Here is a 60,948-nt window from a genome sequence, read left to right on the forward strand (position 1 = left end):
GAGGAGGAGGAGGAGGAGGAGGAGGAGGAGGAGGAGAAGGAGAATTGTGGTGTCTTCGGTGCTCTCTGAGCTTGGTGATTTTCTCACAGATGTTCCGTCACCCAACTAGTGAGAGTGGCAAACCCCACACCCCTTCACACTGACGATGTTCCCTAGTTGGGTCATGAATCATCTGCAAGAAAACCACCCAGCTCAGAGAGCAACAAGGAGCCCTGATACTGTATGCTAGTTGCGAGGAGATCAGCTGGGTTCCCCCACGTCCACAGTACCTTTGCCAATCTGTAGGTCTTTCAGGATCTCAGTCAAGGTGAGCATCTTCCACTGCCACAGATCTGCCTCTTCCTTTGTCCTCTTCTCCAGCATGGCCACTTGTGAGAGAGGTCAAGACAGATATCACTGGAAGACCAGAGAGGATATCTCCTGCACTTTTCTAAGAAAGATGGGGCTTCTTCCAAGGAGAGGTTGAATGGATTGCAGACGGCGTTTTCAAACACCTTTTCTTGTACCAATAGAGGAGAATATTTGTAGCTCAGCGTTGAATTGTGGGGTCCCTGGAGCTCTCTGAATTTGATTTTTTTTTCTTGTAGACGTTTCACCACCAATCTAGGTCACCTCATCAGTGCTAGAAGGCAGGGGGTTTCTAGCACAGATAATGTTCCTGAGTTGGATCATCTGTAAGAAAACAACCAAGCTCAGAAAGCAACAAGGACTCCAACAGTTATTGTTGTTGCTGTTGTTCCTTCTTCTTCTTCTTCTTCTTCTTCTTCTTCTTCTTCTTCTTCTTCTTCTTCTTCTTCTTCTTCTTCTTCTTCTTCTTCTTCTTCTTCTTCTTCTTCTTCTTCTTCTTCTTCTCTTCCTCCTCCACCATCTCCTCCTCCCCCCTTCATTCCTTCTCCTCTATCTTCCATTTCTCCATTTTCTCCATCTTCTCCATTTTTCCCATCATCTTCTCCATCACCCCCTCCTCCTCTTCCTCTCCCTGCAAATACGTCTCTCTTCTAGTACTAATGAAGTCCTGTAGTTGGGTCAGGAAATGTCTGCAAGCTCAGAGATCACCAAGGACCCCCCAATTCAACCCTGAGTTTCAGATTTTCTCTTCAATTGATGATCGATTTTGTTTGAAGTAAAGTGCGAAATGGTTCATGAACTTTATTCTACTACATGTATATAATTAAAATTTACTTCTGCTTTCCTGCTGATAACTTGGGGGAACACGATACCATTTCAAAACAGAAGGAAGTTGAAGCAAAAGAGATGTGTTTCTTTTTGTTCTTTTTTTGCTTATTGGTGTGCTTATTCAATGTTTTTAAAGCCGTTGTGTATTTTCCAATAATGAATAGGGCAAGAAGCCTTGGCTTAACAACCTTCCCCAACTCACAACCGGGAAAATTCTTTTTGTAAGATTCTAAAGAAGTACAAATGTTTTTGTAAGGACCTGTAAGGTCTCTTTGAGTGACCAGACCTAGAATTAAGGAGGAATTTTGTGACAGTTAGAACAATTAACCAGTGGAACGGCTTTCCTCTAGAAGTTCTGAATGCTCCAACACTGGAAGTTTTTAAGAGGAGATTGGACAACGGTTTGTCTGAAGCAGTACGGGGTCTTCTGCCTCCAAGGTCCCTTCCAGCCCTATTTCAGGCAGTCCTTGGCTCGCAACCAGAAATGAGCCCAAAATTTCTGCTGCTAACCGAGACAATTGTTAACTGAGGAATAAATAATAAGAACAACAACAACAATGATAAAGTTGGAAGGGACCTTGCAGGTCATCTAGTCCAACCCCCTGCTCAGGCAGGAAACCTGTACCATTTCAGGGAAATGGCTGTCCAGTCTCTTCTTAAAAACTTCCACTGTTGGAGCATTCACAGCTTCTGGAGGCAAGGAGTTCCACTGGTTAATTGTTCTAACGGTCAGGAAGTTTCTCCTTAGTTCCAGGTTGCTTCTCTCCTTGATGAGTTTCCATCCGTTGCTTCTTGTCCTGCCTTTGGGCGTTTTGGAGAATAGCTTGTCTGCCTCTTCTTTGGGGCAGCCCCTGAGAGATTGGAAGACTGCTATCATGTCCCCCCTCATCCTTCTGTTCGTTAAATTAAGGTAAAGGTAAAGGTTGCCCCGCACATGCGTGCTAGTCGTTTCCGACTCTAGGGGCCGGTGCTCATCTCCGTTTCAAAGCCGAAGAGCCAGCGCTTGTCCGAGGACGTCTCCGTGGTCATGTGGCCGGCATGACTAGACGCCAAAGGCGCACGGAACGCTGTTACCTTCCCACCATGGTGGTCCCTATTTTTCTACTTTCATTTTTACGTGCTTTCGAACTGCTAGGTTGGCAGAAACTGGGACGAGTAACAGGCACTCACTCTGCTACGCGACACTTGGGATTCGACCCGCCAAACTGCCGACCTTCTGATCGACAAGCTCAGCGTCCTAACCCACTGAGCCACCACATCCCTTTCGTTAAATTAGACATACCCAATTCCAGCAACCATTCCTTATATGTTTCAGCCTCCAGTCCCCTGATCACCTTTGTTGCTCTTCTCTGGACTCTTTCTAGAGTCTCAAGATCTTTTTACCTTGTGGCGACCAAAAATGGATGCCGGATTCCATGTGTGGCCTTACCAAGGCCTTGTAAAGTGGTATTAGTACTTCACCTGATCCTAATTCTATCCCTCTGTTAATTCTATGTTCTAAGATGGGATGTTAGTGAGCCTCTTCCCGTCAGCCTCCTTGGCCTACCTTTCAGGCTCATGAGGGTCACCAAGAGGAACAGGATCGTGCAGATGGAGAGGAGACCAATGGCGGAGCAAGGCCAGCTGGTGGCATCTGCGAAAGGGAAGAAGGAAAGTACCGAGGGGGGATGAGAAGAGAGGAAGGCAACTGCGCTCCCAAAATTGGCGTCGGAAGAGATTCTCTTCACGGGAGCCACTGAGCTATCAGGTAGAATAATTGAAGGGTGTTTTTTCCTCAATGATTTTTTTTTTTTTGGTAAGCTGCCCGGAGTGACATCAGATGGCTAAAATAAAAGGTAAAGGTGAAAATGTAAAAGATAAGGCAAAGTGACGTGAAGTAGGAGAGAAGGGAAGGGAAGACGGGAAGGGAGAAAATAAACTTCCCACAAACAAACACTGCCAGGGCAAACCATTTGTATATATCAACAGACAGCAGCCCCCCCGCCCCCCCCCTTCTAACCCCGATGGGACGGTGCCTGCAGATGACCTGGGCATGGAGGAGAGACCAGGGCAGGAAGTGGGCCCAACAGGGAGAGGAATTTCATTTTATTATTGCATTGCATTGCATTGCATTGCATTGCATTGCATTATTTTATTTATTTTATTTTATTTTATTTTATTTTTTTTATTTTTTATTTTATTATTATTTTTATTTTATTTTATTTTTATTTTATTATTTTATTTTATTTTATTATTTCATTTCATTTCATTTTATTATTTTATATTATTATTTTATATTTTGTATTTTATATTATTTTATATGCTCCCAAGTTGGGTTATGAAGTATTGGCAAGGAAACAACCCAGCTCAGAGAGCCCTAGGGACCCCACAAAATAAATTACAATAATAATATAAAGTGCAATAATAAATAAAGTACAATGAGCAAAACAAAACAATATAATACAGCAAACAATAGAATAGAATAGAATAGAATAGAATAGAATAGAATAGAATAGAATAGAATAGAATAGAATAGAATAGAATAGAATAGAATAGAAAATAATGAATGGGATGGGATGGGATGGGATGGGATAAGATAGAATAGAATAGAATAGAATAGAATAGAATAGAATAGAATAGAATAGAATAGAATAGAATAGAATAGAATAGAATAGAATAGAATAGAATAGAATAGAATAGAATAGAATAGAAAATATGGAATAGAATAGAATAGAATAGAATAGAATAGAATAGAATAGAATAGAATAGAATAGAATAGAATAGAATAGAATAGAATAGAATAGAATAGAATAGTTGCATGTACACTGAGAGCTTACACACTGGAGACTAATTCCTTGTATGTCTATTCTAAAATAATCAAGTAAAATAAAAATTAAATAAAAAAATAAAAGTAAAATAAAAAATAACGTAACATAACATAAAATATAAAGTAATAATATAAATAATAAAATGAAATGAAATGAATTAAATTAAATTAAATTAAATTAAAATAAAATAAAATTAAAATAAAATAATAAAATGAAATAAAATAAAATAAAATAAAATAATAAAATAAAATAAAATAAAATAAAATAAAATAATAAAATAAAATAAAATAAAATAAAATAAAATAATGCAATGCAATGCAATGCAATGCAATGCAATGCAATGCAATGCAATAATAAAATGAAATTCCTCTCCCTGTTGGGCCCACTTCCTGCCCTGGTCTCTCCTCCATGCCCAGGTCATCTGCAGGCACCGTCCCATCGGGGTCTCTCCAGCCCTGCTGGGGGTCTGAGATCCTACAAAGCCTGGGGGCCCAGGACTCAGTCTGGGCTCCTCTGCCCTGCGGTCCCTGGCTGACCGCATGGCAACAAGACCCCCCCCCAAAGGGACCATCCAGTCGGGCCCTGGTCGCCCCTCAATAGGCCGAGCGGGGCCCCCGGGAAGCCTTGGCAGCCATCTTCTGCGGCCAAGCCTTGGCTGGATGTCTTGCACCCCCGCCTCCCAGATGTGGCCCCTCTCCTCCTGCTCCTTCAGAGGCTTACTCTGGGGAATGTGGGGGGGCCGAGAAGGGCCCCCCTCAGCTTGCACCTCCTTCGAGGACGACCGCTGCAAGGGGCCACGGCTGCGCAACTCGGAGCGGTCACCGTCCAGTGAGAACTCCCGGGACACCCCCACTTTGGGGGTCACCCTGGGCCCCTCATCCTCTCCGGGGCTGACTTTGGGGGTCTTAAACATGGCAGCCGGGGTCTTCCTTGGATCTCCCTCAGTGCCCCTCACACACGCCAGGCGAGGCCTGGGAAATCCCCCCAAATATCTCGGGGGGGTCACAGCTCCAGAGGGGGTTTCGTTAGGCAGGGGGGCTTCCCTGCGGACCAAGAGAGGCAGTTCAGTTTGGGGGTCCAGAGGGAGGTTCATAGGCCCCTCCCTCCTGGGCGGGGTTATAACCAAGGGACTCCATTTCCCAGAATGCCCCTCTTCGCCCAATTGCTCCCCTGGGGTGCTGGCCCCTCCCGCCCATCAAGTCCCCCCTCCCTGAAGAGGGGAAGCAAGGGCTGCGGGCCCAGCACCCTGTCCCAGGCATCCCCCCCACCCCCAAAGCAGTTTTTCCTCCCTGCGGCTGCACTAGAGCAGTGCCAGACATTGGGGGGCCATCTTGGCCCTGCCGTTGCCAAGGGAGGGGGGGTTCCTCCTGCCATGCAAATAAAATGCAAAGTGGCCTTTGCAGCTCTATGCAACAGCATTTTGGGGGCAGGGGGGTTAGGGAGCCCCTTGGAGACAATTCGAGGCCTGGCATGGGGAGCGGGCAAAATCGGGCCCGTTCACACAACTGCCTTCTGCCCTTCTTGGGCCTGGCGGCTTTTTCATGGGGGTTTCGAAGGCGGCTGTGTTGCAAGACTCTCCCCAGATATTCCTCCTTTGGGCCCAGGCGCCAGCCGCCATCTTCAGCCCTCCTTGCGCCGCAGGCCTCTCAGTGTCAGGCACTGCTACGTACCCGGAGCTGGGAAGGCCTCAAAAGGGCTGTGTGGCATTTTGCCATCTGTCATCCATTTGTCCACTCAACCAATCCTTCTCTATCATCTAGCTCTGTCCATCTCTCTCTCTCTCTTTATAATTTATCTATGCCTATCTGTCATCTATTTATAATCTATATCATTTTTTAAAATCTATATTATCTATCTCCATTTAACCAGTCTGTCTGTCTGTCTGTCTGTCTGTCTATCTATCTATCTATCTATCTATCTATCTATCTATCTATCTATCTATCTATCTATCTTATAATCTTTATAATCTATTATCTATTGATACACTATATCTATCAATCAATCTTCATCTATTTATAATCTCTATAATCTATCTCTACTATCTATTGATTATCTATCTATCTATCCATCTCTTTTTATAATCTCTATAATCTATTATCTATTTATACGCTATATCTATCAATCAATCTTCATCTATTTATAATCTATAATCTATCTCTACTATCTATCTATCATCTATCTATCTATCTATCTATCTATCTATCTATCTATCTATCTATCTATCTATCTATCTATCTGTTTCTGTCCGTCCATCCCTCCCTCCCTCCAACATAAAATACAATCTGTTTATTCTTCGGGCTAAGAGCAGCTACTCTCCTTCTGGACATCCGTCCGTTGAGCTGAATCCAACACAAAATGGTGGGTTTGAGTTTCGCTTTGCTCCCTTCTCATTTGCAAGAGGACGGGGAGATTTAGCAATCCAGGGTACGCATCTGCCCAGGAGCGGGGGAGGGGGGATGACTCCAAGATGTGCCAGAAGTTTCTGGGGAGGGGGGACCCAGCCCCCCCTCCAGCTGAAAAGTGCCAACAGCCCCCCCCCGTGGCAGCACAGTGGCAGTTGGCATCCCAACCCCAACTGTGAATCCAACAACGGGGACAACCCCCCCTCCCCCGTTGACTCCGGTGGTGCCAGGGCCAGCTGAGCAAGGATGCCGGTCCAGGGGTCTCGCTCCCCACTCCGGGCCTGGTCCCACTCCTTCCGGATCTTCTACCAGACCCCCCAGCAGGCAGAAACACCCCAGAGGGGACCAGCTTTTTGGACTAACTCAGTGGTGCCCCAGAAGCAGAAGGTCTCGCTGGCCAGGAAGAAGAAGTACAACCGAGGCCTCTCGCCCCCCAGTGAGTGGGGTGCCAGGCTGCCCCAGCACAGGCCTGGGAGGGGGGGCTGGGGGTCTTCGTTTGGGGGGATTAGTGGCCTACGAGTCTCATAAAACGGCTCTCTTGCTTAGAAGTCCTTTGCGATTCTTTGCAAACCTTCCCTGCCTTTTTTTGGCTCTTTTTCCCAGGTTGAACTGCTTCCTGGTGGGCATGAGGACTAGAAACCTTGCCTCTGTTTAAATTGGAGGCTGCACCCTGTAGGGGGGTTGGGAAGGGAGAGGAGGCTCCAGGTGGGTTTTGGACAGGGACCGCTTTGCAGGTAAGCAGCAAAATTAAGATGAATTTCTGGCCTGCTCCTTGAAATGGTGGGACGATCATCATAACTATAATTTAATTATAGCAATAACCAACCAAGATGGTTCAAGATGGCCTGTTCCCTCTTTGGTGCTTCTTGTGGTCTAGGCCACAGGTTGCACAGAGCCGCATGCGGCTCTTTCAGCCGTCTCCTGCGGCTCCCAGTCCTCTGCCATGTGCAGTCCAAAAAAAAAATGGGACTAAAAAGGTTCAACCAATCAATTCAAATATGCAGGGTAGGTGCATATCTCACCTTGGCTCCACTCTTCAGTCAAACCCTGTTCTGCGCATGCGCGCATGTACGCGCATGTGCACACATATTTTGCGGCTCCCAGTTTTTCCTTTTGTGAGGGAACCGGTTCCGAGTGGCTCTTTCACTGTTTCAGGTTGCTGACCCCTGGTCTAGGCCTTAAGTAGTTTAATTGTGCTTTCAAAATGTCATCCGTTTCTAATGGTAATCTAAACTGAAAACTTGATCCATTTTTAATTTTGTTTAAATTCGCTCTTTATTCTATTTTAATTTAAATTCAAATTGTAAGTTACTTAAATTCAAAGAGTATTCCATTTTAATTTTTACTGAAATATTAATCCGCTTTACTTTGCAGTGAAAAATTAATCCATTTTAATTTAAATCCAAATGTTAAACTGTTATCCATAAATTCCATTCATCCATTTTCAATTAAGTCCAAGTGGTAGTCCATTTAATTTAAATTCAAATTTTAATCCTTTTTTAATTTAATTTAAATTAGTTCAGTGGGATAAATTTAAAATTTATTTCTGTTGCAGAATACAGTTTTCCTCAAGTTTGAAAAAAGTGACTTATGACTGTTTTTCAGCATCCCTATGGTCAAACTTCCTCCTCCACCTCCTCCTCCTCCTCCTTCTCCTCCTCCTCCTCCTCCTCCTCCTCCTCCTCCTCCTCCTCTCTGCAAACCCCACTCCCATCCTAGCACTGATGATGTTCCCTAGTTGGGTCACAAAACATCTGCAAGAAAACCACTAAGCTTAGAGAGCACCAAGGACCCCACAGTCCTTTCCTCCTCCTCCTCCTCCTCCTCCTCCTCCTCCTCCTTCTCCTCCTCCTCCTCCTCCTCCTCCTCCTCCTCCTCCTCCTCCTCCTCCTCCTCCCCTCTGCAAACCCCACTCTCTTTGTAGCACTGATGATGTTCCCTAGTTGGGTCACGAAACATCTGCAAGAAAACCACCAAGCTCAGAGAGCACCAAGGACCCCACAGTCATCTTCCTCCTCCTCCTCCTCCTCCTCCTCCTCCTCCTCCTCCTCCCCTCTGCCAACCCCACACCCCGCTAGCACTGATGATGTTCCCTAGTTGGCTCATGAACTGCCTACAAGAAAACAACCATCCTTGGAGAACACCACGACTGAACCCTGAGCTACAAATATTCTCCTCTAACGGTGACAGAATTTCTTGTTTGTTTTCCACCAGAATTCCTTGGCATAACCAGTTGGGCACAATTACTTTCCGTTTTCTTCGCGGTGGTAGCTCTGGCCTTGTTCTCCCTGCTGATGGGTTTCCTTAACATCTGTAAGTATCTCTGCTTCTCCCAGGCTTCCCATCTGACCTCTGGGACGTGGTTTCTCGGTAGCTAGAATGGCCTGAGAGCCTGCAGAGGGATTGAGCAGTCACTCCCATAATCCTTGGCTCCTGGGACTGGATGGGGCAGGGGGGGTGCAGGGGCTGCTGTCCAAGACTTCTGGAGAACGTCAAAGCTAAGCTTGATCAGGAAAGATCCAGAAGCTCCTCCATCGACGGTCATAATTATCCCAGCAGGCAAGCTGGAGGGGAGTGCTTTCCGTGACCCTCTGTACAATATTGGGGGGGGGGGTAAAGGCTGACTCCCCTACATAGCGTTGGGCACCAGACGGGCACATCCAGGACCAAGGAGGCAAGGGAGGTCAACCAAAGAAAAAGAGCTGGACCCACAGACACATGGGCAGGATTCGAAAGAAAGCCATGGAGTCTGGTCTAGGAGGATGAACTAGCAGCTAAAGCAGAGGTGGTAGCTTTAGAACGGGTGTGTGTGTCTTCAAACGTGGCCCTTTTATGACTCGTGGACTTGAACTCCCAGAATTCCTCAGCCAGCATGGCTGGCTGAGGAATTCTGGGAATTGGAGTCCACCCATCTGAAAGCTGCCAAGGTTCACTGCTTTAGAAGGCCATCGTGGTGATGGGGGCCAGGTCCCACTGCCTCACCTGGTCTGCTTCTCTTTCTCCTCTGCTCACAGGCTGAGTTTGTGCTGCCACCACATTCAAGCCAGCATCCAGATAGGAGGCTGAGATTCTCTGGGACAGATGGTGGTTGGTGGTGGCTCTCCAGATCTGCCTTTCTGGCCTGAACTTCGTGGGTGGCTGGGAGTGCTCTCTGTGATGGGCAGAGGAGGAAAAGCAGCAGCAACGTTTTTCTTTCTCAGACTGACCTCTGTCTAGATCAGGGGTGTCCAATCTTGGAAATTTTAAGTCTTGTGAACGTCCCCATCACGGCTGGCAGGAATGGAATGGAATGGAATGGAATGGAATGGAATGGAATGGAATAGAATAGAATAGAATAGAATAGAATAGAATAGAATAGAATAGAATAGAATAGAATAGAATAGAATAGAATAGAAGAATAGAATAGAATAGAACAGGGGTGTCAAACTCAATTTCATTGAGGGCCATATCAGCATTGCGGTTGCCCTCAGGGGGCCAGGTGGGTGTGGCCAGGGTGGGCATGGCCTACTGGGTGGGCGTGGCTAGAGTGTGTATGGCCTACTGGGTGGGCATGGCCAACTCTACATCGTTGGCATCAAGGGTGCCTATGGGGGCCTGGGCAGGAGTGGGACAGATCTGAGGGATCTGAGATCTCTGGCAGGAGGAGGGTCTCTGGGCCAGGGCCAAGGCAGTGGGGGCCATTCCCTCACTGTTTCCAGGATGGCTTCACGGGCCGCATGAAACCACTTCGCGGGCCGGATCCGGCCCCCAGGCCTTGTGTTTGACATGTCTGGAATAGAATAAGAGTAGAGTAGAGAAGAGATTAGAGTAGAGAATAGAGAATAGAACAGAACAGAACAGAACAGAACAGAATAGAATAGAATAGAATTATAGTAGATTAGAGAAGAGAAGAGATTAGAGTAGAGTAGAGTAGAGAATAGAGAATAGAGAATAAAGAATAGAATATAGAATATAGAATATAGAATATAGAATATAGAATATAGAATATAGGATAGGATAGGATAGGATAGGATAGGATAGGATAGGATAGGATAGGATAGGATAGGATAGAATAGAATAGAATAGAATAGAATAGAATAGAATAGAATAGAATAGAATAGAATAAGAGTAGAGTAGAGAATAGAACAGAGAAGAGGAGAAGAGAAGAGAAGAGGAGAGGAGAGGAGAGGAGAGAAGAGAAGAGAAGAGAAGAGAAGAGAAGAGAAGAGAAGAGAAGAGAAGAGAAGAGAAGAGAAGAGAAGAGAAGAGAAGAGAAGAGAAGAGAAGAGAAGAGTTGGAAGGGATCTTGTAGGTCATCTAGTCCAACCCCGTCCCCCACCATCCTGGAAAAAGTTGAAGGAGAATCTTCTTCTGCCCAATAGCCCGTAGATCCATCACCAGCCTCTCACCAATGAGTCACACCTAACCCATCACAAGACTCTCACTCGACACACGCACACCTGAAGCCCTTATAGGTTTAGGTTTAGGTTTTATTCAATTTCTATACCGCCCTTCTCCCGAGGGACTCAGGGCGGTTAACAGGGCATATATAAATAAATAACAGTACAAAAATTTAAAAAAAGATTAAACCAATGCCCAATTAAAATACAATGACAGTAAAATAATAAAAACCCGTTAAAAAGACCCTCCCCATCAGGCCAGACCAGCTAGTTCAAAGAAGTGGGTCTTCAGCCCGTGGCGGAAGGAGCGGAGGTCCGGTGCCATCCGGAGCTCAACCGGCAGTTGGTTCCATAGTGCCGGAGCACCCACAGAGAAGGCCCTCCCCCTGGGGGCCACCAGTCGACATTCCCTGACCAGAGGCACCCTGAGGAGGCCCTCTCTGTGGGCACGCACAGGGCGGAGGGGAGTTGACGCCGGCAGCAGGTGGTCCTCGAGGTATCCCGGACCCATGCCATGTAAGGACTTGAAGATCATAACCAAAACCTTGAACCTCACCCGGAAGACAGAACACCGGCACTGACACCGCCTAAACCGGCATCACCGAAGATGCCACCCAGCCTGGCAATGAAACGTTCGGAACCAACCCACAAGCTTGGGGGACAAACCTCTACCTTCACCCTGCACCCGAGCTACAGAGATTCGCCACCCTGGCAAGTCCCGGGCTTATTTCTCCTTCGTTTCAGATATCCAGAAGGCCAACACATTAAATGCCCAAACCCTCCAGATGAGGACCAGGGAGAAGAGGCTGAACGATGCTATCAAGCTGTTGGCAGGAGACCTGGGTAAGCAGGTTTGCTTCTTCTGGTCCCAGATGGGAGACCGCCCTACGCACCTTCAGCCTTTCAGTAGAAAAGGCAAGCCTGCGCTTTTTCAGAAGGGAGCTGATAGCCCCTTTTACGACTAACCAGGTTTTAACTAACCAGGTTTTATGACTAACCAGGTTTTAACTAACCAGGTTTTACGACTAACCCGGTTTTAATATTAGCCAAGACCGCCCCTGGAATGCTGCGTTCGGTTTTGGTCACCACATTACAAAACAGATGTTGAGGCTTTGGGAAAAGTGCAACTTAAGGGGATGAAAAGGCCTGGAGACGAAAACATAGGAAGAAGGGCTGCAGGAATTGGGTAGGGCCAGTCTAGAGAAAGGAAACACCAGAGTGGGTGGGGGGCAGGGGGGGGGAAACAGACAGGATAGAAGTATTGGAGGGGCTGCCACAAAGAAGTGGGGGTCAACTTGTTTTCCAAAAGCACCAGAAGGAGAGGCAGGAAAAAACTAATCAAGGAGAGGAGCAACCTGGAATTAAGGAGAAACTTCCTGATAGTGAGAACAATTAACCAGCGGAACAGAAGTTGCCTCCAAAGGTTGTGGATCCTTCATCCCTGGAGGTTTTTAAGAAAAGACTGGACAGCCATCTAGCTGAAATGGTTTAGGGACTCCTGCTTGAGCAGGGGGTTGGACTAGAAGACCTCCAAGGTCCCATCCAGTTCTATTCTGACTGATTGATTTCAAGTTCCCTTGAAGTTCCCTTCATTAGATGCACAGAAGGGGTTCACTCGTAAGACAGAAAACACTTGAAATATCTATCACTACATTGCTTGCAAAAATCTGGAGAAGGCAGGTAGCATCGCTTATGACAAACAACTTTTATTCAGCAGTCTTTGTAACTCGGGGTCGAACTGTGTGGGGTCCTTGTTGCTCTCTGAGCTTGGTGGTTTTCTTGAGGATGTTTCATGAGCCAATTAGGGAGCCTTTTTCTTGAAGCTAAGTCCAAAAACACTAGAGAATTTCCTGGAGGCTTCACACTCAGACAAATCAGCCATCAACAGGCCCATAGAGGTAAGCGACATTTACACACCATTCAAAGGAGACAACCAAAAAAGCCAAAATGGGAAAGGAAAAAAAAAACACCTCCTCACCAGCCATCAGTGTTCAGACAAGCAGAGTTTAAAACAAGGATTAATAAGAGATCAAGAATAATGCCCAGTCAAGAAACTTCCAAGTCAATCAAACGGTAACACCAGGAAGACTCCCGCCAGCACTGACAGGAAAAATAACTTGTGTATAAACAAAGAACAAACCTCTCTCCCTTCAGGGCTGCTGATGTTACTTAGCTGGGTCATGAAATGTCTGCAAGAAAACAAGTTAATTTCAGAGAACAATAAGGACTCCACCGTCATCCTTGCAAACCCATCCCTTCTAGTACTGATGATGTTACCTAGTTGGGTCATGAAACGTCTGCAAGAAAACCACCCAGCTCAGAGAACCAAGACCCCACAGTCCTCCTCCTCCTCCTCCTCCTCTCTGCAAATCCCACTCCCTTCTAGCCGTGGTTGGGCCATGAAATGTCTGCAAGCAAAAAACCAAGCTTAGAGAGCATCAAGGACCCCTCAGTCCTCCTCCTCTTCTTCCTCCTCCTCTCTGCAAATCCCACTCCCTCCTAGCTCTGATGATGTTCCCTAGTTGGGTCATGAAACGCCTGCAGCCAACAACCAGGACCCCAGAGCCAGGATCTACACCCGAGAACCTGCTAATGGCTGCCCCATCAAAAGAGTGCATTAGGTCTCAATATATAGGAGAGGCAGAGACATCATAACTTCAGGCAGACTTCGCCGCCCTCCCAGCTGTATAAAGCTCTGCTCCCATCATCCTCAGCCTTCCTGCACCCCAGTTCTGAAAAGGGTATCTGTGTGCAAAGGGAGAGGAACTGAATGAGTGAGCACGGTGTGTGTGTGTCTGTGTGTGTGCGGGGGGGAGTGCATATGCTTTTCCTTCCTCTTGGCCTCCTCCCCTTCTCTAGGTCAACACTGTAAACCCTGCTGGGACCACACCTGGCTGCAACGGGCAGGAGGCTGCTACCGATGGACGGACGGCTGGGTGCCCTGGAGAGCTTGCCCGGAGGGGTGCAAGAGGCAGGGAGGCTGGCTGGTAAAGGCCGACACGGAGGGGGAAATGGTGAGACCTCTGGCCATTAGTGGAACTGGGGGTGAGGAGGTGGGGGGGCGTATGTGGGGGGGGGCTGCATGTTCCTGGAAATGAAATCCTCGCTCCCTCTCTCTCTCTCACCTACTTCTGTTTCTCTTTCTGTCTCTGTCTCTGTCCGTCTGTCTGTCTGTCTGTCTCTGTCTGTCTGTCATCTATTCCATCTCTTTCCTCTCTGTCTCATCTCTCTCTCTCTCTCTCTATTCCATCTCTCTCTCTCATCTGTCTGTCTGTCTGTCTATCTATCTATCATCTATCTATCTATCTATCTATCTATCTATCTATCTATCTATCTATCTATCTATCCATCCATTATCTATCTATCTATCTATCTATCTATCTATCTATCTATCTATCTATCTATCTATCTATCTATCCATCCTCTATCTATCTATCTATCTATCTATCTATCTATCTATCTATCTATCCATCCACTATCTATCTATCTATCTATCTATCTATCCATCCATCCACTATCTATCTATCTATTATCTATCTATCTATCTATCTATCTATCTATCTATCTATCTATCTATCTATCTATCTATCTATCTATATCTATCTATCCATCCTCTATCTATCTATCTATCTATCTATCTATCTATCTATCTATCTATCTATCTATCCATCCTCTATCTATCTATCTATCTATCTATCTACCTATCTATCTATCTATCTATCCATCCACTATCTATCTATCTATCTATCTATCTATCTATCTATCTATCTATCTATCTATCCATCCACTATCTATCTATCTATCTATCTATCTATCTATCTATCTATCTATCTATCTATCTATCTATCTATCTATCTATCTATCATATTTACTGTCTATCATCAATCTATATCTATCTATCATCTATCTATCATCTATCTATTCCATCAATTCCATCTCTTTCCTCTCTCTCTCATCTGTCTCTCTCTATTCCATCTCTCTCGTCTGTCTGTCTGTCTATCTATCTATCATCTATCTCTATTCCATCTCTACCTACCTGCCTGCCTTCCTACCATCACCTGTCTCTGTATGTATCTATCCATTCTATCCCCTCCTCTATCTATCTGTCTCTCTATCTCTATCTCTCTCTATCTCTCAAGAAAAGATTGGGCCACCATTTGCCTGGGATAGTAGACGTTTTCCTGCTGGCGCAGGGGGTTGGACTAGAAGACCTCCAAAGTCTTTTATAGAAATAAAGTCTCTGGTTTTGTCTTGGGATGCACTTTTAAGAATCTCAAGAGGCGGATCCTACTTGGATATTTCTTTACGTGAAGGGGTGGATGTTGAATTTGGGGTGTTTTCCTCCGGACAGCCCCGAGTTCCCCCCTTCCTGGGCTGTGGCCAGAATCCAACCGGCCTCTTCCTCCTAGGAGTTCCTGCTCCGAGAGTCCCACAAATGGGTCACCCTGGTTGGCCACAACTACGTCCCGCAGAGGACCTGGATCGCTTTGTTCTTCAATCTGTCTCGGGGCACCTGGCAGTGGTCGGACGGAGGCCTGCTGCACCTCCGGATGTGAGTCTCACCTCTCCACCCCCACCCCCCAGGGCTGCGTGGGCGAGAGGCGGAGCCCATCGGAGGGGCCCTTCCTTTAAACTTCAAAACATCTTTTAAAACCTTTCAAAATCCTTTCTCAAAAAGTCGGAAAACGCTGGCCTTACCCTGACTCCCGCAGGGACACGAAGTCCTGCTTTAAAGAACAGCTGGTTGTGTGAAGTAAAGTTCTACATTTAGGCAAATGTACAGGTATAGTACCTTGCTCAGTAGTAGTAACTGTGAGAGGGATCCTGGAGTCCTAGTGGACACTTAAATAGGAGCCAGCCGTGTGCTGCAGCTGCCAAAAAGGCCAACACAGTGCTAGGCTGCATTAACAGAGGGAGAGAATCAAGGTCACGTGAAGGGTTAATACCACTTTACAAGGCCTTGGTAAGGCCACGCCTGGAATACTGCATCCAGCTTTGGTCACCACAATATAAAAAAGATGTTGAGACTCTGGAAAGAGTGCAGAGAAGAGCAACAAAGAGGATCAGGGGACTGGAGGCTAAAATACATGAAGACTGGTTGCAGGAATTGTCTAGTTTAATGAAGAGAAGTATAAAGGGGGAGATGACAGCAGTCTTCCAGTATCTCAGGGGCTGCCCCAAAGAAGAATTGGGGGTCAATCTATCCTCCAAAGCACCCGAAGGCAGGACAAGAAGCAACGGATAGAAACTAATCAAGGAGAGAAGCAACCTAGAACTAAGGAGAAACTTCCTGACAGTAAGAACAATTAACCAGTGGAACAACCTGCCTCCAGAAGCTGTGAGGGCTCCAACACTGGAAGTTTTTAAGAAGAGACTGGACAGCCATTTGTCTGAAATGGTGTAGGGTTTCCTGCCTGAGCAGGGGGTTGGACTAGATGACCTCCAAGGTCCCTTCCAAATTATTATTATTATTATTATTATTATTATTATTATTATTATTATTATTATTATTATTATTATTATTATTATTATTATTATTATTATTAAATGGTTATAAGTCAAGGGCTAACTGTACTGAGGCACTGCACTTTGGATCAGCAAGTCTGTTGTTTTTTTAACCCCTTTGGCAGGTCTGTACAGCTGGCGAAGTCTTGTCTCCACAGAGAATGTTGCATGGCGATTAGCAACGGAGAAGCCTTCGCCATGCCCTGTGCCGAGGAGATCAGCTGTCTGTGCAAGAACGTCACGCCTTGAAACCATCCACGCGAACCCCCAAAATGTCCTTTCCCCCCCCCCTCTTATGCACCGGTGGTTCGCTCCTCAAGTGGCCCCTGGTGACCTCAGGACATGAAAATGCCCAACCACGTCTCTTGTTCCTTCCAAGAAATTAATGCCCCTATCAAGTGCTTGCCCCTTCCTTCAACCTTCGCTAATTCAGGCTGGCGTTTTATATCTCCCAAATGCTGATTTTTCACTGCGACCTTTAGGAAATTTAAAGCGTTTCACGGTGACTGTTGGTGTTTATTTACCTTTTTCACGGACTTCTAGGTTTTTGGGGTTTTTTTAGCGTTGCCGTTCCGGTTTTGCTCAATGTTAGCGCATTGACGGGTTGATAAATTTCAAAGTCTTGTATATAAATATATATATGAATAATTTTGTTACGTGTTGAATTAGTTAGCGCCAGTTGGCTGGAGTTGGGTTGGCAGGGCTTAAAAGCGCCCAGTGGATAATCTTCTATGCAGTCATAATCATAAGTCTGGAGGCAAAAAACCCCGCCGGGCCTGAAAACCTTTGGGGCAGAAAGGAGCCGAGAATCCATGGATGGATGGATTGCGTGAGGACCCTATTCCAGTATTTGAGGGGCTGCCCCAAAGAAGAGGAGGGGGTCCACCTATTCTCCAAAGCACCAGAGGGCAGGACAAACAAACAAAATAAATGGTTGGAATCTAATCAAGGAGAAAAGCAACCTGGCATTAAGGAGAAACTTCCTAACAGGGAGGACAATTAACCAGTGGAACGGCTTGCCACCAGAAGTTGTGGGTGCTCCATCACTGGAGGCTTTTAAGAAGAGACTGGACAGCTACTTGTCTGAAAGGGTATAGGTTGTCCTGCTTGAGCAAGGGGGTGGACTAGAAGACCTTTAAGGTCCCTTCCAGCTCTATTCTATCCTAAATTCTAAAGACCACATAAAGTTGTGTTGGTCAACTGGCAAGCTCTAGCCTCACAGAACTGCGCCCTATTGATGCCCACCTGCTTACGCTATCGGACTAGATACATCACAGCACGGTAGGGTTTATTGACAAAAATGGTCTGGTTTCGGAGGACCGCTTACAGGTTTGGACCTTCAGCCTGACGGATGAGGATGGGAGCATCAGGTTGAAATTGTCCCTCAGTGACCACATAAGTAGACCTTCTCCAAGCTGGGAGCTCCCCAGTCTGGACCACCAGGTCCATCCCTCCCTTCTGAAGGGGTCCGTGGAAGCCCATCGCAAGCTCCGTCTTGCAAAACCCACCTGCTCTTGTCCTTCTGGAAAGAGTCTTAATCTAAGGGTGGGACCTTGGTTGGGACCCCAGGTCCTTCGGCTGGCCGGTCCAGGCCCTGCTCCTACTCAGAGACCCCTTTGCTCTCCGCCTGAGATCCAGGCGTGGCTGACTCTTCCGTAGAGAAAAGCATCTTCACCACCTTGGAGGTGGGGGCGAAGGGCTCCAGGTCCGCCAGGATCAGGGCTTTCTGCAAGGTTTCTCGGTGGGTGTTGCTCAGCCTGGGGGTGTCGTAATGGATTCGAATCCATGGAGTTCCTGGAAGGAAAAGGGGGAGAGAGAGCAACGAATCCCATTCCCTTCTAGCAGTGATGGTGTTCCCTAGTTGGGTCGTGAAATGTCTGCATGAAAATTCAGAGAGCACCAAGGACCCGAGGAGTCACTCTCCTCCTCCTCCTCCTCCTCCTCCTCCTCCTCCTCCTCCTCCTCCTCCTCCTCCTCCTCCTCTCCACAAACCCCGCTCCCTTCTAGCACTGATGGTGTTCCCTACTTGGGTCATGAAAAGTCTGGAAGAAAACCACCAAGCACAGAGAGTATCAGGGACCCATAATCCTCCTCCTCCTCCAGGTTGGGGGAGGGTATTGCCTCTGCAGCCCTGTGGGACCCCTTTTCAGGGCATCTCTGCCTTCGGCCCTGGTCGGAGGCGTCCCTGGCGTTGGCCCAGCCCTGGCCGTTACCTTTGCTCACTCGCTTCCCTGCGGAGAGCAGCAGCTCCGCGCCCACCCGGGGGTTGATGCGCTGTCCCTTCTGGGTCCGGCCAGCTCCCAAGTCGTGCAGCACCTGTGCGATGGGCATAGCCTGGATCTGCTGCACGGTGCCTGCAGGAGGAGAAGACGGGCAGACTGGGGGCGCCCTCCACTCTGGGGAGGGGCTAGAAGGGGAGGGGAGGGAAAGAGGTGGCAGCCACCCTGCCCCGTACCATCTCGCAGAGCCCGCAGCTCCTCCTGGGTGCCGGCTTGCTTCAGCACCTGCAACCGCTGCGCTTCCGTCCCTTCGCACAGCAGGCGGGAGGCCTCGGCCTGCACCCCTTGGGCCTGCAGCATGGCCTGGAAAGCTTCTCGGGCAGAGCCGTTGTCCAAGGCTTGGCCGATCCGGGCGGCCCCCGCGGGCACCGAGCCGGCTCGCCCGCTCTGCCACAGCAGGATGCCGCCTGTAGCGAGAGAGGGAGGCAGGTCGAGCCAGCCCAAATGGAGCCTTTAGGGTCCCTCGAGGTCATTTAGCCCAACCCCCTTTTCCAGGTAGGAATTCTTATTCACGTATGCCGCCCCTTCCCCCCAGATGGCACTCAAGGACCTGTTTGGACACCTTGCCCACCGTTTTGGGTTGGAAAGGAGTTTTACCTCTGCTTCAGCTTTGGGGGGTGGTTTCCACCCACTTGAAAAAGTCAATAAAGAATAGGCCTTGGTTTGATGTGTGTTGGTGGGCAAAGGATGGATGCCATCTTAAGACTATTCACCTATCTTGATCTTCTCGTTTCTGCAGCAAAGGGCTGCAGAGGCACCTATAGAGGTAGGGGTTGGGGGACGGGTTGGGGGGGGTCCTAGGGACGATGACGTCACTGCACAAATGTCCCCTTATCGGCTTATCACCTCCTCGTGGCTTGTGTGGAAGAGTTTCAACAATGGGTGGATTCACAACCCAGAGGAGGAGGAGGAGGAGGAGGAGGAGGAGGAGGAGGAGGAGGAGGAGGAGGAGGTGGAGGTGGAGGTGGAGGAGATGGTGAAGGAAAAGGTGAAAAAATGGAGAAGATACAGAAGGGGAAGATAGAGAAGGAGGAGAAGGAATGAAGGGAGGATAAGGGAAGGAGGAGGAGAAGAAGAGAGAAAGAGAGAGGAAGAGAAAGGGGGAAAGGTGATAGTGGTGATAGGTGAGGAGGAGGAGATGGAGAAGGGGAAGACGGAGGAGGAGGAGGAGGAAGAATGAAGGGAAGGAGAAGAAGAGAGAAAGAGAAAGAGGAAAAGATGATAGTGGTGATAGATGAGGAGGAGGAGATGGAGGAGATACAGAAGGGGAAGATGGAGGAGGGGGAGGAAGAATGAAGGGGAGGATAAAGGAAGGAGAAGGAGGAGAAGAGAGAGCAGAAGAGAGGAGAAAGAGATGACAGACAGAGACGGTGGAGGAGGAGGAGGAGTAGAGAAGGGGAAGATGGAGGAGGAGAACGAATGAGGGGGAGGATAAATGAAGGAGAAGGAGAAGACGAAGAAGAGAGAGAGAAAGAAAAAGGGAAAAGGATGATAGTAATGGTGATGGAGGAGGAGGAGGAGGAGGAGGAGGAGGAGGAAGCATAAGTAAAAAACGGGGAGCAGAAATCTGCTGTCCTACACATCTGGCAGGCCCCGGATTGGGGAAAGTTGGTGTACAGTTTTCCACACACTTCCTTCCATCCTGGATGTAGCCTGCTTTGCACTCACAGGGCTGATGGCCTCAACTGACTACATAATACAAGCTCCTTTCCTTGACGTCCACATTCACCCTGCAGAGACTAAGGAAGGTGATCTTGACAGGGATAGGCCAGTTCTGTTACCAAGCAGAAAAACATGGCTGAAGTCAGAAGTGGTCAGATGGACACCTCCCTCCCTCCCTCAGGTGGGTATAAGTAGGGGAAGGGGAACATCGCAGTCCAACTTGCGAGAGGTGGTTCGTCCGTCCATCCCAATCGAAGTAGACCTGGCTTATGAAGTTGACTCGTAGTCCGATCTACCTGGCGGGGCTGATCCAAGAATATTCCTCACCCACGCTGTGTGTGTGTGTGTGTGTGTGTGTGTGTGTGTGTGCTTGAGGAGCACCCTCAGGGTTGCCATCCCTGAGACGCACCTAGGGTGGTCACCAGCTCACGGAGGTCCCCGGGGCCACCTCCGTCCAGGCACTGCAAGGCTTCCAGGACTTCCAAGGAATTGCCCACCCGGCAACCTATCGGCTCATCCATCCTGCTCAGAACTGCCGCTGTCTTCATCCCGAGGTGGTTTCCGACGGACACCTGGGAAAGATGGAGACAAAGCACCAGAGAGGTGAGGTTCCTCCACCCTCAGTGGGTGGATGTCCCAGATCTCTATGGAAGCTTCTGCAAGAAGGTAAGTGAGGGGGTCCTGTTGGGTTGTACATCTTCTAAACCAGGGGTCCCCAACCTTGGCAACTTTAAGGCCTGTGGACTTCAATTCCCAGAATTCCCCAGCCAGCCATGCTGGCTGGGAAATTCTGGGAGTTGAAGTCCACAGGCCTTAAAGTTGCCAAGGTTGGGGACCCCTGTTTCTAAACTTCTTGTGACCTACAGATTGGACTCAGCTGTTCAAGTGGCCTGAGTTAAGTGGTCTCAGAAATTGTGAGGGAACTTTTGAGTTCCTTCTTCAGACAACTTTCAGGTCTGCTTGGGTGGGTGGGAGGTTGGACCGGAGCACCTCCAGGGTCCCTCCCAATTCTATTATTCTGTTATTCTTCCTACGATCACATGTATCCATCTCATCAAGCCCAAATAAAGCCCAGAATGCTACAGGATCTCCTTCCGTGGGCAGGGCGTTGGACTAGAAGACCTCCGAGTTCCCTTCCCACCATATTGTTCGACGTTCCGATGTAGATTTCCCCAGCTTTGCCCTTTGTCGGCTAAGGATGATGGGTGCTGAAATTTAGATCAGGTGGAGGATTATAAGTTGGAGGCAGCTAAATTAAACATATAGCGCTGGAGGGAGAGCCGTGGGTCTGCTTTGACATCATGAGTCCACCTCCATCCTTTCCCAAGAGTTTGATAACCGTTCAGGAGAACATCTAAGGACACTTCCCTGGCCAGGTGGTCATAGAACATAGAACAACAGAGTTGGAAGAGAGCCTGGAGGTCTTCTAGTCTTCTAGTCAGAAGCTGTGGGTGCTCCATCACCGAGGGCTTTCAAAAAGAGCCTGGACAACCATTTGTCTGAAATGGTAGAGGGTCTCCTGCTTGAGTAGTGGTTTAGACTAGACCTCCAGGGTCCCTTCTACTTCCATTATTCTATGTTCTAGATGTTCTACACCCCGCTGCCCAAGCAGGAGACCCTCCGCCATTCCAGATAAACGGTTGTCCAGTCTCTTTGTGGAAGCCTCCAATGATGGAGCACCCACAAGGAGAAGGCCAGGGGAGGGTGACATCCCCAGATGCTCCTCCTTCTTCTGTCCCCTGAGGGGTTGCACTTCCTCCTCGCAAAGATGGCTCCTCAGACGGAAGAGGACAATGCTGGGGATGAGGAAACCCATCCCTCCGTGATGCCAACCGCCCGCCTGTCAACCCTCTAGAGAAGCTGAACGGGGCCGCTTCGGTCTCACCAGGCTTTGTGCAAGTTGCTCGGCATCCTCCAGTGTGTGGTACAAGGCGGCACTGCCAAATTTTACGTCCAGCACCAGAGTGGAGAGCTTCTCCACCATCTTCTTACTCAGGATGGAACCTAAGAGCCCAGAAAGGAGCCACTGAGTCCATGGTGCACAGCTCTTCCTCTGTACGTCGTAGAATCACAGGAAATTTCTTCTGCACAGAAAGCAGAAGAAGACTCTCCTCTGAGTTTGTTTGCCTGTTTTCTTCTTAACTGGTTTTCTTTTATTAACATGTTTTATATTTTGTTTATTTTTATTTTATCTTTTTTTAAAAAAAATAAAATAAATTGGCAGATGATAAACGTGTGTTAAGGGACGCGGTGGCTCAGTGGGTTAGGACGCTGAGCTTGTCAATCAGAAGGTCGGTAGTTTGGCAGGTCGAATCCCGAGTGCCGCATAACAGAGTGAGCGCCTGTTACTCGTCCCAGCTTCTGCCAGCCTAGCAGTTCGGAAGCATGTAAAAATGCAAGTAGAAAAACAGGGACCACTCCGGTGGGAAGGTAACAGCGTTCCGTGCGCCTTTGGCGTCTAGTCATGCCGGCCACATGACCACGGAGACGTCCTCGGACAAGCGCTGGCTCTTCGGCTTTGAAACAGAGATGAGCACCGGCCCCTAGAGTCGGAAACGACTAGCATGCGTGTGCGGGGGAACCTTTACCTTTACCTTTAAACGTGTGTTTCTCCCAAGAAGGTGTTAAACTCGTTCCCTGTTGACTGACATCCCCCCCCCACGTCCCCTGGATGTTGGTTCCAAGCTTCCGCTCCTCTTTCCGTGAAGTCCTTGATTCACGACCACAATCAGACCAACAATCTTCACTGCTAAGTGAGATGGTTGTTGAAAACATTTCGCTTCTTATCCGAGAAGCTTCTTCACTTCTAGCGGAAGAACTGAAGAACTCCTCCAGAACTGAAGAAGCTTCTCAGATAAGAAGTGAAATGTTTTCAAGAAGAAAAATAAAAAAACCCTAAGAAAGTCGAGTTGCCTTTTGGAAAAAGAAGACCTTTGGGACAAGCCCAACAAACCAACAAGCCCAGAACTGTATGGCTGAGAAACCCTGCAGGACTTCAGCACCAGCCATGACCGTCCAGAGCCAGAGGACCTACTTATAATGAGGGGCAGGCTGTCCACCGTGGCTGTGACGTCTCTCAGGGCATAGAGGATCTTGTCCGCTGGGACCAGATGCTGGCTTTGCTCCACGATGCAGCAACCGACTCTGTCCAGGGTCTCTTTCATCTGCGGGAGAACAAAGCCCATCGTTTGGGGTCCAAGAAGTAGGATTCTGGCCTGGCCCTTCCTTCCTTCTCCAGGCAAGCCTTAAGCTGGGAGAACCTCAGCCCACGTTCTCACATCGCCTTAAACCACAAACACGCCGGTTCCCTTTGGATCTAATTGAAGGGAACTGAGAGAAGAGAAACCTTTGAAGCTCAGGGTTGAACTGTGGGGTTCTCGGTGCTGGGTGGTTTTCTTGCAGACGTTTCATGACCCAACTAGGGAACATCATCAGTGCTAGAAGGGAGGAAGGAAGGAAGGAAGGAAGGAAGGAAGGAAGGAAGGAAGGAAGGAAGGAAGGAAGGAAGGAAGGAAGGAAGGAAGGAAGGAAGGAAGGAAGAGAGCTGTGGGGTCCTTGGTGCTCTCTGAGCTTGGTGGTTTCCTTGCAGACGTTTCATGACCCAACTAGGGAACATCATCAGTGCTAGAAGGGAGTGGAAAGGAGAAGGAAGGAAGGAAGGAAGGAAGGAAGGAAGGAAGGAAGGAAGGAAGGAAGGAAGGAAGGAAGGAAGGAAGGAAAGAGAAGGACTGTGGGGTCCCTGGTGCTCTCTGAGCTTGTTCGTTTCCTTGCAGATGTTTCATGACCCAACTAGGGAACATCATCAGTGCTAGAAGGGAGGAAGGAAGGAAGGAAGGAAGGAAGGAAGGAAGGAAGGAAGGAAGGAAGGAAGGAAGGAAGGAAGGAAGGAAGGAAGGAAGGAAGAGAGCTGTGGGGTCCTTGGTGCTCTCTGAGCTTGGTGGTTTCCTTGCAGACGTTTCATGACCCAACTAGGGAACATCATCAGTGCTGGAAGGGAGGGGGGAGGAGAGCAGGAAGAGGAGGAGGATAGTGGAGTTCTTGGTGCTCTCTGAGCTGGGTGGTTTTCTTGCAGACGTTTCATGACCCAGCTCAGTACCATTGGCATCCTTCAGTCTGGAGAGACTATGGTATCGTGCTCTGGAAAGGGGTCCTAAAGCAGCATCCGGTGTGGCTGAAAAGGCCAATGCGAGAGTGGCGGTCCCTTCCACCCGGAGGGCAGATAACAATCCGTCCCCTGTCCAGCCCCCAGATCTCGCTGGTTTCAGGACTGCCTCTTTGCCTCCGCCTGCCGCGCAAGAGTCTCTTCGAATCGGAGAAGGCCATGCTGCGTCTTTAGCCTCCAGGCTGAGCGATCAGAGGTCAAGGTTCCCCAGCTGTTGATGTCCATCCCCAAGGCCTTTAGATGCCTCTTGCAGATGTCCTTATATCGCAGCTCTGGTCTCCCTCGGGGGCGCTTTCCCTGCACTAGTTCTCCATACAGGAGATCTTTTGGAATCTTCCGACCATCGGCCATTCTCACAACATGCCCAAGCCAGTGTAGACGTCGCTGTCTCAATAGCGTATACATGCTAGAAATTCCAGCACGTTCCAGGACTGCCCTCTTTGGAACTTTGTCGCGCCAGGTGATGCCGAGGATACGTCGGAAGACTGCGCATGTGAAAGGTGTTCAGCTGGGTAACATCACTGCTATAGGCTTATGCTAAAAGGATTCTAAGCACTGATGATGCTACCTAGCTGGGTCATGCAATGTCTGCAGGAAAGCCACCGAACTCAGAGAGCACCAAGGATGACACAACGTCGGATCTGCTGGCTGGGAAATTATCGATCAGTGTAGCGCATCGGTCTCCTCACCTGCTCTGGGCTCTGGGAAATGCAGAAGCCTGGCACGGATTCCAGCTTGTCCAGTGTGCCCCCGGTATGGCCCAGGCCCCGTCCACTGATCATGGGCACCTGCTCAGGAGAAAGAGGCAACAAGGGTTAGGAGGCCAAAAGGCCTCTAGGACGAAGAAGAAGGAGCATCGCGCAGAGGAAGCCCTCCCACCCAAATCCCTGGGGGATCCAGTTGCTGCCCTTCATTTGGTGGATTGGAGAAGCCCAAAGAGGGAAGTTTGCCTGGATTTGCAGAGGACCCGGGCCACATTCAGACGTTAAGGAAACCCGGATTCATGACCATCTGGCAGCAAAGCCAGACGTGAGCTGGGAGGGTGGCAGCCTACGCACCTTGCAGCCACAGGCCGCCAACGCCGGTGCCAGGGGCAGGCTGACTTTGTCCCCCACGCCCCCCGTGGAGTGCTTGTCCACCAGCAGCCCTCGCCACTGTGCCGGCCACTCCAGGGTGGTCCCCGAAGCCGCGATTTCCTGGGTCAGCACCAGCGTCTCGCAGAGATCCATGCCTCGCAAGCGGATGGCCATCAGCATAGCCCCTGGAAGAAGAGAGGAGAAGGGCTGGGTGGGGGGGTCCCAGCTGGGAAAAGGGGCCGAAGGAAGGTAAGAGCGGCTTGGTGGCTGCCACCCAAGATGGCTCAGTCATGGTTTAACTGTGGGTAAGTTTACAGCCCGCTAAATGAGAAAGCTTTGTTTGCAAGATTAAACTCAAATGGCTTTGGACTTTTGGACAAAGGAAATGGACTTTAGTTAAAAGATTTATTGGTTAGCTTTGCAAGAATTGATTAAATATAGATCAGCTTTGGGCGACTGTAACAAATCATGGCACGTTTATGTATACGTATACGTATACGTATACGTATATGTATATGTATATGTATATGTATATGTATATGTATATGTATATATAAAAAGGTAAAGGTAAAGGTTCCCCCGCACACGCATGCTAGTCGTTTCCAACTCTAGGGGCCGGTGCTCATCTCCGTTTCAAACCGAAGAGCCAGCGCTTGTCCGAGGACGTCTCCATGGTCATGTGGCCGGCATGACTAGACGCCAAAGGCGCACGGAACCCTGTTACCTTCCCACCGTAGCGGTCCCTATTTTTCTACTTGCATTTTTACGTGCTTTCGAACAGCTAGGTTGGCAGAAGCTGGGACGAGTAACAGGCGCTCACTCTGCTACGCGGCACTCGGGATTCGACCCGCCAAACTGGCGACCTTCTGATCGACAAGCTCAGCGTCCTAACCCCTATATGTATATGTATATAGGTGTGTGTGTGTGTGTGTGTGTGTGTGTGTGTATAGGGGTTGAAACAACTGCTTAAGATGCAGTCGGCCCAGGTTCGAATCTCAGAAGGGTATGGCTGACTGATGAGAACAAATGAGTTTGAAAATATGAAATTATTTGATTTGAAAATATGTAACAATTTCATTTAAAATGTTTTATATTATAGAAATATTCAAATATTCAATTAAAATCATGTAATTATTATTTCATTTGGAAATATATAATTATTTAATTTGAAAATATTTAATTTTTTCATTTAAAATATTTTATGCACTATATAAATATTCAATTGTTTGATTTAAAATCATGATTTTAATTCTAGCACTATTTGATTAAAAATATGTCATTTCATTTAAAAACTTTTTGTTATTTCATTTAACAATGTTTAATACATTCAAAAATGTTCAATGCTTTCCTTTCAAAAATGTTTAACTATTTGTTTTAAAACCATTTAACTCTTTTGATTTACAAGAAGTATTTAATGACTTCATTTTAAGAATGTTTTAATTTAAAAAAAACTACTAAAAAAAGGGAAGCTGTCATTTGCAAACCACGTTTCTCTGGGGTCCAAAGGGGTTGAGTGCAGTATGAGCTCCAGGACAGTAATCCCGGTTCCTACCGGTCCCTATGCCAGCCCATCCACACACCCCACAATTCCCTCCCACCACCTCTGCCAGTGTCAAGGTATTGATTTAACAGCTAACCAGCTTATGTAATGTAAGATGTAATGATGGGAATGACTCAGCAGGGTCTGTGTCTCTTTAAGAGCCTTTGTCTAAAAGGAAGGCTCTGCTGATGTGTTCTTTTTCTCTTCCGTTTCCTGCTGCAACTGTGGTTTCTTGGATCCCGCTGTATTAGCATGTGTATGTATATTGTTCCTGGTGCATGATATCGTAGATGGTGAAACATAAACCACCATTTAATACAAACCACTGTTTACTGTGTTTACTCCTGGGTTATCTCAGCGCAATAAGACCATGCATGCTCCGACAGCCAGGCTCACCGGTTTGCCCCTCCCGCGATTTGCCACTGCCCAGAGTTTGCACGAAGTAGCGGATTTCCTCCGGTTGCAGCGCCTGACCATCGCGCTTCTTCCGAATAATTTCTGGGATGCTGATTAGGCCGCCTTCCTCGGAGTCCCTGGGGCTGGGCCCTGCGAAGGCAAAACAGGGGCCACGGTTGTGATGGGGAGGGGGCAACGATATAGCAGGAAGAGGGCTCTCCCTTCCTTGTCTCCCCTCCTCTAGAAAGTGTCACAACCCCGCACGCTTAGCAGAGGGGAAACTGCACTCTGCACATGGGCAGAGCAGCTGTGGCCAAGCAACGCCACAGGATCTTATTGCGTCTCCCCCTCCCGTGGGCCTCCTCTTGGATGGATCAAGACCCCTCTGGCTCCCGATTATGCAAATGGCCCCATTGCCCCCCCCAATGGGGGGTCATTGCTTTGTTAATTATGCATCCCACTTTGAAAATTGAGGTGGGCGGGGAAATTACCTGGACACCTGGGATCTCTCGGGGAAGACATCAGCTGCAGGAAGGAACCACAACGCAATCTGTGACTTTCTTAGCAAGGGAAGTTCTGGTCCCAAATGTGGCCGTGTGCTGAGCACTACGTGGATGTCGGCGTCCTCAAATTTTGATAAGAATCTCACCTTTCCACTCTAAATATTCAGCGACCTGCCAGCGAGGTTGTAAACCGACCGGAAGATTTTTGAGCTCCTGTTGGGAATGTCAGAAAGTTTTAGATTTTTAGAAAAAGAGGCTTAATGAAATGTTAAATATAACTAAACAGAAGAACAGAAGTTGGTTTGCTGTACCTATTTGAATCAAACAATTAATACTACAGATTGCAGAATCTTTCTGTGGCATTAATGAGTCATTTGCTGAGACGGACAGCTATGGAAATCAAAAGCAAGCAAGCAAACAAGCAAGAAAGATAGAGATAGAAAAAAGAAAGAAAGAAAGAAAGAGAAAAAGGGAGGGAGGGAGAGAGGGAGGGGAAGGAAGGAAAAAAGGAAGGAAGGAAGGAAGGAAGGAAGGAAGGAAGGAAGGAAGGAAGGAAGGAAAGAAAGAAAGAAAGAAAGAAAGAAAGAAAGAAAGAAAGAAAGAAAGAAAGAAAGAGAAAGAGAAAGAGAAAGGGAGGGAGGGAGGGAGAAAGGAAAGAAGGGAAGGAAGGAAGAAAGAAGAAAGAAAAAAGAAAAAGAGAAAGAAAGAAGAAAGAGGGAGGGAGAAAGGAAGGAAGGGGAAGGAAGAAAGAGAAAGGGAGGGAGGAAGGAAAGAAGGAAGGAAGGAAGGAAAAAAGAAAGAAAGAAAGAAAGAAAGAAAGAAAGAAAGAGAAAGAAAGAAAGAAAAAGGGAGGGAGAGAGGGAGAAAGGAAAGAAGGGAAGAAGAAAGAAAAAGAAAGAAAAAAGAGAAAGAGAAAGAAAGAAGAGGGAGGGAGAAAGGAAGGAAGGGGAAGGAAGAAAGAAAGGGAGGGAGGAAGGAAGGAAAAAAGAAAGAAAGACAACACACACACACACACACACAGAGAGAGAGAGATCCTTTTTCACAGGCCTCCTTGTGTCCTGCTTGCAAGTTTAACCCCCTTTCTTTTTCCTTGCTCTGAGGCAGCTCAGAAGAGCCAAAGGGCTGCCTGGGATCGGGAATCCGCCGCCCGTCTTTGCTTTCCGCCTTTGGAAAGCGGAGCTTGGAGCCCATGGCCAGCAAACACGGTTGGGCGGTGGGCCAACGTCCTCCTGGGAGCTTCGGCCTCTTGTGCTGCTGCAGGCCTCAGCCTGGCCTCCGTGTCTGGGAGGCCGAAGGAAGGGACTCGCTCCCTTGCAAGGACTCTGAAGGAGCTCAGAGGAGCGCAAAACGCGGCTTGACACTCGGCGTTGAAAGAAAATGGAGGTCCTCGCATCCCATCCCGTCGTTTCCGGGCAAATAGAAGGAGAAGAAATGGAAGCAGTGACAGGCTTTACTTTCTTGATGGAAAGAAAGAAAAAGAAAGAAAGAAAGAAAGAAAGAAAGAAAGAAAGAAAGAAAGAAAGAAAGAAAGAAAGAAAGAAAGAAAGAAAGAAAGAAAGAAAGAAGAAAGGAAGGAAGGAAGGAAGGAGAGAGAGAGAGAGAGAGAAAGAAAGAAAGAAAGAAAGAAAGAAAGAAAGAAAGAAAGAAAGAAAGAAAGAAAGAAAGAAGAAAGAGAAAGAGAGAGAAAGAAAGAAAAGAAAGAAAGAAAGAGAGAAAGAAAGAAAAGAGAAAGAAAGAGAGAGAAGGAAAGAGAGAAAGAGAAAGAAAGAAAGAAAGAAAGAAAGAAAGAAAGAAAGAAAGAAAGGAGAGAGAGAAAGAAAAGAGAGAGAAAGAAAGAAAAGAGAAAGAAAGAGAGAAAGAAAGAAAAGAGAGAAAGAAAGAGAGAGAGAGAGAAAGAAAAGAGAGAGAAAGAAAGGAAGGAAGGAAGGAAAGAGAGAGAGAGAGAAAGAAAGAAAGAAAAAGAGAGAGAGAGAGAGAGAGAGAGAAAGTTTTTCCTTATTCTGAAGCATCTAGTCTTTTTCTATCTGGGAGAACCATGAAGCAGGGGAACAACTTGCCACCAGGGGCTCCATCACTGGAGGTTGTTGAAGAAGAGAGTGGACAGCCTCCTGTCCAAAATGGTACAGGGTCTTCTGCTCAAGCGGAGGGGTTGATAGAAGACCTCCAAGGTCCCTCCATCTCGGCTTTTCTCTAGCTGTGTCCCCTTATGGTGCCCCCTCCAGGAAGGGAAAGACGGGCGACCGCTGGAGTGAGGGAGGGGCTGCAAACTCTTCTAATCAAGAAGGAGAGAGACGGGGGTGGGTGGGGGGAGGAACAGCGAGGGCTGCCAACCGGGTGGAAGAGCCAGCTCGGAAAGAAAAGGAGTGCGTGAGCGAGTGAGTGAGACCTCAAGACAGGGCTGTGTTGTCACCGTCCCCAGGTAGGCCCCTCCCTCAAGCACCCGCCCAGACCCCCGAGATTAGGGTGGCCACACCTGGAGAACTCACCTCTCAGCACCGAGGTCCCCCCTTGGGCGGATCAGCGCCTGTCCGGAAGTCCCACTAGAGTCCTGTTGGAGGGACGGGGTGGGGGTGGGGTGGGGCTGGCCTTGGCACAGGCTGGGGAAGGCCTTGAACCCCCCCCCCTGCGAAGCAGGATCCCGGCAGGGGACAGAGAGAGAGGAGCAAGGTGCAGAGGCAGCTTGGAGCAAAGGCGAAGCGAACGGTGCTTCTCCGAGGCCAAGCTGGTGTCGGTGCTTCTCCCAGCCGAGCAGGAGCAAAACCAGATGTGGCCTGTAGGTTTTTCTGCCCTGGCAGCCCAGCTGCTTCCTTGCCAGCTTCCGCTGCCTGCCAGCCAGAGCGGAATGTGGCTTGGGGAGTTTGGGCAATGACTGGAAATGTCGCAACGCAGTTCCTGTCGCAGATTTCCTTGCATCGGTTAATCTTTGACATGTTGAGTGTTCAAACAAGTGCAGGGATGATGATGATGATGATGATGATGAAACGTTTATTCATAAAACATGAATCTCAGTCAACTGAACATTCAAATTGACTGGTGCTGATGGTTGACACGGGTTGCTGCCAGCATCCTAGTTATCAACCAGGTATCTCCTTAAAATGTGAGATGTTCCGAGTAGCGCAGTTTTTCGTAGCTTTGTTGGAGTTATTGCAGGAAGCTGCAGTTTCTTGACGTGTTTTGCAAAGTTTTTGGACCTAGTTCCCAGTGCCCCGATGACAATGGGTATCCCTGTTACGCGTTTCTTCTTCTTCTTCTTCTTCTTCTTCTTCTTCTTCTTCTTCTTCTTCTTCTTCTTCTTCTTCTTCTTCTTCTTCTTCTTCTTCTTCTTCTTCTTCTTCTTCTTCTTCTTCTTCTTCTTCTTCTTCTTTATTATTATGGTTTGTTTTTTTACTCATTGCTGTCCTGCTACGATCTCAGTGGCTTACAGTGTTTGGAAGCTGTCCGAACAGGTTGATACCAAGGTTTCTGGGTTGGGCTAATAAACTTTTGTTTTTATTTTCATTTTTTAAAAGGAACAAAAGCCCTTATTTTTAATCCCCCGAGTGATGGAGCGTGATCCCCACTCGGTCCTCCCTGGCAGGGTCAGTGGGGCAGCCCTCACTCGCCCCCCCAAGCGGGTTAGAGGGGTGGAGAGGCCGTGCCTTTAAATGCCAGTTTTAAGGCCTTTAAACCCCACCTGCCTTTTGCCCCCAGGCCTTTCGAAAGGGGGGAAAGGGCAGTGGAGCAGCCCAGCCACGAACTGGACACTCACCCTTCACCCTCACATGTCCTTAAGTGACCGGTTTTTTGTGTGGCTGCCAACCCTTGTTGATCAACCGCTCGCACCACGACGACGCTTTACACAAAGCGCTCAGCTTTAAATGGGGCAACGCCTTCCCCTCGCCTGCCCAGAGCGACGAAGCCTTTTGTGGATTGTGGTCGACTGTTTTGGGAAGCAAGTTGAGGCAGAGGCTGCCCTCCGGCATCAGGCCACAAACCGCCCCACTTTACGGCCACCGGACAGACAGCCGGGGAAGATGAGAAAACGGGCAGAGATGGAGAAAATGACTTGATTAGGGGAAGGACATTGACTCGTGTACTGGTCAGTGGAAGCCCCGGTGGACTTTTTTTCTTTTTCTGAAGCAAGAAAACAAATGAACACGTGATTTACGGGCTTGAGGATTAGAAAGGGTGGAACAGAAAGCAAAAGAAGAGAAGAAAGTCATGCTGTAACCTTAGAGAGGGTGAATCATTAATGCACTCGTAGCTGCTGTTAAGGAGAGCAGAGTCATTTCTCTTTCCTTCCTTCCCTCCTTCCTTCCTTCCTCCCCTTTCTTTCTTTTTCTCCTTTTGCTTTTCTTTCTCATTATTTCTTCCCTTACTTCCTTTCCTCTCCTTCCCCCTTCTTTCCCTCCCTCCCTCCCTTCTTCTTTCTTTTTTCTTTCTCATTATTTCTTCCCTTACTTCCTTCCCTTCCCTCTCCTTCCCCCTTCCTTCCTTCCTTCCTTCCTTCCTTCCTTTTTTTCTCCTTTTCCTTTTTTTCTTTCTCATTTCTTCCCTTCCTTCCTTCCCTTTTCACCTCCTTCCCCTTCCTTCCCTTTCTTTTTCTTTCTTTCTTTCTTTCTCTTTTTTCTTTCTTGTCCTCTTTTTCTTTCTCGTTATTTATTTCTTCCCTTCCCTTATTTTTTTATATTTCAAAATTTGTGTTCTTATTTTATTCTTTCCTGCCAGCACACCCTTGACCCACGCACAGGCTCAATACCAGTTGTAAACTGAGGATTAACCTGGACGAGAACCTTATACTAAACGTAGGGTGAGCCTGTATGGCTTCCTAATCTGGACTAAGTTTAAGTTTAAGTTTTATTGTATTTGTATACCGCCCTTCTCCCGAAGGACTCAGGGCGGTGAACAGGGCATACATAAAAAATACAAGATACAAAAATTAAAAAAGAATTAAATAGTAGCCCAGCTAAAACAGTCAATAACAATATACAATATAAAAATCCCCATTAAAAATCCCCATTAAAACCCCAACACATCCCCCATCAGGCCAGGCCGGCTTGTTCAAATAGATGGGTCTTCAGAACGCGGCGAAAGGAGTGAAGGTCGGGCGCCGTCCGGAGCTCAACCGGTAGCTGATTCCATAGCTCCGGGGCGCCCACAGAGAAGGCCCTCCCCCTGGGCGCCACCAATCGACATTCCCTGACCGGTGGCACCCTGAGGAGACCCTCTCTGTGGGAACGCACAGGGCGGAGGGGAGTTGACGCCGGCAGCAGGTGTTCCCCGAGGTACTCCGGACCCATGCCATGTAGGGCCTTAAAAACCATTACCAGAACCTTGAATCTCTAGCGTGAAGGGCTGGCAGTCTGGGCTGTGGCAACACTTGTGCACAATTTTAGCGGGAGAAATGGTGCAACAATGTGGTGCAATTTTGCAAACCCACAAACAAAATCTCTCCCCCCTCCCCCTCCCCCCCCCGGTCAACCCTGCTGGGGTCACTTTCCAGGGTTCCCAGAAGGTAAAGATGTATAACTGGACATTTGTAATTTATTTTATTTATTTTTATTTATCTTTTATCTTTAAATTTATTTTATTTAATTCATTCATGTAATATTTATATTGGTTCGATTTATTTGCCACGTATCTCGCTGTGGGGCCCCTCCAGGCGGCTTAAGACAAGGAAAAGGAAGAAATGAGAAGCAGAAGAGAAGTGAAATACCAAGAGCCCCAAAGGAATCAATGAAAAAGAATATGACAATAATAATAATAATACATCCACATGGCAACCAGAAAAGATGGATGGGTGGAGAGCAGAGAACGAGGAGGTGGGCAGGTGGGCTCTGCCATCAGCTCAGCAGCCCCTCCAGTGTGGAACTCCCCCACTGGCGCCTCAGGCCCACCCACAGAGTCAGGTCGTCTTCAGGCTACTATGGAAGGAGGGTGGGGGCAGATGTACTCCTAGAGCAGGGGCTTCTCCAAGCCTGGCCACTTTAAGACTTGTGGACTTCAACTCCCAGAATTCCTCAGCCGGGGGGGGGGGCTTCTCCAAGCCTGGCCACTTTAAGACTTGTGGACTTCAACTCCCAGAATTCCTCAGCTAGGTCTTCAAACGTGGCCCTTTTATGACTTGTGGACTTCAACTCCCAGAATTCCTCAGACAGACGTGCTGGCTGAGGAATTCTGGGAGTTGAAGTGTGCAAGTTGCCAAGTTTAGAAGTGCTTGGTTAGACCATCATTTCTCAGACTTGGCCACCTTAAGGTGTGTGAAGCTCAGCTCCCAGAATTCCCCGCGCTGGGCTTGAGGCAGGCTGGCCTAGACCTTTTTTCCACGTCGACACCAGGCAGAACCATGCGCAGAAGAGAAGAGAACCGCTGAAGACCGGGGTCTCCCCTTCTCACCACCCTTAGCTAGCCAGAAGGATGCCATGGTCAAAGAAGGCCAAGACAAACCTATTAATCCTGGTCTTGGGGTGCTGGGTGGGGGGCGGTGTCTCTTCCCTTTATTTATCCTCCGCTCTTGTGTTTCGTCCTTCTTCTTCCTTGGTGAGACGTAACCATGGGCAGATATCGCCGATGTTTCTGTTTGAAGTTTTGAGCACTCTTTTGACAAGAAGGGGTGAGGAACACAACCGGCCTGATTTCCACGTGTGGTTTAGACGTGGGCTGAGCTTTGAGCATTGTCCGATGACCGTTTGAGTTCCAGTAGAGGCTTCTCCAGGCCTTCAGCCGCGGAGGGAGGAGAAAGGCACCCCGAGCAACTTCAAGTTGGATCTGCCCGCCGTGCAGCCAAGCAGGTAACCCATCCGCCCAGATATGCAGCATCTACTTTCTACCAATCCAGGAACAGGAAATGGCCCCAAAGCTTTTGGTACAGGATTCGCAAGGAGGCTGTCGGGAAATCCGACCTCAGGGCTTCTCAACCTTGGCATCTTTCAGAGGTGTGGACCCAGAATTCCGAAAGGGTATAGGATCTCCCACTTGAGCAGGGGGGTGGACTGGAAGACCTCCGAGGTCCCTTACAGCTCTATGCTGACTGATAATTCCCCAGCCAGCAGGTCTGATATTGTGTCATCCTTTGCTGCTCTCCGAGCTCGGTTGCTTTCTTGCAGACGTTGCATGACCCAGCTAGGTAGCATCATCAGTGCTTAAAAGCCTTTCAGCACAAGTGACGATGTGACCTAGTTGGGTCATGAAACATCTTCAAGAAAGCAACTAAGTTCAGAGAGCACCAAGGACCCCACAGTTCTTCCTCCTCCTCCTCCTCCTCCTCCTCCTCCTCCTCCTCCTCCTAGCACTGATGATGTTACCTAGTTGGGTCATGAAACATCTACAAGAAAACCTCCAAAATCAGAGACCACCTCCACCTGAACTACAAATATTCTTTTCCCTGGTTATGCCAACATTGTCCCTCTGTCCCACCACCCTTCAATTCATACCCAAACCTCTCAGTTGAGTGGAAGTAAAAGAACGGGAGGTTTAAGAAGTCTGCCCACTGCAGTGCAAGACTCCATCTGGTCATTCTAAGCCCCATAGATCAGATCTCTCCAAACTTGGCTACTTGAAGACTTGGGGACTTCAACTCCCAGAATCCCTCAGCCAGCCCCCAAACCTGGCCACTTGAAGACTTGGGGACTTCAACTCCCAGAATCCCTTAGCCAGCCCCCAAACATGGCCACTTTAAGACTTGGGGACTTCAACTCCCAGAATCCCTCAGCCAGCCCCCAAACTTGGCCACTTGAAGACTTGGGGACTTCAACTCCCAGAATCCCTTAGCCAGCCCCCAAACATGGCCACTTTAAGACTTGGGGACTTCAACTCCCAGAATTCCTAAGCCAGCCCTCAAACTTGGCCACTTTAAGACTTGGGGACTTCAACTCCCAGAATTCCTCAGCCAGCTCTCAAACATGGCCACTTTAAGACTTGGGGACTTTAACTCCCAGAATCCCTCAGCCAGCTGGCTGAGGAATTCTGGGACTTGAACTCCTCAAGTCTTAAAGTGGCCAAGTTTGGAAAGCCCTCTGTAGATGACCCCCTCCCTGCCCCGAATGGGAAACACCCCCCCCACCACCCAAGCATCAACCGGAGACCCAGAGATGGCAAAGAATGGCTTCTTGTCTGGCCCACCCAGCCGTGGTCTAATCTGCCACGTCCACGATCAGAGGAGCCACGTAGTCCGAGTGGCGGATCCCGAACGTCAAGCCACGGAGTGGATTGTGCTGTGGGATTTGGGGAGGGGGGGGCAAGAGAAGAAAAGGGGGGAAAAAGGCAGTGTTACTTCTGGGGGGTGAGGATAGAGAGGGGGCTAGAAAGCTGCCCCACAGCCTCGCAGAAGCGTCGGCTTGAAGTGTGTAAAATTGGGTGTGTTTGGGTGACCCACGGTTGTGGGTTACGAGCGTGATGGGCAGGCTCCATCACGGTCGTAACTGGAGGACAGAGGGCAAGGAAGCAAACGGTTGAGACGAAGGATTGACTCCGGTAGCAGCCCCCTCCCCCTGCATCCTATGACCCCTTGGCTGCATGGGACCCCCACAGAAGTCCCTCCCCTTGCATGCCCTCACCTTCTCCGGACTGTAGGCCCCGGGGCCGGGAATGATGGTGGTGTCCCCAGGAAGCATGTTCCGCGCAATGATGCTGTAATGCGGGGGGCGGTTCTTGTACACCCCGGTGTCCACCACACGGTAATTGCACGGTCCCGGAGTCTGTGTGGGGGGGGAGGAAAGTCGAGCATCACAAACTGTCTACCCCACCCCTCAGGGTCCCAGCCCATGGACCCTATCCAGAATGCGTTAGCGTGGACAGTAATGGGGGGGCTAACTTTGCCCATGAAACCCCTCTGCTGCATGAGTTGCTCTGGCTTCCAGTTTCTTTCCGGATGCAATTCAAGGTGCTAGTCCTCACCTTTTAATGCTCTCTAGGGCACAAGGCCAGGTTACCGTTGGGATCACCTTTCCCTAAAGACATTAACTCATCCTAGTGGGTCAGACAGGGTGGGCACTCCTGGTCCTTTGCCCTAAATCTTGCCATCTGATGGGAGCCAGGAAGGGCGCCTTCAACCTGGCAGCCCCTGCCTCACGGAATAGAAAATAAAATAAAATAGAATAAAATAGAAGAGAAAATGAATAGAATAGAATAGAATAGAATAGAATAGAATAGAATAGAATAGAATAGAATAGAATAGAATAGAATAGAATAGAATAGAATAGAATAGAATAGAATAGAATAGAATAGAATAGAAAATATGGAATAGAATAGAATAGAATAGAATAATAGAATAGAATAGAATAGAATAGAATAGAATAGAATAGAAGAGAAAAAGAATAGAATAGAATAGAATAGAATAGAATAGAATAGAATAGAATAGAATAGAATAGAATAGAATAGAATAGAATAGAATAGAATATGTATTGAGAATAGAGTACAGAGTAGAGTAGAGTAGAGTAGAATAGAATAGAATATGTATTGAGAATAGAGTACAGAGTAGAGTAGAGTAGAGTAGAGTAGAGTAGAGTAGAATAGAATAGAATAGAATAGAATAGAATAGAATAGAATACAATAGAATAGAATAGAATAGAATAGAATATGTATTGAGAATAGAGTACAGAGTAGAGTAGAGTAGAGTAGAATAGAATAGAATATGTATTGAGAATAGAGTACAGAGTAGAGTAGAGTAGAGTAGAGTAGAATAGAATAGAATAGAATAGAATAGAATAGAATAGAATAGAATAGAATAGAATAGAATAGAATAGAATATGTATTGAGAATAGAGTACAGAGTAGAGTAGAGTAGAGTAGAATAGAATAGAATAGAATATGTATTGAGAATAGAGTACAGAGTAGAGTAGAGTAGAGTAGAGTAGAGTAGAGTAGAGTAGAATAGAATAGAATAGAATAGAATAGAATAGAATAGAATAGAATAGAATAGAATAGAATAGAATAGAGAAGAGAAGAGGTTGGAAGGGATTTTGGAGGTCATCTAGTCCAACCCCTGCTCAAGCAGGAGACTCTATACCATTTCAGAAAAATGTCTATCCCATAATAAATAAACAAGGCCTGCCACCCTCCTGCTCCCTGGCAGCTGGGTTGGACCGAAGCCCACCCCCCTGATAAGAGAGCTGCCCACGCAAGACCCCCGGGCTGGCTTTGAGGGTGGGCGTGGCTGTCCTGGGGCATTCACCAGCTGCCCAGTCAAGCGTTCCTCTACTCTACCCCCCAGCCCCCCCTTCCCCCCACAAAGGGGCACTCCAGCAGGCCTTAATTTTTGGCATCCCCAGTGGAATTTTCTCGGCCAGGGTGCAAAAGGCTTTGCGGTTCCCTCCTCCAGACCGGCGACCCTTTTGGAATGCCCGGTGGTCTCTGGTCTGAGCACTCTGTCCATGCTCAGGGCTGTCTGTGCTGGGGGTGTGTGGAGAGAATGTCTCATGGCCGGAATTCCCGCCCGCGGCCAGCCCCCCTACCCGGCTGAGGTCCTCGTAGAAGCTTCCGATGGCGCTGCGTCCGAAAATGGAGTAATTGGGAGCCGAGCTCTTGCTGATCACTTTGGGGCCCAGCATGGGGGGAAGGCCGTAGGCGGCGGGCCCTGGGGGGGGCAAGAGAGGGGACGGTCAGGGCTTGGGGTGGGGCTGGCAGGGGGGCTTTGCCAGGAAGGAGGAAGCAGCACAAAGCAACGCAAAGTAACAGAACACAAAGCAAAACAAAGCAACGGAAAGCCATGGAACATAAAGCAACACAAAGCAACACAACACACACAGCAAAACATACAACAGAAAGCAACACAAAGAAAAACAAAGCAATGCAACACAACACAACAAAGCAACACAGAGCAATGCAATGCAATGCAATGCAAAGCAACACAACGCAACACAAAGCAATGGAACATAAAGCAAAACAAAGCAACGCAACACATAGCAAAACATGGCAACAGAAAGCAACACAAGGCAAGGCAAAGCAGTGCAACGCAATGCAACACAACACAAAGCAAGGCAAAGCAAAAGCAACGCACCCGACGATGCTCCTTAGCTGTGTATGTGCATTCAACAAAGGAAGCGGGGCTTCAACCACACAGTTGTGGAGACCCCCCCCCTTGGTGGATTCCCCCCACCCTTGCATGTGAGAGTTTGCCACGTCAGCACTGCAAGATGGGATGGCAGCCACTCTTGTAAGGCAACCACGCAAGCATGGTGTGCAGCACCCGTGACCCTGGTTTCTGTGTGGCTTACAGATCACCCTCAACTTACGACAACCGGGACCAGAATTCCCAATGCTAAGCCAGGCAGTTGTTAAATGAATCAAGCTCAATTCTGCAATGTATTATTTTTTTTGCCACAGTTGCTAAGTGAAACGCCATTAGGTCGTTATGCGAATCCCTCTACCACCTTTGGCTTTGCTTGTCAGATGGCAGCTGGGAATGTCGCAAACGGCAACAATGCGACGATACAACCGTCATAAATACGTGCAGGCTGCCAAGTGGCCGAATTTTGATCAGGTCATCCTGGGGAATGTCACGACGGTCGTAAGTGTGAGGACTGGTCGCAAATCCCATTTTTTTCCCGTGCCGCTGTCATTTGGAACGGTTAACAAGTTGTATATTAAAAGAGTCAGGAGAGTTTGCTACGGCCTGGGAAAGCCTCTTAATACAGATCTGTCCATCTAATTTGAGGGAGAGGTTATTTATAGCGTGCTTAACTATGGACTAGCCACTTGTGCGAGAAGGCTAAATGGCCACGTGGTGTGGTCTGGGCTGCTGTCAGGGTCCGACTGGGTGCATCCTCCCCCTCACCTGGTGTCTGCTCATTCTGGAAGTCCTTTGTCCGCGAAGCCATTGAGTAATTTGGGGCACACGGATAAGCCAACTTTCCAGCTTTCTCGGGAGAATAGCGACCTGCGAATGAAAGCAAAGGAGGGGTTCTCTTTGGCCCAAGAGCCAGGAGGAGCTCAGGAGGAAGGGGAGATGGACAACGTGCAGCCCTTCCCCAAACATAACAGAATATCACAGAAGCTGCCAGCGTTGGCAGCACCCACAACCTCTGGAGGCAAGACTTTTCTCTGATTGATTGTTGTCAGGGATAGGAAATTCCTCCGGAATAGAATAGAACAGAACAGAACAGAACAGAACAGAACAGAATAGAAAATAGGGAAGAGGAGAGGAGAGGAAATAGGAAAGAGAAGAGAAGAGAAGAGAAGAGAAGAGAAGAGAAGAGAAGAGAAGAGAAGAGAAGAGAAGAGAAGAGAAGAGAAGAGAAGAGATGTTCTCTGTGGGCGCGCCAGACCTGTGGAACCGCTTGCCGGTTGAGCTCCGGACGGCCCCCGACCTTCGCTCCTTCCGGCGCGATTTAAAAACTTATTTATTTGAACAATCTGGCCTGGTCTGATGGGTTTGGGGTTTGGATTTAGTTTTAACACGCTTTTATTATTGTATTATATTGGGCATAATTATTTAATTCTTTTTAACTCTCTTTTAACTTTTGTATTTACATTTCGATATTTATTGCCCTGTACACCGCCCTGAGTCCTTCGGGAGAAGGGCGGTATAAAAATTTAATAAATAAAATAAATAAATAAATAAAGAGAAGAGAAGAGTTGGAAGGGACCTTGGAGGTCTTCTAGTCCAGCCCCCTGCTCCAGTAGGAGACCCCCTACCATCTCAGACAAATGGCTGTCCAATCTCTTTTTTAAAACCTCCAGCGGTGGAGCACCCACAACTTCTGGAGGCAAGGAGTTCCACTGGTTAATTGTTCTCACTGTCAGGAAGTTCCTCCTTAGGGGCTGGTGATGACCTATAACGCCCTGAATGGCTTGGGTCCGGATTATCTCAGGGAACACCTGCTGCCGGCATCAACTTCCCATCGTCCTGTGCGCTCCCACAGGGAGGGCCTCCTTAGGGTGCCGCCGGTCAGTGAGTGCCGGCGGGTGATTCCCAGGGGGAGGGCGTTCTCTGTGGACACGCCTGCCCTGTGGAACGATCTGCCTGTGGAACTCTGGACCGCCCCCGACCTTCTTTCGTTTCGCTGGGACCTAAAAACTTGGTGATTTGATTTATCTGGCCTGGACTGAGGGGTTTTAATTTTTAAACTTTTAAATTTTTAAACTTTGGGCTACTAATTGTTATTTAATCTTATTTTAATTCTATTTTAACTCTTATTTTGTCTTTTAACTTTGCCCTGTAAACCGCCCTGAGTCCTTCGGGAATAGGGTGGTAGATAAAACTAATTAAATAAATAGTTCCAGGCTGCTTCTCTCCTTGACGAGTTTCCACCCGTTGCTTCTTGTCCTGTCTTCAGTGCTTTGGAGAACAGCTTGACTGCCTCTTCTTTGGGGCAGCCCCTGAGATATTTTAAGACTGCTATCCTGTCCCCCCTCGTCCTTCTCTTCGTTAAACTGGACATCCCCAATTCCAGCCACCGTTTCTCGTATGTTTTAGCCTCCAGTCCCCTGATCCTCTTTGATGGTGTCCTTCTTGTCCATCACCCATCCTGGAGAAGGCGACCTAGGATACTTTGGCAACGTGTTCCCAACACTGACCTGGCCCTGGCGTCCGAAAGGTCGCCCCATCCTTGGGGCGCCCGTAGATGGAGTAGGCGGGGATCCCATCTTTGCCTTTCATGGTCATGTTGGTGGGAACCATGTAACCCGGTCCTGGAGAGCAGCTGTCCAGCATCTGGAAACGTCGGCCACCCATGCTGTAGGCCGGGGCCCGGAAGCGAGAGGGATCGTGGTGTTGGTAACCTGGACGGAGGAAGAGGAGGAGAGCGCGCGAGTGAGCGGGACCTGCAGTGAAGAGGTGCCCCGTACCTGAGCTCCTGCAGCCGTCAAGGCCCCCCATGCTAGGAAAGGGGGTGGCATCCATGGCTCTGCTCAACACCCGTTGGGTCTCACTGGTGTCCGTAGGATGAGTTAAGGGGTGGCTTGTTCGAAGGGAGCAGGAGAATGAGGGATCCTCTTGGCGCTCTCTGAGCTGGATGGTTTTCTGGCAGACGTTTCAGGACCCAGCTAGGGAACATCATCAGTGCTAGAAGGGAGGAGGAGGAGGAGGAGGAGGAGGAGGAGGAGGAGGAGGAGGAGGAGGAAGACGACTGTAGGGCCCTTGCTGCTCTCCGAGCTTGGTGATTTTCTGGCAGACGTTTCAGGACCCAGCTAGGGAACATCATCAGTGCTAGAAGAGAGTGAGCTTGTAGAGAGGAGGAGGAGGAGGAGGAGGAGGAGGAGGAAGAGGAGGAGGAGGAGGAGGAGGAGGAGGAGTGGGATCCTTAGTGCTCTCTGAGCCTGGCTTTTTCTTACAGATGTTTCGTGACCCAACTAGCGAATATCATCATCAGAAAAGAAAAGCCATCTTAGGAATCAGGTACTTTCTTTGGGTTGCAGATGCTTGGGGAAAAAATTGCTCCCAGGTACAATCTGGGTTAGTTTGTTTTAACTGGGTCTTCTTTTGTGCCACTGACTATCAAAATGTTCCTCGATAGGAAGTTCACCTTGCTGACTGATGGATTGAAGAAAAAAAAACCCCACTTCTATTTAAAGCTTAGGGCAGGGGTCTTCCAGCTTGGCCCTTTGTGACTTGTGGACTTCAACTCCCAGAATTCCTAAGCCAGCGTGCCTGGCAGAGGAACTCTGGGAGTTGAAGTCCACAAGTCATAAAAGGGCCAAGTTTGAAGACTCCTGTTCTTATTCATTCATTCATTCTTATTCATTTATTCACATCCCACCTTTATTCTTTTTATAAATAAGGCTGCATTTTGCCCTGTTCGACGATAGAAAGGAGACCACAGTGTGTTCTTTTATGCAGACCGGCGATGCTCACCCACATTGGTCGGGAGGCCATACTTGGGCCCGGGGCTGCTGTAGAGGGCAGCGATTGGTCCCCTTGGCCGGTGGGGTCTCCAGGTTCCAACCCAGACGTCAGTGGACATCTCCACTGGGTGGCGCTAAGGGTTCAGTCGATCTAGAGGGGGCACAGGAGAGAAAGAGGTTAACCCCCAAAAATGTTTGCATGCTCTCCTTGCAAGGCTACCTCCAATCCATCATTCCCAGCCTAGCCTGACCAGGGAGACGGTTGCCGTTGAGGTGACCATTTCCAAATCCTTGGCAAGGGAGGGAGGAGCAAGAGGAAGGAGTCAATTAATTAAGAGAGCCTATTATTTAAAGGGACGCGGTGGCTCAGTGGGTTAGGACGCTGAGCTTGTCGATCAGAAGGTCGGCAGTTTGGCGGGTCGAATCCCGAGTGCCGCATAACAGACCGAGCACCTATTACTCATCCCAGCTTCTGCCAACCTAGCAGTTCGAAAGCACGTAAAAATGCAAGTAGAAGAATAGGGACCACCACGGTGGGAAGGTAACAGCGTTCCGTGCGCCTTTGGCGTCTAGTCGTGCCGGCCACATGACCACGGAGACGTCCTCGGACAAGCGCTGGCTCTTCGGCTTTGAAACGGAGATGAGCACCGGCCCCTAGAGTCGGAAACGACTGGCATGCGTGTGCGGGGGAAACTTTACCTTTTACCTTTACCTTATTATTTAATTAATCCTTTGATAGACAGGCTGGGCAAGCAGATGGTGAAGTCTGGAAAGGCTTGGTCCAGATCAGTGTTTCTCAACTGTGGCCCCTTTAAGAGGTCTGGACTTCAACTCCCAGAATTCCTCAACCTGCGTGCCTGAGGAATTCTGGGAGTTGAAGTCCACAAGTCATAAAAGGGCCAAGTTTGAAGACCGCTGATGTAGAAGTAGAGAAGTAGGGTGGCAGAGCCCAGGATCAAGTTGTCCCCTCTGCCAATGGAGTTACTTGTTGCTCTCTGCTAGCCCAGCCTACCTCACAGGGCTGTTGTGATGAGCAGCGAGGGAAGGAAAGGTGAGCGGAATCACACTGCCCTTAGGGAATCAGCTGCTAAGCGATCCTCGCCCCAACTCAAGAGTCATAAATCTGCACGCAGGGCACATATTTCATTTATTTTTATTTTATTTTATTTTAATTCCATTTATATCCCGCCCTTCTCCGAAGACTCAGGGCGGCTTACAAGCTTAGCAGTAGCCTTCATTCTATGTATATGCCTGCTTATTAGGGCTTTCACACACCCCCAAGCGGCATTATTACAAAGTCAGCTTAATTGCCCCCAACAATCTGGGTCCTCATTTTACCTACCTCGGAAGGATGGAAGGCTGAGTCAACCTTGAGCCTGGTGGGACTCGAACCTGCACTAATTGCAGGCAGCTGGTGTTACTTAAGGAGGCATCAGCCCACTGCTCCACCAAGGCTCTGTAATGCGCTGGTCAGTTGGGGGTAGTACAGAAACACCCCGGCACTCGGCCCCCTCTCCCCAGCTGGATGGGCCCGTTTGGGGGATACCAGGAGGGCCTGGCTGGGTGGGTGGCAGGGTCGAAGGAAGAGCGGGGAGGCCAGGGTTCGAGACCACCACCCCGGGCATGCGCGGTCGGCCTGCCCGTCAGTCCTGATGTGTGGCATGGGAGAATCGCAGCAAGGAATCCCCGCGGGGAAGGGGAGGAGGGAATCTGCGTCTGCTGGGAGTGGATGGGGAGGGGCGTCCCGCAGTCCAGCCTAGATCGGGCTGGTGCTTGGGGGGGGGGCTATCCAGCAGCCCCTTCTCCGCCTCGAGAGTCCAGCTGAGGCCACGCCTTTAATTAACAGAATAGCAGTTGGACCGGGGCCTTGGAGGTCTTCTAGTCCATCCCCCTGCTCAGGCAGGAAGGGGGCTCGGAGGGGTCATCAGTGTGTGTGTGTGTGTGTGTGTGTGTGCAGAGGAGCCTCTCCCCCCCTCCCGGCTGCTGCCACCCCCGTCCGAGGACGCCCCGCGAGCCGAGCTGAAGCCGAAAGGGGTCGGGGGTCGGGAGAGCAACCCGGGGGCAGAGCAGGTCCTGCGACCAGAGAGGAGTCGGGGATCCCCCGCGGGCGCTCGGCCCCTCGATCCGGTGCCGAAGGGGGCCACCCACCTGGAGGCGGACCGCAGAGAGACCAGGCGCAAGGCGGACCGCAGAGACGCCCGCGGGAGCAGCACAGCACTGAGCCGGGCAGCGAGACAGGCGCCTCCTTCCACCCCCTCCTCCGCCCCCCATTGTGTACAGCGTCGCCCGGCAACTGGCCCCGCCCGCCGCCTCCTCCCACGCCCCCCCCCCGCGGGTCCCTCCTCCTCCTCCTCCTCCTCCTCCTCCTCCCATTGCCCACCCCGCCCTCGCCCCTGCCCGGCCCCCGCAGGCGACCCGGACAGCCCGGCTCGGAGGAATCCGCCCAAAGACACTCTGCACACGCCCAGAGAGCGCCTTCTCCCTTCCCAGCGGACGGAGACGGCCGGGCGATCGCGCAGCCCTGCCGGGAACCAGCCGACCGGCGCCCGGGGGTGGGGGTGGGGGGGCTCCCCCCTCCCTGCTCCCCCCCCTCCTGCAAGGTTGGGGCGTGGCGATGGCGGGGAGACCCTGGGAAGAGACCCGCCTGGCCGGGCGGAGGAGGGACCCTCCCGCCAAAGGCTGGCGGGAAGCCGAGCTTGCCTGGGCCGGTGGGGGGGGGGTCAGGGGGGCATCTATGAGGACAGACAGGCAGACAGGCAGGCGCTGAGCTGGGCTTGAGGCCGTCTCTCCCGATCCGCTCGGTTGCCATCCCGGCTGGACGAGCTGAAGTAGAAGTAGAGGCTGAGCAGGGCTCCGCCGGGTTAGGACTTGGAGGGGAGAGCCCGCATTGCAGAGCCGCTGAAGGCCCCGGAAGGCGAGCTGAGTGCCAAGGGGACTTGATTGACTGACTGGCCGACTGATGGATGGAATTGATGGATGGGGTGTGGCCTCTTAGCGACCACACGGAGACCTCCTCCAGCCAGGCAAAAGAGATGAAGTCCCTGGCTCGCAAGGGGGAGGAACTGCACAACAAAATAGAACGGAATGGTCGTTTTCAATGTACCCTAATCAGCCTACATTCAAATGAGATAAGTGCGGAAAAGAAACATGCTGGCTGGGGAATTCTGGGAACTGAAGTCATCCCTTCTTTCTTTCTTTCTTTCCTTCCTTCCTTCCCTCCCTCCTGTCTTTCTTTCTTTCTTTCTTTCTTTCTTTCTTTCTTTCTTTCTTTCTTTCTTTCTTTCTTTCTTTCTTTCTTTCTTTCTTTCTTTCTTTCCTCCCTCCTGACTTTCTTTCTTTCTTTTTCTTCCTTCCTTCCTTCTTTCCTTCGCTCCCTCCCTCCCTCCTGACTTTCTTTCTTTCTTTCTTTCCTCCCTCCTGACTTTCTTTCTTTCTTTTTCTTTCTTTCTTTCTTTCTTTTTCTTCCTTCCTTCCTTCCTTCCTTCCTTCCTTCCTTCCTTCCTTCTTTCCTTCGCTCCCTCCCTCCCTCTTGACTTTCTTTCTTTCTTTCTTTCTTTCTCTTTCTTTCTTTCCTCCCTCCCTCCTGACTTTCTTTCTTTCTTTCTTTCCCTCCCTCCTGACTTTTTTCTTTCTCTTTCTTTCCCTCCCTCCCTCCCTCCCTCTCCTTCCTTCCTTTCCCTTTCATTCCTTACCTCTCTCTCCTTCCTTTCTTCCTTTTCTCTCCCTCCTTCCCACTCTTTCTTTCTCTCTCTCTCTTTCTTTCTTTCTTTTTCACTCCTTCCTTCTTTCCTTCCTTTTCCTGCCACTTTGCTGTCTGACTTTGAAGACTTTAATCCTGGTTTCTCCTCTCTCTGGACTTGACCTCTGCACCTGAGAGTCAGGAACCCAAGGACCTTGGCTTTTGCGCCTAACATTATTTCTTCAAGGAAGTTTAATCCGTGACTCCCTGATTTCCTGCTGAGCACCTGCTAAGTCACCCCGGTGGCTGGACTTGAACCCTTGCTGGCTCAGGCATTCTGAGAGTCAAAGTCCTCAAGTCATAAAAGGTCCATCGTTCCCCACCGCTGACTTTACAGCGGTGGCAAATTCTTGTTCAGATTATCCCTGTTTTCGAAATACGGCCTTTCCTCCGCCTCTGTGCTCACCGCCAGATCGGCCTAAGCAAACTCAGCTCCGTTCGGTAGTCCCGTTTGAGCTCCGATTTACGCACACTTGAAATTCAATCTGTTGCCTCTCAGCTGACAGGAGGGACCCAGAACAGCTCCGTTGGCTATTTGTGGTAACCTTTCACAAGAGCAGGAGAATTACAAAGCCCAGGGTGGGGAGACAGAAAGAGGACAAACAACCCAGGCGTTGTGAAGGAGGGCAAGGCTTTGTTAAAACATTTGGTCATTGCCAATTAACAACCCGCCTCCCTGGACTCAAAAGACTGAGTTATTATCAAAAGCCCCGTTCGTATCATTCTGAAGTTTATTTCAAGAGGAAAGATTTGCCGCAAAGAAACACTCTGAATTTCTAGCCAGGACATTTTGCTCAGTCATCAAGTTTTAATCGCTAAACACACAACTCATTAAAGGTGAATAAACACTCAGGAGCAAACTTGTAAGTAAAAGCAAAGATTAGTCCTCAACAAAACATATATACTGTACACACATAAAGAGACACATATGCAAACACACACACGCACACACGCACACACACACACACACAGAGAGAGAGAGAGAGAGAGAGAGAGAGATCCGCATTTGATACAGATAAGAAACAACAAAAGCCTAAAAGGATAGTTTAAGATACAGAATAAGAAAATAACAGAGCAGGAAGGGACCTTGGAGGTCATCTAGTCCAACCCCCTGCTCAGGCAGGAAACCCTATAACATTTCAGGCAAATGGCTGTCCAGTCTCTTCTTAAAAACTTCCATTGTTGGAGCATTCACCGCTTCTGGTGGCAGGGTGTTCCACTGGTTAATTGTTCTGACTGTCAGGAAGTTTCTCCTTAGTTCCAGGTTGCTTCTCTCCTTGATGAGTTTCCATCCGTTGCTTCTTGTTCCGTCTTCGATTGCTTTGGAGAATAGCTTGACTGCCTCTTCTTTGGGGCAGCCCCTGAGATACTGGAAGGCTGCTGTCCTGTCACCCCTCACCCTTCTCTTCACAAGACAATTCCTTTTGGGCAACGTCTAAATGTGATAGATTAATTTTATTTGAAAAGACCTCTATGTCGTCATTCTATATATTTTACTTTAAAGTTCCGAATAATTTTTAAAATAATAATAATTTTAAAAATTGACAGTTCATCTCCATTGAAGTTTTATATATTTCACCAATAATAATTGGAATTATTGTCCTTTTTATCTATTGTCTTAAGTCATGGAGAGTTTAAGATGCCTGGGCCAATTCCCAGAATTGCTGGAGTTGAAGTCCACCAGTCTTATAGCTGCTGAGGTTGAGAAACATTATCTTAAGTGATTAGCCAAGGTCTCATCAGGTCTTCCATCATCCTTCCAATATCTCTGTCGTAACTATGTTAACATAAATTTTGTATGTTGAGGTATATTATACTAGTTAATTTATACTGCTTTTTTCTGTATTTCTCTGTACAAAGCTGTATCTGTGTCCATGAATGTTTCAGTTGCTCTTTCAAGTTATTTTCCCAGACAGGAAAAACATCCAGCTAAGTTAATTCTTTTTATTACATTAAGGTTACATTAAGAAAACCTTGCAAGTCTGAAAGTGCAGAGTTCCTGTCTTCCACTTTTAATTGCTTAATCCATTAAGGTGCGTCCTTCTTACCTCTGAAGGTTTCCTAGGGAAAATTGGTTCCACTCCTTTACAAAGGTCACCCACACATTTCATTATGTTGTTGTTAGTTGCGAAGTCATGTCTGACCCATCGCGACCCCATGGACCACGTTCCTCCACGCCTTCCTGTCCTCTACCAACTTCTGGAGTCCATTTAGGCTCACGTCTACTGCTTCAGTAACTCCATCCAGCCACCTCCTTCTCTGTCGTCCCCTTCTTCTCTTGCCCTCAGCCTTTCCCAGCATTAGGCTCTTTTCCAGTGAGTCCTTCCTTCTCATTAGGTGGCCAAAGGATTTGAGTTTCACCTTCAGGATCTGGCCTTCTAAAGAGCAGTCAGGGTGGATCTCCTCTAGGACTGACCGGTTTGATTGTCTTGCAGTCCAAGGGACTCGCAGGAGTCTTCTCCAGCACCAGAGTTCATAGGCCTCAATTCTTTGGCGCTCGGCCTTTTTTATGGTCCAACTTTCACTGCCATACATTGCAACTGGGAAGACCACAGCCTTCTCTTCATTAAACTTGTGTAGTTTAATGAAGAGAAGGGTGAGGGGTGACATGATAGCAGTCTTCCAGTATCTCAAGGGCTGCCCCAAAGAAGAGGGAGTCAAGCTATTCTCCAAAGCCCCTGAAAGCAGGACAAGAAGCAACGGATGGAAACTAGTCAAGGAGAGAAGCAACCTGGAACTAAGGAGAAACTTCCTGACAGTTAGAACAATTAACCAGTGGAACCACCTGCCTCCAGAGGTGGTGAATACTCCAACACTGGAAGTTTTTAAGAAGAGACTGGACAGCCATTTGTCTGAAATGGTATAGGGTTTCCTGCCTGAGCAGTGGGTTGGACTAGATGACCTCCAAGGTCCCTTCCAACGTATTATTATTATTATTATTATTATTATTATTATTATTATTATTATTATTATTATTATTATTATTATTATTATTATTATTATTATTATTATTATTATTATTATACACACTTTTGTTGACAGGGTGACGTCTCTGCTTTTTAGTGTGCTGTCTAGATTTGCCATGGCTTTCCTCCCGAGGAGCAAGCGTCTTTGAATTTCTTGGCTGCAGTCCCCGTCTGCGGTGATCTTGGAACCCAGAAAAATAAAATCTGTCATTTCATTATAAGTAGCAATTTTTCCATACCTTAACCAAGAAGAGAAGCAACCTGTAATTAAGGAGAAACTTCCTCACAGTGAGAGCAATCAACCAATGGAACAATTAGAGTCCTAGTGGACAATCCCTTAAATCTGAGCCAGCCTTGTGCTGCAGCTGCCAAAAAGGCCAACACAGTGCTAGGCTGCATAAACAGAGGGATAGAATGAAGATCATGTGAAGTATTAATACCACTTTACAAGGCCTTGGTAAGGCCACACTTTGAATGCTGCATCCAGTTTTGGTCACCACGACGTAAAAAAGATGTTGAGACTCTAAAAAGAGTGCAGAGAAGAGCAACAAAGATGACCAGTGTTCCAATAGTTGATGGGCTGCTACAGAGAAGAGGGGGTCACGTTATTCTCCAATGCACCTGAAGGCAGGACAAAAAAGAACGGATGGAAACTGATTAAGGAGAGAAGCAACCTAGAATTAAGGAGAAATTTCCTGAGAGTGAGAACAGTTAACCAGGGGAATGACTTACCTCCAGAAGTTGTGGCTCCTCCAACAATGGAAATCCCTTCCAACTCTGTTATTCTGTATTCAGTTTGCCTTCAGATGTTATGGGTGCTCCATCACTGGAGGCTTTGAAGAAGAGATTGGACAATCACTTATCTGGAATAATATGGAGTCTTCTGCTCGAGCAGGGGTTGGACTAGAAGACATCAAGGTCCCTTTCAAATGTGTTATTCTATATTCTATGAAATACAGATGAATAGAATAGAATAGAATAGAATAGAATAGAATAGAATAGAATAGAATAGAATAGAATAGAATAGAATAGAATAGAATAGAAATAAAAAAGATGTCGAGACTCTAGAAAGTAAAGAGAAGAGCAACAAAGATGATTGGGGGACTGGAGGCTAAAACATATAGGGAACGGTTGCTGGAATTGGGTATGTGTAGTTTAATGAAGAGAAGGGTGAGGGGGGACAGGAGAGCAGTCTTCCAGTATCTCAGGGGCTGCCCCAAAGAAGAGGGAGCCAGGCTGTTCTCCAAAGCACCTGAAAGCAGGACAAGAAGCCACGGATGGAAACTAATCAAGGAGAGAAGCAACCTGGAACTAAGGAGAAACTTCCTGACATTGAGAACAATTAACCAGTGGAACCACCTGCCTCCAGAAGCGGTGAATGCTCCAACACTGGAAGTTTTTAAGAAGAGTCTGGAGAGCCAGTTGTCTGAAATGGTATAGGGTTTCCTGCCTGAGCAGGGGGTTGGACTAGATGACCTCCAAGGTCCCTTCCAACTTCTTCTTCTTCTTCTTCTTCTTCTTCTTCTTCTTCTTATTATTATTATTATTATTATTATTATTATTATTATTATTATTATTATTATTATTATTATTATTATTTGAATGGAATGGAATAGAATAGAATAGAATAGAGAATACAAAATACAGTAGAGTAGAGTAGAGAATAGAATAGAATAGAAATAATAGAATAGAATAAAGAATAGAATAGAGTAGAATAGAATAATGAATAGAATAGAGTAGAGTAGAATAAAGAATAGAATAGAATAGAATAGAATAGAATAGAATAGAATAGAATAGAATAGAATAGAATAGGACCTTGGAGGTCTTCTAGTCCAGCCCCCTGGTCAATCCTATACTATTCCAGGCAAATGGTCATCCGTCTCTTTTTGAAAGCCTCAATTTCTGCAGACAAGCTGAAGGTCACCTTCAGAATTCTGAAGGTATTTGCACCCTGATCAGATACATACCAAAATCATAGAATCATAGGACCAGTAGGGACCATGGAGATCATCTAGTTCAACCACCTGCCCAAGGCAGGATTCCTTGTACCAACCCGGATAAATGGCTGTCCAAACTTTTCTTCAAGATTTTCAGTGTGACCACCATTTGCCAGTACCATGACAACACGGGGAGTCCTCAGCTTACGACCATAACTGAGCCCAAACCTTCTGTCGCCCCATTTTACAACATTTCTGGCCACAGCTGCTAAGTGAATCACCGTAGTTGGTAAATTAGTAACCTGGTTGTAAAGTGAAACGGGCTTCCCCCTTCGCTTTGCTTGTGACAGAAGCTGGGAAAAGCCGATCATGTGACACCCCCCCGGGGGACGCTGCGACCGTCATAAATATGAGTCAGGTCCCAAGCGTTCTGAATTTTGATCACCTGACCACGGGGAGGCGGCAACGGTCACGAGTGTGAAAAACGGTCATTTTTCACACTTTGAATGGTGACTAAATGAACTGTGGTAAGCCGAGGCCTGCCTGTATTGCATTTTCAAGTTCCGTTTAATGCCGAGGATATTAAAAAAAAAATAAGCAAGCCTAGAGACATTCTGAAGGATGCTTGACAAGGAAGTTGACGTCTAATGAGTTATCATTCTGCAACCTTCTCATGATATTTATGACTTTATTGTCACCTGTGTTTTCTTTGGATTTTCTTTCGGACTATAAATATTAATCTATAGCATTGTTCTGACGTATGACTCACACACCCCGTATGAATCTGTGGAATATTTCTTCCTTCTCTTATTTCCTCCTTCGAGTTGCGCATTCTACAATTTTATGGTGCTTTTGCATGACCTCCAAGTATCCTTCTAACATGCCCACGCCGGCATTCTCTTCTTATCAAGCGTCTTTATCCGAGGTTTGCTCTTTTCAAGTTGGATATCATTTTGAAATATATATACACTGTGTGTGTGTGTGTGTGTGTGTGTATTGTGTGTACGTGTGTGTGTGTGTGTGTGTAAGTATGTATGTTCAAAGTTAAAAGGGCCCTGAAAAAATGTGACCTATCACTGTTTTTCACAGCATCCCCAATGGTCACGTGATCAACATTCGGATGCTGGGCAACTGACTCATATTTATGACGGCCGCAGTGTCTTGCGGTCCTGTGATTCCTCTTTTGCGACCTTCCGGACAGCAAAGTCAATGGGGGAAGCCAGATTCGCTTAACAACCGTGTTACTAACTGAGCAACTGCAATGATTCACTTAGCTGCTGTGCAAGAAAGGTTGTAAAGTGGGGCAAAACTCACTTAGCAAATGTCTTGTTTAGCAAGAAAAGTTTTGGGCTCAACTGTGGTCATAATTTGAGGAGTATCTGTGTGGCCGCTATCTGGACCTGAAGATGGTCAGGTCCATCTTCACTTTCGGAGACCAAGAATTGTATGATTTCCAGCCAACCAATGATGGGCAGGTGACCTTTGCAAATTCCTCCAGTGGATTCCACAAAGGCGTTTCAACAGCTGCCCTCTCGCTAGAAGAGATAGAATAGAATAGAAGAACAGAGTTGGAAGGGACCTTGGAGGTCTTCTAGTCCAACCCCGTACTCAGGCAGGAAGCCCTATACCATTTCAGACAAGTTGCTGTCCAGTCTCTTCTTAAAAACTTCCAGTGTTGGAGCATTCACCACTTCTGGAGGCAGGTTGTTCCACTGGTTAATTGTTCTGTCAGGAAATTCCTCCTTAGTTCTAAGGTTGCTTCTCTCCTTGATGAGTTTCCCTCCGTTGCTTCTTGTCCTGCCTTCGGGCGCTTTGGAGAAGAGCTTGACCCATTCTTCTTTGGGGCAGCCCCTGAGATAGACTTGTGAGTCTCGTAAATCCTCCTTGGGTGAGGAATATCTTCTGGGGCAGAGGCGAGGTTAAAAAAAAGGGTCAAGTTGGTGAGCAGAATTGCAGCATCAACGTTCTGCCACAGCGGCCATCTGGACTTTTTTGACTGTTCCTGAAGACATCCTGGTGTGTCCCTGGGAACTGGATGGCAGGACCCACCCCAAACCACATCTTAGGAAGACAAAACTCTTGGAGCCAACTCTAGTCCAAAAGGAGTCTTTACTATGACATGCTTGGTTGTCGGAATACAAGACAGGACTTAATATTGTTCTACAAACTAAAACCTTATAAAAAGTTCCCGGTTCAACCCCCCCCTAACCCCATTTGGTCAGTCCCCCATCATTTACTTCGTATCATCCCTCTCATGGGAAAAAGGAACTTAGGACCTTTTATGTTTATTGCTGTCTTCCGTGACACAAGCCAGATCTTCCTACCCTTACCCCCCCTTTTGTTCCCCCAGTTCAAAAGGCTTCTCTTTTCCTTTGAAATGCCTAATACAGGCTCAATACACATTTGTTCCCTCCTCCTCCTCGGGAGATGGCAGAATCCAGGAACGTTTTAAACATACATTTATGAATATGATATAAATGGATTCTGACACCTGCCCTGTATCTCTGAGGGAGGTCTCCGATGGAGAAAGACCATCATGGACCAGATGTTCCCATCCAGGTCTGGGCTAAATGAACGCAACCACATCTCTCCCAAAAATGGCCTCCCACCTCTTCTCTTTTTCCTTGAGAGGAAGAATGGATTCTTTTCCACTGGACAAGGGAACTGAAGCCGAGGCGCGGAAGAGAACATTTTCCATGTGTTGTCCCTCAAAGAGAGGTTGCCTCGAAAGGGCTGCTGAAGGAAAGGCTTAAAGGAAGGCTTCAAGGAAATGGAAAGACCGACCAAGTTCAGCCTTAACATCAACCTGGCAGCTGTGTTTTTCCAAAAACACACCCTTTTGTTTTCTCCTGAGAATTATTTCCTGGATGCTTTCCTCAATTCAGCTGGGGCAAAGTCTCCAATTCCTCTTGGCCCTGGGTGTGATCGCCTGCTTGGATGTGCACGATTGCTACCTCCTGGCCTATAAATAGCTTTGGTGGAGGGCAGATCGGAGAAGGAACGCAGGTGATCATCTAAGCAGGAGAAAGCAGAGGTGAGAACGTGGGCATCCTTGCATGCCTCTCCATCATCTTGCAGTTGGGTCTTCTCCCTTCCTTGAAGTTGTCAAGAAGGAAAGATGGAAGGAGGAGGAGGGGGAGGGAGAGGAGGGGGAAGGAAGGGAGGAAGAAAGGAAGGAAGGAAATGGAGGGAGGGAGGAGAAGGAGAGAGGAAGGAAGGAGAAGGAGACAAAACAAAGGAGAAAGGAAGGAAGGAGGGAGGAAGGAAAGGGAGGGAGAGAGGAAGGGAGGAGAAGGAGATGAACAGGAGAGAAGGAAGGAAGGAAGGAAGGAAGGAAGGAATAGTGTTGCTAGAGTAATTAAATCCCAGCATTAGGAGGTCATTCACACCCGTTTTAGGAACATCCACAACCATGAAACTTTGATCTTTTCTCTGTCTACGATTGTGGTGGGGAGGGTGGGGCAGGGCTGAAGGGCAACTCAGATCTTCTTCTACCCATACTTGGTTCTCCACATCCATCCCCAACTGAAGGGGCGACTGTGCTCCATCTACCTCTTCCATCTTTGTTTGGACTTGTTCTGGGGGAACCAGGCAGATCTGCTGGGTCCATCTCACTTATTGTGCTTGTGCGTGTGTGTGTGTGTGTGTGTGTGTGTGTGTGTGTTTTAAGAGAACAAGAGGATGGGACGCCACACCTTCTGGGGATTCTGCCTCTTGGCCTGCTTGACTGTGGCCTCCTGGGTGGAAGGTAAGTGTCAGCTGCTAGAAGATGTGGTTGGCCAGTCCTACCACTGAGTCACCAGAGTGGACACCTGCTGGGCCAAATATCAAGAGTTGGGGGACAGTTGGGAGAAGCTGGAAGGTGGAGCCCCGTCTACCTGCCCAAATCCTGCAAAGCTGGGTTGATACCCCAGTGCCCTCAGAATGAGGCCCAGCCAAAGCCATTTTGGGCAAAGCTTCAAGGGCCCTTCCTCCTTCTGCTGGGGCACTACAGAAGCGTCTCCTCGGGAGACATGCCTAGCTTTGGCAGCTGGGACATTTCTTTCTGACTGTCCTGAAGGGTGGTAGAGGTGGGGATGGAGTGGTCCCCTTTGGTCTCAAGTTGGAGGGACTGGAAGACACACACACACACACACACACACACACACACACTCTCCAAAAGCAGCCGTTCTCAAGGTGGTTTCTATGTCTCCTTCAGCATCACCAAGCATCCAGGGCCGATCCAAGTGTCCTGAAGACGCCGTTTATTATCGGCAGCAGTGCTATCATCCGGTTGATGCAGCCCTCACCTGGGAAGCAGCAGAGGTCAGTGTGCTACAGAAAGGGAAGTTTTGTCAGACCAGAATTACCCTTAATTGAGATTGGCCCTCGTAGAGGAACCTTGCAAGTATCCTTATGCAGTGGCAGGATTCAGATAGGTCAGGGGTAGGCAACCTCGGCTCTTTTATGACTCATGGACTTCAACTCCCAGAATTCCTGAGTCAGCACAGCTGACTCAGGAATTCTGGGAGTTGAAGTCCATGAGTCATAAAAGAGCCGAGGTTGCCTACCCCTGAGATAGGTGAACGGCCGGTTCTCTGCGCAGATGCCGCTTCTGGAAGTCCGTCCTGGGCCTGGGCAACAAAAAATTAGCTACCGGTTCTGCTGAAGTGGTGCGAACCGGCTGAATCCCACCACTGTCCTTAGCCACCCCCCACTATACTTCAGTGAATTAGGAAGGTATCCGTCGGAACTGTTTCCAAATATCATCGTATTTCTCAGGATTTTTTTTAAAGAAAAAGGTCCCACTCCTTTTCTGGGCTCAGCGTTCCTGCATCTTTCCATCCAGGTCATCTACAGGTTTTGGAGTGACAATCTCCAACTCGTCCTCTGGTTTTGCTAAAACCTGTTTTGTAAAATGTGTCAAAGGTGCTTTTTCAAAAGGCACCTGGACTTCCAACAGCTTCTTGAATGAGAAGAGAAAAGTCTTCCTCCTCAAGGAAAAAGCAAAGTCCAGGTGCCTTTTGAAAAAGCACCTTTCAGACAACCATGATCTGGATGACTGAGACAAAAAAAAATCTGTTATTCTGTTACTCTCTTACTCTGTAATTCTGTTACTCTTATTCTGTTACTTTCTTATTTTGTTACTCTGTGATTCTGTTACTCTGTTACTCTCTTATTCTGTTACTCTCTTACTCTGTAATTCTCTTACTCTTATTCTGTTACTTTCTTATTCTGTTCCTCTGTAATTCTGTTACTCTCTTATTCTGTTACTTTTTTATTTTGTTACTCTAATTCTGTTACTCCGTTACTCTCTTATTCTGTTACTCTCTTACTCTGTAATTCTCTTACTCTTATTCTGTTACTTTCTTATTCTGTTACTCTTATTCTGTTACTTTCTTATTCTTATTCTCTTACTCTGTAATTCTGTTACTGTCTTATTCTGTTACTCTTAGTCTGTAATTCTGTTACTCTTATTCTGTTACTTTCTTATTTTGTTACTCTGTGATTCTGTTACTCTGTTACTCTCTTATTCTGTTACTCTCTTACACTGTAATTCTGTTACTCTTATTCTGTTACTTTCTTATTCTGTTCCTCTGTAATTCTGTTACTCTCTTATTCTGTTACTTTTTTATTTTGTTACTCTAATTCTGTTGCTCCGTTACTCTCTTATTCTGTTACTCTTATTCTGTTACTTTCTTATTCTTATTCTTATTCTCTTACTCTGTAATTCTGTTACTCTCTTACTCAGTTATTCTGTTACTGTCTTATTCTGTTACTCTTAGTCTGTAATTCTGTTACTCTTATTCTGTTACTTTCTTATTCTGTTGTTCTCTTACTCTGTAATTCTATTACTCAGTTATTCTGTTACTCTCTTATCCTGTTACTCTCTTACTCTGTAATTCTGTTACTCTTATTCTGTTGCTTTATTCTGTTACTCTGTAATTCTGTTACTCTTTCTTACTTTGTAATTCTGTTACTCTTGCTATGCTATTCTGTTACTCTCTTATTCTGCATTTCTTTCTCTTCATGTCTGCAGATTGAGTGCCAACAGCTGAGGAGTGGAGGCCACCTGGCCACTTTTCGGACTGCTGCAGAGGAAAGAATTGTCTCCTCCCACATCAGGCGCTCCAGCACCACCACAGATGCCTGGATTGGGATGCATGCTGTGCGAACACCCAAGGTAGGCCCCTCTTTTGCGGTGGTCTCCGATCCCTCTGAGATGGCCTCATCTCACAGACCACAGCCTTGACGTTCCTCTTTCCTTCCAATCCTCTGTGGAAAGTCACAGAGGATACTATGGCTTTGGGATCAGCTCTGTGGCAGTGGGAAGTGTGGGCAGCCCACAAGAGCAACATCTGGAGATGGCACTGACTGGGAAGGAGGATGTTCCTTGAAGGGAACAAGAAGACGAGTTCACAATCTAGTTAAGAGATCCTTCTTAGGAACTGGTGCCCTTAAGATCTCCAGCTGGGAAGATTCCACATTTTATTGATTGATTTATTAATCAATATTTTAACCACCCATTTCACCAAAGATAATAGAATAACAGAGCTGAAAGGGACCTTGGAGGTCTTCTAGTCCAACCCCCAGCTCAAGCAGTAGACCCTATACCAGGGGTAGGTAACCTTGGCTCTTTTATGACTTGTGGACTTCAACTCCCAGAATTCCTATGCCGGCATGGCTCAGCTTGGAAACCTTTCCCTTTCCCCTCAGCATGGCTGGCTCAGGAATTCTGGGAGTTGAAGTCCACGAGTCATAAAAGAGCCCAGGTTGCCTAACCCTGCCCCAGCCAGCCAGGAATTCTGGGAGCTGAAGTCCACAAGTCCTAAAAGAGCCCAGGTTGCCTACCCCTGGTCTAGGCCAACCTTGGCATCTCTATGATTTGTGGACTTCAACTCCCAGAATTCCTCAGCCAGCATCGCTCAGCTTGGAAACATCTCCCTTTCCCCTCAGCGTGGCTGGCTCAGGAATTCTGGGAGTTGAAGTCCACGAGTCATGAGGGGGCCATAGTTCCCCCATGCTGGCTCAGGAATTCTGGGAGTTGAAGTCCACGAGTCATAAAAGAGCCGAGGTTGCCTACCCCTGCCCTATACCATTCTGAAGTAATATCTGTCCAATCTCTTCTGGAAAATCTCCAGTGACGGAGCACCTTCCACTTCCGGAGGCTCCTTTTCCCTGGAGTGGTTGTCTTCGATCCCTTTATCTTTGATTCTCCGAACTCATTTCCTCACCTGCCACCTCCAAAGAAACCTATGGACGTCTGAAGTTTCCAGACAGCCAGGCGGGGGAAATGAAAATTGTAGTGTATGCTGGCATAGCACACACGTGTGACAGCTGACTAAGGAGGCGTGGAGCTGGACAGCTCCGTGCAGGAACAGCGTTTGGCGGGAAAGCCGGATTTAAAGGGATTGGCTGCCCAGCCGGCGGGAAACCTGAGTTTAAACCTATTGGCCAGGCGTTCACCTGGTCAGGTATAAAATAAGGCAGGTAACCTTTGTTCCCCAGTTCGGACCACGCTATCTCCTAATAAAGACTCTTGCACACCTGACACCTGTGTCTCATCGATCCGCGAACCCGACATAACAAAAATAAAATAGAACAAAATAAGTACTTTACTCACTGAATGTCCTTTTCCCGCCTCAATAGAAATTCATCTGGGAATGGATTGATGGAACCACCTACACCCCAGGAAGCCTCCTCTGGGACAACAGAGCCCCCAGCACCACGCTCTCCACCTCCGAGTGCATCTCCGTCACCAACATCCAGGTTCCAGGAAGTACGTCTCAGTCCCTCTTCAGAAGAAGGGGCGGGGGGGGGAATGAGGAGGGGGGGAGCCCAGCCTTCCTTACAAGGACACCTCAGGAGGCTCCCCTAGGAGGCATCCCTCCTCCCCTCCCTCCTTTTTTTCTTCCCCTCCCTCCTTCCTTCCCTCCTCTTCCCTCCTCTTCCCTCTCTCCCTCCCTCCCTTCCTTCCCTCCCTCCCTTCTTTTCCTCCAGCTCCCCTCCCTCCTTTTCTTCTGCCCTGTCCCTCCTTCCTTCCTTCCTTCCCTCTCTTCTCTTCCCTCCCTCGCTCCCTTTCTCCTCCCTTCCTTCCCTCCTTCCCTCTAGCCCTTCCTTCCTTCTCCCTCTCCCTCTCCCTCCCCTCCCTTTTTTCTTCCTCCCCCTCCCTCACTTCCTTTCCTCGTCCCCCTCCCTCCCTCCTTTTCCTCTGCCCCTTCTCTCCCTTCTTTTCTTCCCCTCCCTCTCTGGCATCCTTCAATCAACTAGATTCAGGATGACTTTTTTCACCCTGAGCCTGACAGCCTCTCTGGCCCTTCTCCCCTCCAGATGCAGCCAGGTGGGTCCAGCGCACCTGTGCCTCCGTCCTGCCTTTCATCTGCAAGTACAAGGCTTCCTTCTAGATCCCACCATCAGTGGAGGAGACCATCTAAGGCGGCTTCTGCAACACCTCCTGACTCTCCTTGACCCCCAAATCTCCCTCCCTTCCTGGCGTGCCCCGGGGCGAAGTTGGACCCAGCCAGCCTCCTGTGGTTGTGGCTAATTGTCGACGGTTGCTCACCTTGACGCTCTTAAGGTTTTCATTCCATCCTGAGCTGCCCGGAGTCACACTGAGATGGCCGCGCATGCATTTAAACAAATAAATCAATTGCAAACTGGTTCTTGGGTTGACTGAGCTAAAATTCTTTCTGTTTTGAACTGGCTAGATTTGCTTGGCCCTCGTTTCGTTGCCAGGGAAATAGATGTGAACACAGCCGCACACCCCTCTCTGTCGGTCATTGTGACACCCAGGACTTGGTTTGCAAAGTATCTCAAAACCATCAGCCCAAAGGCCAGGCATAATCTTGCAAGGGGCGGGGGAGGGGGGGCTGAAACGGGAGTCCAGGAGAACCTACCCTATTGGGAGTGATTGCATCAGCTTACCAGGGGTAGGCAACTTCGGCTCTTTCATGACTTCTGGACTTCAACTCCCAGAATTCCTGAGTCAGCATGGCTGGCTCAGGAATTCTGGGTATTGAAGTCATAAAAGTGCCCAGGTTGCCTACCCCTGCCTTAGACAAAGAAACTCTCCTGCAAAATCTAACCGATCCTGTGTCCATCTGGATGGCAAGGATCCTCACCTCAACAACTGATGGTGCGTGTGTGTGTGTGTGTGTGTGTGTGTGTGTGTGTGTGTGTTTACCTGCCATGCTTCAGTCCTGCCCCACCCCCAACCGGGAAAAACCTCTTCCTGGTTGTTGCCTATGGATGGAGCTTCTTGAACCGGTTTGGGCCAGGGGGTTGGGGGCTGAGTGGCCAAAACAGCCCCCCCACACACACACAAAACAAAGACCCAGAGCCAAGGATGGTGGTGGTGTTGTGGACATTTGCCACCTTCATCCCGCAACCGGTTGTGTGCATCCTCCTTCCCCATCCTTACTTTGCAACTCTGTAGATTCAGCCGTTCACCACCAATTGCCCTTCCAGGTGGCTGCATTACAGTTCCCATGTTCCTTGGCCAGGAAGCCCCTTTCCTGTCTGGAAGGGGGGGGGGTTGCTGTTCTAGCGAAACTCAGCCAGAGATTGGCCGTGTGGGCATTTGAGGTTGAGCAGAACAAGCTGGACTCCCTCGGACTGCGAGGCGATCAAACCGGTCGGTCCTGGAGGAGATCAACCCTGACTGCTCTTTAGAAGGCCAGA

The 60,948-nt window shown here is 48.2% G+C and overlaps 3 protein-coding genes across 3 annotated transcripts; 1 reads left to right on the top strand and 2 right to left on the bottom strand.

Moving 5' to 3' along the window:
- Window positions 1–17,306: 17,306 nt before the first annotated feature.
- Window positions 17,307–30,626, bottom strand: TYMP (thymidine phosphorylase). The gene is made up of 12 exons (XM_081330582.1): window positions 30,374–30,626; window positions 28,034–28,100; window positions 27,876–27,909; window positions 27,385–27,534; window positions 25,431–25,633; window positions 25,062–25,160; window positions 23,245–23,374; window positions 22,096–22,214; window positions 20,620–20,782; window positions 18,725–18,955; window positions 18,483–18,623; window positions 17,307–18,063 (listed from the first exon to the last, which is right to left on the bottom strand). Exons 3-12 carry the CDS (start codon window positions 27,904–27,906, stop codon window positions 17,870–17,872), a joined length of 1,461 nt encoding a protein of 486 aa, XP_081186708.1. The 5' UTR covers window positions 27,907–27,909; window positions 28,034–28,100; window positions 30,374–30,626; the 3' UTR covers window positions 17,307–17,869.
- Window positions 30,627–35,960: 5,334 nt separating this feature from the next.
- CIMAP1B (ciliary microtubule associated protein 1B) lies at window positions 35,961–42,765 on the bottom strand (the record flags this gene model as incomplete). The annotated part of the gene is made up of 6 exons (XM_081331881.1): window positions 35,961–36,079; window positions 36,422–36,562; window positions 38,317–38,438; window positions 39,639–39,740; window positions 41,381–41,584; window positions 42,657–42,765. 6 exons carry the CDS (start codon window positions 42,763–42,765, stop codon window positions 35,999–36,001), a joined length of 759 nt encoding a protein of 252 aa, XP_081188007.1. The 3' UTR covers window positions 35,961–35,998.
- Window positions 42,766–54,196: 11,431 nt separating this feature from the next.
- On the top strand, window positions 54,197–59,885 carry LOC308669514 (lithostathine-like). The gene is made up of 6 exons (XM_081330249.1): window positions 54,197–54,322; window positions 54,959–55,036; window positions 55,487–55,593; window positions 57,308–57,451; window positions 58,918–59,047; window positions 59,599–59,885. Exons 2-6 carry the CDS (start codon window positions 54,970–54,972, stop codon window positions 59,670–59,672), a joined length of 522 nt encoding a protein of 173 aa, XP_081186375.1. The 5' UTR covers window positions 54,197–54,322; window positions 54,959–54,969; the 3' UTR covers window positions 59,673–59,885.
- Window positions 59,886–60,948: the final 1,063 nt, after the last annotated feature.

This window comes from Vipera berus (assembly GCF_964194415.1).
Source record: "Vipera berus genome assembly, chromosome: 6".
Lineage (NCBI taxonomy): Eukaryota > Metazoa > Chordata > Lepidosauria > Squamata > Viperidae > Vipera > Vipera berus.

Excerpts from the sequence above, each read along its gene's own strand:
- TYMP (XM_081330582.1), bottom strand. The coding sequence starts at position 27,906 with ATGTCTTCCCCGAGAGATCCCAGGTGTCCAG. Across the intron at positions 27,535-27,875 it reads GAGAGATCCCAGGTGTCCAG|GGCCCAGCCCCAGGGACTCC; the intron begins GTAATTTCCCCG and ends TTGCCTTCGCAG. Across the intron at positions 18,064-18,482 it reads AGGGAAGCGAGTGAGCAAAG|GAACTCCATGGATTCGAATC; the intron begins GTAACGGCCAGG and ends TTTTCCTTCCAG.
- LOC308669514 (XM_081330249.1), top strand. The coding sequence starts at position 54,970 with ATGGGACGCCACACCTTCTGGGGATTCTGCCTCTTGGCCTGCTTGACT. Across the intron at positions 55,037-55,486 it reads TGTGGCCTCCTGGGTGGAAG|CATCACCAAGCATCCAGGGC; the intron begins GTAAGTGTCAGC and ends TGTCTCCTTCAG. Across the intron at positions 59,048-59,598 it reads CAACATCCAGGTTCCAGGAA|ATGCAGCCAGGTGGGTCCAG; the intron begins GTACGTCTCAGT and ends TCTCCCCTCCAG.